This window comes from Mus caroli, chromosome 7 (genome assembly GCF_900094665.2).
Source record: "Mus caroli chromosome 7, CAROLI_EIJ_v1.1, whole genome shotgun sequence".
Classification (NCBI taxonomy): domain Eukaryota; kingdom Metazoa; phylum Chordata; class Mammalia; order Rodentia; family Muridae; genus Mus; species Mus caroli.
The window spans coordinates 86,208,802-86,280,890 of NC_034576.1; the positions used below are offsets into that span (position 1 = coordinate 86,208,802).

General features: G+C 43.7%; 1 protein-coding gene across 3 annotated transcripts; it reads right to left on the reverse strand.

Moving 5' to 3' along the window:
• Positions 1-21,903: 21,903 nt before the first annotated feature.
• Positions 21,904-42,747, reverse strand: Cfap161 (cilia and flagella associated protein 161). Of its 3 annotated transcripts, XM_029479827.1 has the most exons (9): positions 42,588-42,747; positions 36,736-37,034; positions 36,280-36,380; positions 35,527-35,616; positions 34,736-34,971; positions 33,342-33,432; positions 28,086-28,244; positions 24,874-24,947; positions 23,426-23,970 (listed from the first exon to the last, which is right to left on the reverse strand). In XM_029479827.1, exons 3-9 carry the CDS (start codon positions 36,346-36,348, stop codon positions 23,778-23,780), a joined length of 912 nt encoding a protein of 303 aa, XP_029335687.1. In that variant the 5' UTR covers positions 36,349-36,380; positions 36,736-37,034; positions 42,588-42,747; the 3' UTR covers positions 23,426-23,777. The 3 variants fall into 3 exon arrangements, with proteins under 3 accessions (XP_021023863.1, XP_029335687.1, XP_021023862.1); XM_021168204.1 differs by lacking the exons at positions 36,736-37,034; positions 42,588-42,747 and having other exon boundaries at positions 21,904-23,970; positions 24,799-24,947; positions 36,280-36,408; XM_021168203.1 differs by lacking the exons at positions 36,736-37,034; positions 42,588-42,747 and having other exon boundaries at positions 36,280-36,408.
• Positions 42,748-72,089: the final 29,342 nt, after the last annotated feature.

Genomic DNA, 72,089 nt, shown 5'->3' on the forward strand with positions numbered 1-72,089 from the left:
GTGACCCTCAACCGTAAAATTATTTTTGCTGCTACTTCATAACTGTAATTTTGCTACTGTTATGAATTGTAATGTGAATATTTTTTGAGATAGAGGTTTGCCAGGGGGTTTGAGACCCATTGGTTGAGAACCATTGGTATCGGATGATCATGGTCTCTCAGGGCAACCTCTTGGGTTGCCAGAAAGGCCCCTGCTATGAGCATCTGAGGTCAGAACAGCTCCTGGAGAGTAACCCAGGGTGAGGTTAAGGACTTAGAGTGGCACTTCCTGCTGTCAGCTCTCCTCTGTGCTGATTAAGTATTGGGCTTCCCAGGTGCTGATCATATGGGGTGCACTACAAGAGCCCCACCTTGCCTGACATTTCTATCATCCCCAACTGCAGTGGCCCTGGAAACAGGCTAAATAAAGGGAGATGTGGTGACATTTACAGACACAGGAAGAGTTCTAAGAGATTGTGCTAAGTGAGTAAAGCGGTTTACAAAACAGGGTGCACTGTTCATCCACCTACATGACACAAAATTAAGTTTGGAGAAATAGAGCATAGTTGCTTTTTTATTTTCATGAATATTCCTTTGTACGTCCCAGGGCCAGTTGCCTTAACCCCGGAATCCAGAATGGAGTCATTGCTTTAATCCATGCCAACCAAATCAATTAGACACACTTGGAGGGATATGCTGCTCAAGTGGAGCGCCCACTTCCCTCTCACCCCCATCTCCCATTTCCTGGACTGCTGTGTGTTCCCCTAATATTATCACATCACGACACAGACTCCCAAGGCACTGTTCATTGTCCACAAAGGTCTGTGCAGCAGGTGACCTGCTCCATCCTCGGAATATATTAGCACTGACTTTCCATCCCTCAGACACTTCTGATTCTTATAGACAGAGCTGCCTGCCACATGTAGTGATAGGGGACAATCTGCATGACAGAGACCCCAGGAGAACTGCAGATGACTCAGAAAAGCCAGGAAAGTAGCTTTGGCCTGATGATAAGCATTAAACCATGTGCTTTCAACCCAAGGATGTTAAAATCCACCTTAAAAAAAGCAATGTTCCTGCTTGCATTAGATATTTTTTCATTGCTAAAACAACAAAATATTTGTTGAGAAGTAACATGAAGAAAGAAGGATGTATTTGGGCTCACAATTTGAGGGTATAGTGTGGGGCAGGAGTGTGAGGTGGCTGGTCACATTGCATCAGCAGTTAGACAGCAGAGGGATGGATGTCTGTGCTCAGTTTACTTTCTTCCTCTTGTTCAGTACAGGACCCTATGCCATAGATGGCGCTGTTTGCAGTCAAGGTAGGCCTTTCCTCCTCAGTTAAACTGTATTGAGAACTTCCTCACAGACATATCTAGAGAATTGCCTCGTAGCTGTCAAACCCCAGACCCTGTCTAGTTGACAGCACAATTAACTAACCATCACTATTAACCACTGTTCAACCAACTTCTTGTTTTTCAAATGATCATAGACATCACCATTTACTTTTTTATTCTGGGAAATCAAAAGCAATTTAGTATATCACTTGAAGTTATTTTAAATGCCTTATCATTTTTAACATCAATGGCAAGGATAAACGGGGCCCCATTCAATATTCAAAGAAGAGTGAATGCACAGATTGCTTCTCTAACCTGGGAGATTTTGTAGTTATAAATCACATGGAAACAACTTCCAAATTCTGTTATGCCATCAGTGATAGTCTTAGAAACCCTCAAAACCTACTCAGCTGTCATCCAGTCGTCACCTTTCACAGAACACAAGGAATGACACAGCCTAAGTCACAATAGTAAACCTCACAGTTTCCCTCATTAAAAGTATAGAAACAGATGCTAGAGGCTTTAGAGAATCACCCTGGAGCCACAGAACTAAGAAATGACAGAAGCAGAGCTTACACCAGGCATATATACAAAACAAGTCAAAAGGTGTCAACCCCTTCTCAACCAAGATCTAAACAGCGACACCACTGACAAAGTTCCACCATCTCTGTCTCCAGATGAGATTTCAACAATCTTGGGTACCCAGACTGGCCCATAGTGACCATCATTTCTGGAGGATCTAAGCCATGTGTCTTAAAATACATAGCTTGTCATACATAGGAAGCAAAAGCTGAGATGTGCCAACGTGAAATTGTTCTGATTGGATGAATAGCAGAAATCAGTTGGCAGTCTTCCCCCCTAACTTAGCAAGCCCCAGAACTTTGTTGAGCACCTGCACAGATTTTCAATCCATGGTGGCCTTTTCAGTACCAGCATGGGAATGGGGAGGCCTAGAGGGGAAATGGCTTGCTTAAAGACAAGGAATCACAGAAACAGTTAGAGTCCAAAAGGCCACTGCCCACCTCTTCATTACTACCAAATCCAACTCAGTACCCACTGATTGCTAGAGAGTAATTAGCTGTACTGCCCTGTCCATAAATACAAGCAACATAAGCCAAAGACACTTGGGCCAGGGGCTGCTTTGGACCCCTGTCCAAAGGGGTCCCAGACAGAGTACTTTCTAGTAAGCTGCAGAAATGGTTCCAACTAATTTAATTTACCTTCCATGTGCTGTGTCTTATATTTTTAACATAAAAACTATTTCTGAAGACTCAAAGACATAATGTCTCATTCCATTCTAGAAGCCTTTCTTGTTTTCTTGCAAGTGTTTTTTATTATGTATGTTTTGCATTGTGTGTGCACACGTGCATGCACATAAATTCATATTCATCATTATTCATCCATGGCCAACACACAAAATTCCAAAATGTGTATTGTGTATGAATTCACAAGAGCAAGGAAGGGGTAGCATGAGAAATTTGTCCAATCATCAAGAAGTTAGTTCAATGTGCCAAAAGCTACTTGGCATATGTCCTAGGCCAGACATGATGCTTCAGTGTCCCAGCTGGACATCCATATGTCCACCCAGCTTCAGTACCCTCTTCCATCCTTGTGGTCTGACCCAAACCAGATCTTGGTAAAAACTAGAACACCACAGAGTGTGTTGATCAGTGAACAGCTACTTGTCTACCCCCTACTCCTGTTCCCTCTCCCTATTAGCTCCCTCTACTCCTATTCCATCCTTGCTCTTTCTCTCCAACTTCTTTGCAATGAGACTGACCACTATTTGGACCATTACTGGAGATTTCCACCCTCAGGATCTCTGGCTCTCCTTCCTATACAACAGTTTGTCTTCTTTCTTCAGGGATGATGTGTGCTGACTCTTACTCTGACCCTGTCAATTTAAGACAGAAGCTGTTACACAGCATAATTCTACATAATTACATGATGATGGACAGGTATTCTACACTGGACCTGGCAGTGATAGACTATATGCACATGCGTGTGTGCGTGCACGCGCGCATGTGGACACACACACATATACACATGGCCCCATATACAAAGGCTTGCACTCATACATATATATTTGTATATGTATATGTGTGTGTATACATATATCAGGGAGGTAACAGCATACAAACTCAGATAGAAATCTATTAAACAACTGGAAGGCCAGAAAGTATCTAAAGAAATCCAGGAACAACTTAAGAACCAGGGCCAAAATGAAGGGCATATCCTGGAACATCATGGCTTTAGTCTCTCCTTGAAGGATTAAAGAATAATCATACACTGAAGATTAGAGTAGTCTTGTTCGTCCAACCTGATGTCAGCCTGGTCTGAGATTTTACTCTGTGGGTTCAACTGGGGAAAGCTGGGGGAGGCAGAAACATGGCTGGAATGTTGGAATGGAGACATCCATAGAATGAAGAATCCAGGGACAGAAACCTATTGTCTGCATCCCACCTCTCTGGGAGAACTGGATGTACATGGAAGATTGCCAGCCAGAAAGAGACCCATGGTCCTTCTGGGGCAGTCAAAAATATAGATAAAGGCTACGGAGACTTAATAATCAGGTTACAAGGGATGTCCCAGAGCCAAATCACAAATTCAAATGGCAAAATCAGAGAGCTAGGAACATAGGGAGTGGGTGGCTTGCATGACTTTAAGGTCGGGCATGAAAACACAGACTGGACCTCATGGAGAAGATGGCATTAAAGCATTGCCACTCCCACCAGGACAGCTGCTGAACTGTACCCAACAGCATTTCCATTCTTTTATACAGCCTACAGAGCTATGAGAAGTCATCACTGTGGCTCTAAGGACCCAGAGCATCCTTAACATCAACCTTACCATAGGCTTCATCCTCAACTGTTTCTGTTCCTATGTCTCTGTGACTGAAATGAGTAGATACAGTTCTCAAGCAGGCTTGGCTCTCACCTGGGTTTCTGTCTCTATGCTTCTCCTGTCTACAAAGCACACAGCCACGATTCTCTAACCACATTTTTGTCTAACACCTTTCCTTTTTCCACTGGCTTGCCCCTACCTTCCTCTCCCTCTGCTCTTGAATCTCAGTCTGTTCTTGTCCTCACATTTTGTAATGCTTCTGCTATAGCTGGCCCTCATCATGCCCTGTGAAGATCCAGGGGGAAGGCCTCCCTGAAGCCCCAGGACAAAGCTCTCCCCCTCTGTGGTCTTCTGCTTCCATTTTGCTCCTGCACTCTCACCATTATTCCACTACCTACTTTTCCGTACTGGTGCCTAAGAGACGGGCACCATTGTCTGTATGCTGTGACTCCAAAGTACTAGCCTTTCACCCACAGAGATCAACCTTCCCACCCACCTAACAGCAGACAAATTCTCATACCACTTCCCAGCCACAGAATATTCTGCAAATTTTGATCCCTCATCTTCCTGAGCCCACGCTGGTAGCAACTCATACTACAGAATCTCTGCTACTTTTTGTGTTGACCTCATTAAACAGGTGCATTGGATTTCAATTCCATCACCAAAAGAAAGAACTAACTACCTTCATGTATGCAAAAGATGCACTTGTATTGCCAAATAACAACTAAGTGTCATGGGGTGCTGTCTTTGAAAGCTCTCACACAGAGAGAACAAGGAACTATACAGGAGCTTGGATAAGAAGTTTGGCTCTCAGATAGGTAGAAATCCATTAGATCAGAGAAACTCTACATGAATGAGTTAATTCTGATGGACATTGAGTGAGCTGAGAAGTAAAGGCGCTGAGGATAACTGAGTGTACAGAAACCAGTATGTGTGAAACACAGAGAGAGTTCAAGAGACTGTGATCTGATACATGAATACTATTTCTGAGGGGTTCTGGTTTTTTTTTCTCCTAGCATCATCCATAGTCCCAACACTCAAGTCAATATTTCCAAACTGTCCCAACTCCTCTTAATCGTCTCAATGTGCAACTCAAGCCCTGACTAAATCAGATGTTTAGATACTGACTTCTCTTTATTCCTATGCTACTTTATAAAGGTTCTTGAACTATGAATCCAGGTTAATCCTAAGACTCTCTTACCTTTTCTACTTTCTGCCCCTCTAACCTTCTTCAGGTTCTGCCTCTACCATAGCCATAGAAATTAGGCTTATATATTTTAGCTTAACACTATGAAAGTCCACATACATGATTCAATGAAAGCCAAGCCTGGAGAACTTCCTCTAGTCCCATGTACAATAGCTGCCAGGGAATAGTTCTGACCCTAGTTTGGGAACCAATCCTGCCTCTGGCCCGGGTCTGACCCTACCCTTGGCCCTGCAACTACCCCTGCCCCAGACTTCAACCTAGATTCTGCCCCAGACCCTTGTCCTAGACCATGCACCCTCTGCTCCCATATGTCCCTCCAGCCCTAGAACCTGTCCTGGATACCTGTACCAAAGTGTCCTGTGTTCAAAACACCAAAGTCACTTTATTAAGTCTCTCTGGCCTTGGCCCAAGTAAGAGTCTTATCCTCACTATGTCCTCTGCCTTTTAACCTTCATTTTATACCACTGAGGCTGCCCTCAAGCTACCCAATCTATCATTCTCATGTTGAGATTACAGCTTGGTGGGCTAAATATTCATATGAAAAGACAACCAGCATGCATAATCCACATACTTGGGTTCCCATTGTAGAAATGCAAATATGATGAACCAAAACAATATGTCTCTTCTCTCAATCACCAATCCCACAGTAATGTTCCCTAAGGAAACAATTCAGATAAAATTAAAGAGTCAGAATTGAAATGAACAGTAACAAATGTTTTCAATGAGGTTAAAGCATCCAAAGACAACACAACTAAATACCTGGGTGAACTTAAAGAGAACAGGGATAAAATAATTCAAGTTTAAGAAAACACAAATGGAAATCATGAAGACAATGTAGAATATAGAAGTTGGATTCACTAAAGAGATAGAATCACTAAAGAAAACTCAAAATAAAATGAAACAGGAAATAAAAACTTAATAATCCCAATCAAAAGCTCAGTGGAAAGTCTGACCAACAGAATGAATCATGTTAAAAACAGAGGGATGGAAGACAAAGTAGAGAAACTGGATAATTCAATGAAAACTTAATGGCACCTTAAAAAAATCCATTATGATCATAGAAAAATGGAGAATTCCTGGACAAAGGCATAGTTAATACTGTCAATAAAAATCACAGAAAATGTCTAAACATAGAGAAAGAATCAAGGTAGAAGAGGCCCACAGAATACAAAATAGACAAGACCAGAAAGAGGGAAAAATGCTCCCCATAACATATGAAAGTTAAAACAGTAAAAACGTAAACTAAATAAAAAGTACTAAAAGTTACAAGAGAGGGGGATAAATACAGGAAGATTCATGAGATTAAGAGCTGGTTTTTCAAAGGGAATTTTTAATATCCCAAAGGCTTGGAAAGATGTATTCCAAGTTCTGAAAGATCACAACTGCCAAACCAGACTATTACACCCAGCAAAACTATCTATTATAAGAGAAACCCAAATGCCTCATGATAAAAGCAGACTAAAGGAATATAGGACAATAATCTAGGTCTAAAGAGGATCTTATAAAGATTACTTCAGACTGAAGGGTGGGATAAATACATGCAAGAGTACATAGAAAAAAATTAAACTACACCAGAAAAATTAATCCAAAGAAATCTGAGAAAATACCACAAACCCAACAAATTGATGTAAATTAATATACATTTTTGATAACTCTGAATATTAATGGTGCTGGTTCTTTAATAAAAAGACACAGGTTGGCAGATTGAATTAGAAAATTGTATGCAAATTTTTGTTGCCTGGAAGAAGCACACCTTATCAACAATGGTAGATACCACCTTAGGGTAAAAGGATAGAAAAAGGTACTCAAAGCAAATAAAACTACAAAAGGGTATCTAATATCAAATAAAAGAGACCAGTCTAAACTAGTCAGAAGAGACAAGGACAGTTATTTCATATTCATTAAGGGAACAACCTTCAAGAAGATACTATAGTTCTAAATACATATGCATCAAAGGATTATGGATTGTGCTACAAAAACACCTGCATATCCATGTTCCTCATTGCTCTATTCACATCTCTTATGAAATAAAACCAACAAGATGTCTACCAGCTGATAAATGGATAATGAAAACATGGTGCATATATATAACTGAATTGTATCCAGCTATAAATGAAAGTGAAACTGCAGAATATGCAACCAAGCAGATGAAACTGGAAAAACATGTTCTAAATGAAGTAACCATGGCCCGGAGGAACGAATGCCATGTTGTCTCTCATGTTTGGATCCTAGTTCTGTCACTTTTGTTGTGTTTGCTTAATGTGGGGTACCTGTGGGTGAGACCTGGGAAACTAGAAAAGAGACTTCTGGGGTGAGGGTTGCCTTACAGGAGAAGGGATGGCAGAATAAGGGTAAGAAGGGGAAACTGGGAGTGGAAACATTCAAGGTGGGAAGTAGAGGGATTGGAAAGATGAGGGTGTTGGGAGACAATTATCCAAAACAAAAGGTGTATGAAAGAAGCCCATAGAAATTTACTCTTTATAACCTGCCTTGGTCTAGCCTCAACACAAGATCAGAGTTCTCAACTGGAAGCAGGGTGATCTGGAAGGCTCATAATAAACAACACAGACTACTTTTTTTCGTACAAGCTGACAGGCAATTTTTCAAGGTTTAAAGTTTCTCTCTCTTCTCTCTCATTCTCCTCTCTCTCTCTCTCTCTCTCTCTCTCTCTCTCTCTCTTTCTCTCTCTTGTTCTCTCACTCTCTCTCATTTGTTCGCAGCTTGAGGCTGCACACACTCTGCATTCACTTGTGCTCTCTGCTTTTCTCCTATGTGCTTTTCTTGAACTCTCACGCTCACACACACTTCTGTGTGTTCCCCTTTCACTCACACACACACACACACACACACACACACACTTCACACACATCTCACACACATACCACATGCACTCTTCTTTCACTCACACAATACTCTCCGTACACACCTCACATTCTCTCTTCACTTACTCTTCACATGCTCCTTTCATGCTTTCTCTCTCTTTCTCTCTCTCTCATTCTTCATTCATTCTCCACATTTACCTCACATACTCCTCAATCTCTCTCTACATGCTCTCTACTTGCTCTCCTGCCTTTCTCTTGCCCCGGTCTTTTATTGATACTCCAAAAGCAGGTAAAGAAGAAGAAGGAGGAGGAGGAGGAGGAGGAGGAGGAGGAGGAGAAGAAGAAGAAGAAGAAGAAGAAGAAGAAGAAGACATTGTACAATCATTGCCATATCAAATTCAAAAGAATAACCACGTTCCACAAAGAATCAAGAATTACAATTGTTCCCCAAAGTTTCAAACTGCCCTATTCCCAGGCCTATAGCCAAAATAATAATAAATGCAAACTTATCATTATTTAAATTTTAACTTATTATACTTCTGAGCTCAGAGCTCCGAGGCCAGCTACTTGCATTTTCTTGTGAAGCTCTAATGATAAATGACATGGACAAAGCTGCCAGGCAATGGCCAGAAAGAATCAAGTTAACCCTTAAGTCAGTAGTTCCACTAGCTTTCTGCTTCTGCACATTGCACACAATGACTCTCCTAAGAGTCTCAGTGTTTTGACTTAGTTTTACTAGTATAAGATTTTACATATTCTATACTTGCTTATCCAGAAACCACTCTCAATTTTTATGCAAAACTTATTTTATAACTTTACTATTTTTTCCTTTCTTGGGGTCCCAATGTTGGCTCTATTTAATTTTCTAATAATTTCTCCAAACTTTCTTTGCAAGTCAAGCATTAATCTGGAACTACCATTGTGCAGTTATTACATTGTTTCCAAGATGAGAACACACAGCATGCACCTGGACCATTAAGACTGTGCTGTGCTTGTGTCCCATGCCTCAATTTGTGATTGTTTAAGAATCATTACATCAAGGAACATCTAGTTTCACAGAATTTACCAGAGCAAAAGGAGAAAGAAGTAAGAAAGTCAGATAGAATAATTATGTTCACCAAGGCCAACTGAAAAGCAGTCATGTACAAATGAAATCTATACAGCCATTGTCTAGGGCCAAGGTTAGGAGAAATGGGAACTGTTTTTTACAAAGAGCTGCCTCAGGCTACTGAGATGTATCCATCCTGGCCTACTGCAGGCAGTCCCTGTCATTGTGTGCTGTCCCCAGCAATAACCCAAGTAAAAAGATATAGCCATGAGAGTAAAGGAAGTCACCCAATGTGGCTAGATATTGCTGCTCCTAGACCCAGTGGGTTACTCTGCAAAATTTCCAGTCCTAGATGTGGATCACCTCCACAAGAGTTGGTCAGGAAGGCCCCAAAGGTCCCCAAGACAATGCAGGGTTTGTCAGTTTTCTAGGTAGCCCACTATAACTAGAGGGTATGATTATATACCCTGAAGATGCCACACACCTCAGTTGTAAGATATGGAGAAAGCAATCTATAACTGAGAAGGAAACTTCCTGTTAGATAACTTTCAAAGTGCTAGAAGGTGCTCTCTGGGCTGCTAAGGTAGAAAAAGTATCAATGGTATTACCCAGATGTGGACCCTACAAACCAAAAACCCAACTCACCAAGACTGGCCCACCTGTACAAAAATGTCATGACCAACTCTCCTGTGCCTGAACTTGAGGCCTGCTCCACAGGAGAAAATCCATCTCTGGTACTGTAGTCCTAGTTAATAACCAATGTCTAGGGAGAACATAAGCCCAAGTGTGGAACTTACTACTGTTGTTTGACTAAACTGACCCAGCATCAAACTACCTGCTAAATCTTAATGTTTATACCTATATTCAAAAACTATTCTCACCCTTAGAGAAGTCTCTCTTTTCAGAGAATAGCAATAGATTCAGAGACACATGGCTGCCCAAGATAGTGAGAATAAATGATGGTTGAGAACTCAGCCCCAAATGAGACATTACATCATTCTCTCCAAGACTCAGGGAACATTGGACAGGAGGGGGACAGGAAGCATGTAGAACCCAGAAGATAGATGAAAGATAGCAAAAGGGCATCCTCTTGGTTCTTTGGACCATTGCAGTCATTAACTTAAAGCAATTTCAGTTATTTACACTAGAGCTGGCCCTGTCAACAATCAACCATGAGACAGGTAGAAGCTTACAGGTCCCTTACTGTTGAACAATTAGCTATTGATAGATTGTAGGAAAAAGGAAGCCATTGTCATCCATCTATATCTATTGCCTAGCCCAATAGGCTACAACAGATAGTTCAAACCCATGCTCACACAGGCAAGCCCTGGTTAAACTCAGTGGGTCCAAAACTAAATTAATAAACATGAGCATAAGAAAAAGATTTGTGGGGAAGGTGGGATAGGCAGGGCTAGCAGTGAGATAGAAGAAGGTAAGGTGAGAGTGATTAGTATCTAATAAGCACAACTGTACAATTGTCAGCCTTTTTCTTTAACTGGTCCCTGTTCCAATGTGTAATCCATTCTGATGCCCACCTGTCTCAACTCCAGGCTCCAGCCATGTTGGCTCTAGACTCCCAGCATCCTGTCCTCCCTCCTTCATGCTTCTATTAGCTGCCTCCTCCTCTACTTTGTCTCCCCCCATGCTCTGTCAGCTCAGGGCTCACTGCCCAGAAGCCCCCTTTCATTGTCACCACTACCAATGTGATCATGTCCATTTCCCATGCCATGTAAGGCTCTGAATATTCCCGATGCTGTTTCTCCCATTCATAGGCGTGTCCATCTTCTCTGGATTGTGAAGACATTGAAAGCAAGATGGAGATCTGAGTCCTTGTGTCTCCTTATACAACACAGTGTCTGTAGTATAGCAAGAACTCAACTGTTTCTGAGTTAATATAGTGTCATGACTGAGGGTCACTGATGGTTCTGGTTACTATGATCCTCGTGGTAGGGAGAATATCTGGAAGAGGACCATGTTTACTTCCATTTGGACAAATGGAATTCAGAACATCTGTAGACCATGGAGGGTAGAGATGCCCAGTGTATATACAGATGCAGAAACTGGACATCAGGAAAGAGACCTGAGATAAAGCTAGAAATTTAGCATCATCTATCAGAGAAGCTGGGCATGGTGATATATGTCTTTAATCAGGAGCCAGAGGCAGGTGGATCTTTGTGAGTTCAAGGAGTTCGAGGCTAGCTTGGTCTACATAGTGAGTTCCAGGACAGCCAGAGCTACATGACAAAGAACCCTGCCCTTCCCCCCAAATCAATATGTATCATATTATATATAATAACATAGAAGTAATAATGGGCCTTAGAAAACCCAACACTTAAGTGACAGCAATTAAAGAGGCAGTACCGTATGTGGCAGAGGGGAAAGTTTGGTGATGGACATCTATAATCCCAGAACTTGGAGGGGAAGGCAGGAGGACCAAAAGTTCTGAAGGATCAGCCTCAGTTATATAGCAAATTAGAAGTAATTCTGGGCTTCACAAGACTCTGCCTCAAAACAAAGAAAAGGGGAAAAAATCAAAAGCTCCAATACAGAAGCCAAGAAAAGGGGAGAGTCCATTGTGCATGTTAAGTCTGCATGGGCTTTGAGACAAAAAAAATAAAAATAAGCTTCAAGAGCCTTTGGCAAACGCCTTTGGCCTCCCAACTGCTTTGGCAAGAAAACTAGCTTTCAACAGCCTGTTGAATTAAATGGCTTTCGTTTCTAAGGTTCTAAGGAGAAATGTTTTGGGGTGTGCATAGGACATAATAAATTGATATATCTGTTCAGTGACTTCACCCATGTCCCCAACCTAGTGCTAATTTGTACAGCCCAGAGTCCATTTCCCATCATTCAAAATCTCTGTGTATTTGAACGGAAATTTAATCCATGTGTTCATGATTCATTCGCTCTTTATGTAACCAAATGTTGGTCTCTAGCTGTTTGATGTCCAGGAGGCCATCTGAACACTCTTTGCAGCCAGAGTCATAGACTGCCAAGGAAATTAAGAGGAGAGAAACCTTGGCCAGCCTCATCCAAAATCAGAGGCAGTCAGTCATCAGGGAAACGCGGAATAGCTCTCCCAGCCACGTTCTCACCCTCAGATTCCAGACACTGATGCTAAATGAGCCACATCAACAAACAAGCAATGCCTGAAAACCCATTGTCATTTATCTGACTCATCTGTTTTGCACACTACATCCGAGTTTAATATTATAAAGTTTTTCTGGTAATTTTTGTTTATTATATCCTAAGGATAAATCTTCTAATACAGAACTGAATCAAAGGGGAGAAACAAGATATCAAGATGCATTTCAGAAATAAATAAAGTATGCTGTTTTCTTCCCAGGAGGTGAGTGAGCTTGTCTTTCCCACAAAGCCTTCCAAAGTATGGAACATAACAATGACTCAATCCAACAAAATATTATAAAATCATTAAAATTAGCTTCTCTGATTCTTTTACATGATGTGACAAAATATTTGTAATAGAAGTATGAAATTGTATTATTTAATATAGATAATACTATGTAAGTAGAAGCTGTCTTTTTAAACTATAACATAGATGTGATGTTTATTATCAGTCAATCCTTCCAAGAGGACTGACTTGGTGACTCAGGGAACCAAGCTGTCTCTACCTTGTGTTTCCACCTTCTCAATGTAATTCCTTATCAGAAAGAAAGAAATTGTCAATAATTATACCAGGGTGTAGCTGCTGGTGAGGGGCCCACGCTCCAGTAAATATCATACCACTCAGACACATCTAACTAAACTCTGGTCCAGTGGTCATTGGCAGCGGATATGAGAGTAATGGGGAACGGTATATATGAACAAATGACTTTTTTTTGCAAGTAAAATAGTTTTTAAAAAAGGAAAATGTAAATGAAAGAGATCTATTAAAAATATAAGTTCTGTGAGAGTGGCATTATTGACCCAGATGCCACTTGAAGGTTCCATCGCCACTCAACACTGCTATACTGGGAATAAAATTTCAATGTGAGGGGCTGGAGAGATGGTTCCAGAGGAAAGAGACTTGTCCACTCTTGCAGAGGACTCTAGTTCAGTTCCTAGGACCTACACTGGGTAGCTCACATCCATAACTCCAGCTGCAGGGGATCCAACTTCCTCTCTTTGCCTCCAAGAACACTGTGCAAGTACAAGCTGTCACTCAGATACACACACTCGCATGCATGCCCATGCACACGAACATGCACACAACTGAATTTTTTAAGTTAATTTTAAAACTCAATGTGAGTTTGGGGAGCATAAACCATGTTCATCCAACAATTACAAATTAATCCCAGCATTCAGTAGCTTAACACAAAACACTGCATAGTCACATAAAGTCTGCCATGAGTGTGGCAATGGCTAGCTGTGGCCTATTAAACATACTGAAGCACTGTAAAGTAGCAAGGCTTACCGCGGCTTTCCACAGGGACCATTTATCCCTTTTTTATCTGAACACTGTAAGCACCGAATCAGCAGGTAACTCAGTTGGGGTGTATTTTAAGGACTCAGAAACCTCTTCATGTATGTACTTAAGTTTCTGCAATGCACATTCTCTAAGTGAATAGACCTTCTATATTGTGTGTGTGTGTGTGTGTGTGTGTGTGTGTGTGTGTGTGTGTGTGTGTCCCCTCCTGTTTGAGTGGTCTTCACTCTGAAACTTACCAGTTCCACCAACACCTTAGGCTCCTCCCCAGTCCCTATCTTACATTCCCTTCTGCTCTTTGCAACACTTGGATACGGTAACTTATTTAACAATGTTCTGGTGTGCCTTTCTCCTTTTGTATTTCTGCTTCTATTCTTTTCCTAGACAGCCTAAGTCTCACATTCCCAGGAGGAACAAGACAGCCCTGTGGGTTAGATTACTGGAAGAAAATGGTTTCTCTGCTGATTTTCTTAGACCTCTCTTCCCTAGCTAGCAAAAAGATAGGTCTAGATAGTCAATTTCATGAACTAGAGGAAAACCACCTTAGAGACAGAGAGAGCTGAGCCTCACTCTGGTCTCGTGAGGCAATGGGCGAGATGGGGATTTTGTTAAAAGAAGGAAAAGACTATCGCAATGCATTGACCTTGATATTCATGGTAGATTCACCTCTCAAACATAGTGTCTGCAGGATCCTGCCTATGCAGTCTGGCAGCAGCCCAGTTAAAGTAAACCCAAGCTCCAGTAAGGTTAGGGACAGCCCCCAGCAGTTCCCCAGAGTGGGCTGCTCTCCATTCCCTGGAATGTTTCAGCTTATCACAGATTAAAGTTTGCTTGAAAGCTTCCTAAAGGAGGTCCTTGCTACAAGGATAACAGTGGCTGATCCTTGAAGGCAGCCCTAACACCACTGAAGGCCAGTGAGAGACTAGGTAAACAGGGAACTATGGGAAAGTATTTAACAATACCTTGCAGAGCTGCTCCAGGGAATATGAGGACCTTGGACTAGGCCTCATGAATAAATTCTCTGATTCAACAAGAGCTGAGAGAGGAGAGGAGCTGTTGCTGCCTTGCGTGCCTCTGACGTGCCAGGCAGTATAAGAACAAGCAAGGCATTCTGGACTCGTGTAAATGAGTACCCTACATAGTGGTCTACTCAGGAACGTTTGGGAGGAAGTTACCAAAACTAATTCTCCCTGCTGTTAATTGGGTTTACAAAAGTCTGCAATTAGAAGTGAGCTGAGGTTCCTAGAGAACACTGGTGGTGGCTGTCTATGTCCCCATGCACCTCCATAAAAAAAGAGTAGGGTATGTCCCTCTACCTCAAACTCTATGAAAAGTTCTCCAAAGAGGCATTGAAAAGTAGTAATTGGTATACCCTCTCCTCTTGTCTTGTTTCTTATGTGAAGAAACCCAGGGCTTTTGCTCACTTCCACCTGGAAAGACAAAAGAGTGAAAGAGCAAAAGAGCGAAAGAGCGAAAGGGAGGGAGGGAGGGAGGGAGGGAGGGAGGAAGGAAGGAAGGAAGGAAGGAAGGAAAGAAGGAAGGAAGGAAGGAAGGAAGGAAGGAAGGAAGGAAGGAAGGAAGGAAGGAAGGAAGGAAGGAAGGAAGGAAGGAAGGAAGGAAGGACTGTTGAGTTGCCATTTTGGTGGCAAAAAAGGAAGGAATGGGATAAAGGGGAGAAGAGAGGAAGAGAGGGAGGGAGGGAGGGGGAGGGAAGTAAAGGAAGTGATACATTAGGTACATTGATAATTTGGGGGCTCAAAGAATCCTTGACTCTTCCTACAGACCAAATATGCAAAGCCATACTGTGGGCTCATCTGAAGCCAGGCCTCAGGAAGGTAGGCAATCCTGGGTGGGCAGAGCATAGCAGCTCAGGCTACAAGATGAGTGAGCAAAAGGCTACGTTAAATCCATAGAGAAAGTGCTCCTACACAACTCACCCAAACACTCAAAATGGCCAGCTTGGACCTTTGCCCAGACCAGAGAACACCGAAGCTGGGTCTTCTGTTAAATGCTATCATCAGAGAACTTGTCAGGCATCCTAATCTCTTACCCTTCCTGCAAGCTTCAACTCTAAAGCATCAGAAACTGAGTAGATGAGATGCAGGTATTGATACAGCCAGGGCTGAGACCAAAGCTCAAACTCAGCACCAAGATTAGTATTTGATTACTACATGGGAAAAAAAAAATCATTAAGACAGAATCGTATGTATCCTAGACAGTTCAGTGTACAATCCTCCTATGCCAGCTTCCCGAGAGCTTCAACTCCAGGCTAAACATTGTATTTTAACTGCTAGGCTGAGCCTATGTTAAAGTGCTTAGGAGAATAAAATAGTCAACAGCCACCTTTTAAAAAGAAGATTATTTATTTATGTATGTAAGTGGCCTATCTGCATGTACACCTACATGCCAGAAGAGGGCACTAGATCACATTATAGATGGTTATTAACTACCATGTGGTTGCTAGAGATTGAACTCAGGACCTCTGGAACAGCAGCCAGTGCTCTCAAGAGCTGAGACATCTTCAAGCCCCTCAACCATCTCTTTACTAAGGGGATAACCTCTTGATTACTACGTGGAAAAAAATCATTGAGACAACATCTTATATATCCCAGACAGTTCTGTTCAGTGTATGATTAGCTTAGAAATTCTTTGCTTGCTTATTCAGGGCTAAAGAAGATAAAATAAAGGGGGCTTTTCTTCTTTTCTTCTCCTTCTCCTTCTCCTCCTTCTCCTCCTCCTTCTCCTCCTCCTCCTCTTCCTCCTCCTCCTCCTTCTCCTTCTCCTTCTCCTTCTTCTCCTTCTCCTCCTCCCCTCCTCCTCCTCCTTCTCCTTCTTTTCTCCTCTTCCTTCTCCTCCTTCTCCTTTTCTCCTCCTTCTTCTCCTTCTCCCCTTCCCCTTCTCCCCTTCTCCTTCTCCCCTTCCCCTTCTCCTTTTCTCCTCCTCCTTCTCCCCTCTCCTTCTCCTTCCTCTCTCTCTCTCTCTCTCTGAGGAGGAGGAGGAGGAGGAGGGTTGCCCATGTCCTAAAGAGGCCCTCTGTGGCTTCTTCCTGAAAGCTTCTGAGACCCCACCCTCCCTGAGGACTTCCTCTTCATCCAGCCATGTGACAAGGAATAAAAACCAGACGTTGGCATCCCAAGAACAGCCCTACAAGTGGGATTTGGAGCAACAAACTCTACAGGCTGGTACATCCTGTCTCTCAGAATTCACAATAAGACTGAGTTGCAGCTACCTCCCGCATCTCTTTCTTATTAAGATACTTTTTTTAAAAAAAATCCTTTTTTTTTTCCCTGCTTCAGACCACCTCCTATGGAAGGGATCAGGGCCACTTTCTCCTTTTTTTTTTTTTTTTTTTTTCATGTCCCAGGAGGCCTCTAGCTTCCCCTATGTGAGAACATTTCTATTAGTCATTCTTTTCTGTTGGTGACCATAGGCCTATAACACTGCCCTTCCAGAGGAAGGCAAGGAAGTATGTAAGGATGCAGAACCCAGGGGGTCACATCTCTCTCTCTCTCTCTCTCTCTCTCTCTCTCTCTCTCTCTCTCTCTCTCTCTCTCTCTTTCTCTCCCTCTCCCTCTTTCCCAACCTGCCACAAAAGAGATCAAATCTGGACCCCTTCCTCCCCATACTTACAGTCCCCAAGAAAGCCAGGCAAGCTATGGACCCTGGCAGCTCAGTGCAAGGGTGGTGCTGCTTCCTGCCCGTCTGTTTGGAAGCACATTCAGGAGACATGAGCAGATGTTTGGCAGATGTTCAACCTTATTCCCATCAGCCAACAATAATACACTACAGAGACTATGAAAGGAGGGAGAGAAGAGGAGATTGCCCAGCAGCGAGGACAGCCACAGGAGGCACCATCTCTGTCCCTCTGGGGTGGGAAGAAAGGGGGGACTTTCATGTGCTGAGAGTTTACAGCTTAATATGCACAGTGCCAGGACTCTGGAGTAGAGCCCTGTGTTGGTCAATGTGGTACACCAGCTACCCTGGCAGAATACACACCCTAGTGCCCAGGAAGTCTGGAAAAGTTGCAGGGATCTGAGTTTCTCACTGTGGAAAACAGTAAGACTGGGTAACCTAAAACACAGCCCAAGGACTGCCGCTGGAAACACAGGGCATCTTGAATGATTTCTCCACCAGAGTTAAATACTTCCCCAGTGTTGATCGGGATAGGCCTCCAGACATCATCTAGCTGTCCAGAACTAGTGCACAGGCACCTACCTCTAAATACTATCTATCCATTTAGTCTGGAGGACTTCGACAGGGAAACGGAGTTACCAGATAACGCAATACAGCTTGTACATTCTTCTTATTAAAACTTAAAACAGGATACTTAATTAACCAGGAGGCTATGAATGTAGTTCAGCTCACAGTCAACAAGAGGCCTGGATTCAGCCCCTAAACCATGAAACAGAAAGGAAAAAAACAGCTTAATTGGCAAATATTTCATGTAAGACGCACAATGTGGTAGTTTGAGAGTGACCACTCAGGCTGAACACTAGGTACTTCTAGAACACTCTTTCAGAAAGCTTATCTCTTAAAAAACGCATTTACCCTCTCACAACTTCATACATATAGTCTGCACATTCTCTCTTATTTTTTAAGAAGCACAACTGGCCAATAAATATTTAAAGCGATGCTCAGTATTGTTGATGATCAGGAAAATGAAAATCAAAACATTAAAATCCCATCTCGCCCTGGCTAGAAATGGCTATTTAAAAAATAATAATAATAAAAAGCTAGTGGCGATGTGGGGTAGAAGAGCTTCTGTACTTTTTCTATACTGCTAGTGAGCATGTTAGTGCAGCCATTATGCAAAGCAGCATGAAACTTCGAAACTTCCCCATCGAACAATGTGACCACCATGTGACCAGGGCTAGACTACGTCTAAGTATATACATGAAGGAATGAAAGTGAGCAAGCAGATGACAGAGGCTCCTGCACACGGGTGGTTGTTGCCATACTCATCACAGTAGCCAGGTTATGGGATCAACCTGGGTGCACTTAAATAGATGGATGACAAAGACGGGGCGGGGGGAGTGTAAGTTCAAAGGTAGTATTGACTGTGTAATGAATTTCAGGCCAGCCTCAGCAAAACAGCAAGACTGAATCAAAGACAGAATAGAAAACAAAACTACCTAAAGGGAGAGAAGAGGGAGGGAAGAAAGGAGAGGGGGGAGGGCGGAGGGAAGATGTTGTAGGGATGATCCAGTGGTTTAGAGCCTTGACTGCTCTTCCAGAGGACTCAGATTTGATCCCCAGCAGCTCACAGCCATCTGACACCCTGTCTGGCCTCTGAGGGTAAAATGCACACATGTGATACACAGACATTCATGCAGGCAAAACGCCCATACACATACAATTAAAATTAAAAAGGGAAAAAGACATAAGGTACAATCTATATACATAACAGAGTATTTCTGGTTGGGAAGAATGAGTGTGTTCTGCAGGTGTGTTACACCTGCCCTTGGGAAAGTGAGGCATGAGCTCAAGGCCACCCTAAGATAAATCAAAAGATTCTGTCTCAAAAACAAAAAGAATGGAATTGTTTCATTTATTAGAAGATACATGGAACTGGAGATCATTATGTTAATAGAAATCTGGGAAACACAAAAGACGATGTTTTTTCTTATATATGGGTGGACCTCAAAGTTAAGAGACGATTTGGACCTGAGAGGGACTTGAGGGGCAGGGAGGAGAAGCAAACACATAGAAGGGGGAGTGGGAGTATGGGTGTGCTTTCATGAGATAAACACATGTAAGGAAGTCTCACAGGGAACCCATTAACTCGGGCAGTTAAGCAGTTAGCATGTGCTAATAATTAAAAGAAGAAAGTCCATCCTTTCATTATAATTCAAGGAATTGCATGATTAATTAAAATTAAATATTGCCAGCATTATTTCCAATTTTTTCCACTAATGTTTTTAAAATCAGCTGCACACCCAAGTGTTTTGAATTATATAAGCAGCCATTAGCAGTCTAAGACTCACCGAGTCACAGGATGCTTCATGGAGTCCTAAATGAGCCACTAACAAGAATTTACAAGATCTTCCGGCATTCGTGATGAATGGGTCTGCTTCACTGCAGATGCTCAGGAGGAAGTGAACGTTTGGATTTTTCTTTTTGAACAAATCAAAATTCTAACTTGTACTATGTTTTTCTGTTTTCATTTAGAAAATAACTATTGGAACTTTATTGTGAGGCATCTCAAAAAAAAATGCTGTAATAGTGTTATGCAAAAGAATTACAAGTTGCAAGTAATTGCTGAAGAGCCAGGGTAACAAGATTTCTTTTCATTGCAGATCAGGGACATTTTCAAATATATAAAATATATAAAACTCAGAAATTATAAAACATATATTGTATATGTATTTGTTATGTATATGTATCTAAATCTACATCTATATCTATGATGGATATATATTATATAATTGTATATGTATATATTTATATATGTATCTTTATCTTTATGTATATCTATATCTATATGCATATCTATACCAATAAGTAAATGTATATGTACATGTATATGCATTTATATGTATATATGGACATATATACACGCATGTGTATGTTTATGTATATGTGTTTATGCACATATATACATATGTGTATATATACAAATTATGTGCATATATACATGTGTATATTTAATTTGTATATATTACGAGCAAATATGTATGTGTACATATATATGTATATATACATACATATATACAAATTAATGTCACCCATGCTATGCCAGTCTTTTCCAAATCATTCCACTGGTGACGATGAACCTTGGAAGCCTGCATAAAGCTTGGTCCTCATGTAACTGGAAGCTTGTATCCTAGCTCAGAGCATCTCTGTACACATATTCTGAGTTCCTGGGAACCACTCTTCTTTTCTCTGCTTCTTCAAGACTGTGTGGGAGATCTCACTGAATTTGTCCTTCTGCGACCTTCATTTAGTACAATGCTCTAGTTTCATCTATGTTGTCACAAATGCTTCTGGACCCACTGTGAATTCCTGACACCCTTCTCTGTGGCCATCGCACTGTTAGTGCCTGCTGCCCCAGAACAGACTTTACCAGAGCTAAGATTGCTCTTAAGCCTCCCTCCCACTCCCCCCTTCTCTCTGTTCCGTTGCCTGCAGGCATGCATCTTCCTACCCAGCTCTGATGATGTAGAGCTCTAGATCCCCTCAAATAGCTCCGGCACATTGGTCACCTCCTATATCACCACAGAAAACCAAAGCATCCCTTTGAGCTCCCATTCAAAATTATCACCCATGCCCACAGTTCCACTATGCAGATTGGGCACCGATATGTGAATTAAGCATTCAGCAAGCATCCTGTGCCATCCGCTTTCAGTAGCAGGACATGTTTGCAGCAGGTCTCAGTGTACATAACTTGAATGTGCATCTAAGCTCACACCTTAGAATACATCTCAGCTTTTCTGAATTTCAGTATGAGTAACCCAGTGAATCTCAAGATCTCTGTCTAAGAGACAACAGAGTTAGATCGTTGCCCTCAGCAGGGTTCCAGGCTATCTGACTCCCTTGTTGCTGATCAGGGGACACAGAGTTTGCTGACCTTATCTTGTGGATTTCCTGTTCTGTATATTCCAGATAATTTACCTATCCCATAGGCAGTGAAAATTAAATTGATTGCCATGGGAGTAATGAAACAACCAAAGGCCTAGCACATAACAAGTGATCAATAAACATTGTGATGGTGATGGTGACAACGATGCTCTACACAGGGGACAGACTGGGAACTCCATTCTCTGCCTTCAGGGTGTTTACCATGTTTGGCACAGTGGTAAAGGAAAAAAAATATCATTTTGATTCACCATGGAAGTTGGTGCTAGAGAAGACAGTTCATGTGTAGTGCCAGGCAAGTCTAGTGTCCCCATATTCCTAAGCTTCCAATTGTGACATAATCAGTGAATGGCCATAGTATGAACCAAGCAATGTGTCCAAATAGGCAGCAGGTGTCAAAAGCCTGCATGTGCACACAGGCAGCTTCTCAAAAAAAAGTTCATAGGGCTGTAGAGGAGAAACAAATACTAAAACTTGGATTTTGTGGGGCTGGAGAGATGGCTCAGCTCTCAAGAGCACTCTCAGTTCTTGCAGAGGATACAGGTTCCGCTCAGTACCATGCAGCTAATCACCTTCTATAACTCAGTTCCACAGGATTGGATGCCCTCTTCTGGCCTCCAAGGGCACTGCACACATGTGATACACAAACATACACACAGGCAAAATACTCTAAAATAAAAATACATTTAAAAAATTAAATTTAGTGTCAGAAGGCAGCATGCGGGATAAGCAGAGATCTGCCTGAGGCCAAAGAGCACTGACAACTGTTGGTGACAAATGACAAGTGGATACAGGAAGCATAGCAGGTATAACCTTTCCCAGAGAGATTGTGTTGATGGGTGACATTGCAGCCTGTGGTAAACAGAGGTTCAAAGAGGTACCCTGGCTTCCCATAGCCACACCTCTAGAAGGCAACCACTGTCTTCACTAGGTCCTCTGGGTGGTCCACTGGTCTCCTCCTGCCCCTCAAATACATGTTGTTTACCCTTCTGAACAGCTCTGGGGTAAGCTAGTTGGGGCTTGATGAGAACAAGGCCAGTAACGGGCAGACGTGGCTTTGGAAATGCACCTCCTGGGGAGTCCTGAGTCTGAGACTCAGGTTGGTGAATGGGGACAATTCTGAGATACAGATGAATGTCCATCAAATACCCAAGGCCGAGCTTTAACTTGAAACTTGGGCACATGCCCTCCCAAATCCACTCACAGCAGGTTTTACATATGTTTATGTGTCAGGCACCATATTTTTATAATTTAAAACTTTTAAAAGAAAATTTATATTTTCCTCTTAACAGGGTGGTTTTTATGATTCTCTCCCTCTTAAAACAGTCTTTTGGAAGCTGGAAAGTCCCACGTAATTTGAAAATTAGCCCAACTAATCGAGCCTAGGGATTGACTTGTTACCGTTATTAATGTTGACATCTTGTGGCCACCGTAGGTAACTGCATGCTAAATCAGGAAGGATGCCTGATTGCCAGCCGCCCCCAATTCTGTTCTTCAAAGCACTTTGCAATTATGAAGCTGATTAGGCACCACCCCCAGCTAACATCCCAGAGGACCTGCCTCTGCCCCCGGGGAGGTCTTGTGACTCCCTTCCCTAACTGAGTCTTTTTTCTTCTTCTGGACATAGCCAGGTGAGGCCATTAGCTCCTGCAGGATCTGACCTGACATTTCTGCCTGCTGCCTGCCAGTCCAGGGATGACCCCTACTGCTATTTTCCTTGGAGTGTGTTTTGAAAAGTTTCTTTGATCCTTGAGTGTTTTTGTTTGTCTGTTTTAATAATTCAAGTGTAGCTTTCACCTTAGTTTTCAAGCAGGACGTGTATTGTTTTCTTTTTCATTTGTAACAGTTTTCCTATTGACCAATTGTCGGCTTTACCTGGGTATCCCCTTAGGACTAGGGTCTAGTAAGGCCGTCAGGCTGTCCATGGGGCAGTAACTGAATTTATATTGCACTATCATCAGATATGTAAATGGAGATAAATGATCATTTCTTTAAAAAACAAACAACAACAACAAAAACCTCTAGATGATGAATTTACTAGTGGGGGGAAAAAAAACAAACTATTTCTAATATTGCCTTTGGCAAAGAAAGAAAAGTAAAAACTAATTCCAAGGCAAAGCTACATCTCCTAACTACACATTGTTCTACATGGAAGAAAATTAGGGGAGGAAACAACAGTGTCGAAACATCTGTAAACTTCTGACCTTTTTATTGCATAAACACAGCTTTGCAAAGGAGCATGGGCTTCCTGGGTCCTGCCAAGCAAGGGACTCTGCATGGGGGCACTAAGTTCTTCACAATTGGGATATCAACAAAACTTGATTTAATTTCAAATACTATTCATTTTCAAACACCATTTACTCCCTAAGGCTAGGCTCCCATCATCAATTTTAATGTGGTATTCCTTTTAATGTTGTGTTCATGGAGTTCTGCACCTATTGACAAACTGCTTGGGGCACAGCCAAGAAAGACTGTTCATTTCTTTTAAGTGGAACAGTTGATGAGATCAGAGCCTGAGAGGCCACATGTACACCTGGTATGTCCCTATGTATTGATGCCCATGGCCTGCTCCAAGGCGCGGGTATCCTCTGTGATGGGTTTGGAGATGTCTAGCATGGTGTTCGACTTGTTCCTGGGATTTCCAGTAACCAGCATCCAGTGGTTCTTGGGTTTTTCTACTTTGTGTGAGTCCAGATATGTGTGAGCTACAACCTCGATTTCCTTCCCAAAGTAGGTCCTGGAGCCAAAAATAAATAAAAATAAAAAAGATTCCAGTTAGAAACAGAGTGTAACACTCAATGAGTGTTTGTTCTTTCATGAACATTGTCCCTCCTAGAAAATTCCTCTCCAATCAGACTGCTCTACAAAGCCCAAGAAGGCTCCTAAAATATGGTACATTTGCAGGAATGTTTCACCCATGTTTGCAGAGGATTAGGTACATAGGGTCCCTCTATAACCAACATCTCTGTTGGGTAGGACTTGAGGGAATAGCAATATCAAAGTTCTACACAAAGGAATTTTTCAGCATTGCAACTCATAATTATGACATTTAAACATATCAGATATATTGTCAGTCAATAGATAATGTGTAGGTAGTGTAGGTATCTCAGACAAAGTAAGTCTCAAAAACAATACATAGTTTCTTTAATGTTAAAATTAAATATTTGCAGAATCAAGACTGTTGGCATTTAAATTTTGGCCAATCAAGATTCTAGGTAATAGACATATGGACCACCCCGAATTTAAATTTTAAATTTTGTCTTTTCCTAATCAATTTAATAATCTGCTTCTGAATTACAAAATGAAATATGTCACTTGACAAAATGAGGTGTTTGATGCGCCAACTTGGTTAATCTTTGCATCACAGAGCCAAAGAATCCAAAAGATGTTGAGCACCAGCAAGTATCTCCACAGTTTTGACGCGGTTAGTGTGCTTAAGAACAGATGAAAACAACAATCAAGGAAAACTAGAAATTGGTCCTTCCTTTTAAATAATTTCTTATAAGCCTTGTGATAAAAATAAATCAATGTTGTTGCTTTTAATTGAGCATCTAAAGACCTTTACCTCACACGCCTAGATATGGAGTTTTAGTTATTGTCCCTGAGCCAATAGGGCACTCTCCTGCCCCCGCCAGTATACCTTAAGAAGAGATTCCGGTGGACCGCCAGGGCTCGGTTTGTGTGACGATGATAGATGACAATTTTTTCATTTGCCTTTACAGGACGGGAAAAGAAAGCGCTATTAACATTCTGTCCAATTTTCTAGAAGCAAAGGTCTAGAAATATATTAACATATTCATTTCAATATAGCACATATATAACAAGGCTGGAGAGCTATGATGGTTTTGATGAAATGCATCACGGTAGATATCTACATGGTAGAATAATCATTCAAAGTCATATCAAAGAAGACCTTTGAGAATGTGAAATACAGCTGATGATATTAAATACACACATAAACATACACACATTTTATATATATTCAGGAGTTCCTATTTATGTGTGTGATATACATACATGTTTGTGTGGGTGTACGCATACATGTGGTGGATGCCTATGTACATGTGTGTTCATACACATGAAGGCCAGAAGAGACGCTGGGTATCTCTCCATTGCATTCCACCTTATTCTTTGAGAAAGCATCTCTCACTAAGCCTGGAGCTGACCAACTAGATAGACTTCCAGAAAGCCTCAGGAATTCTCCTGCATCTGCCTCCCAGCACCTAGGGTTACAGGGCACATGCTCCCTTACCTGTCTTTTACCTGCACAGGATTCTACCCATTGAAACATCTCCATGGATACTCAGGATGTCATTCATATATCTCATATTATATTCCTATATATAGTCATGTGCATAGAAAAAGAGCACATAAAGTGGGTGCTTCTCTAAGATTAAATGAATTCTGATGGTTTTTATATCTGTACCTTAATGATTCTGAAAATGAATATATATTGTGTTTATAATTAGCATTTCCTGGAGACTGGGACTTGGCTGTATACCTCATGCTAGCCTAGGACTCGTGTTCCTCTTGCTTCAGCCTCTGGAATGTTGGGTTACAGATGTAAGCCACCAAATTGGCTAAAGAAATATTACCTTATAACCCTGACTCTTGTAAAATGAGTACTGTCAGGAGGAAAGGGGGCAGCCCCTGGCATGTGAGTTGGTCTGGTACCCAAAGCCTCCCTGATGAGCAGAGTCCATTTTACAGAACTCCACATCAGTAAAACCACTATGATCATAACTGGTCTGGACAGGACCAAGACCACCCCAACTCACATATGAACCAACAAAACATGAGCAGTGACCAAGCCAGAAAATTCCCAACAGACAGGCAAGGATACCCATCTTTCTTCCTTCCTGTCTTTCTTCTTTCCTTTCTTTCTTTCCTTTTCTTTTTTCTTTCTCTCTTTCATTCACTTTCTTTCATTCACTTTCTTTCTCCCTCTTTCTTTCTTTCTTTCCCCTTTCTTTCTTTCTTTCTTTCTTTCTTTCTTTCTTTCTTTCTTTCTTTCTTTCTTTCTTTCTTTCTCAACAGTCTCAATCTGGCCCCAGTCTGCTCTCCCTTGAGAGAGAGGAGTAGTTGACATGCTCAGATCTCCCTTGCCTTCTGGTCAGCTCCCAAGCCCCAGCACTCCCCTTTACTAGAACTGTCTCCAAACCTACTTAACTAAAGTACCTCAGCTCCTTCCTGGCAGCACTTGCTTGAGGCACCTCACTTCCCCAATACACATTTGTCTCACCTCCACAGCTGATGTCCCCAGCTCGTTAGCCATGGCTGCAACTGGAGGTCTACTGAGACAGCAATAGCATGTGTGAGGTAGCTTGGGGAGTCCTGGGCTCTCAGGCAGATATGCGAGCTGGAGATTCAGAGACCTTCCTGGACCGCAGTGAGGTGAATCATCCGACAAAGAAGGAGAGCCAGGGCCAGCAGACAGCAATGAGCTGTGACCTAACCTTCAGGTCCTCACAAAACTCCCTAGGGAGGTATCATGAACATCTCTAACTTACAGACCCACTGACTAGAGGGAATGAAGGCCATATCCACTACCATCCTAGGAAAGCCAAGCTAGGAAAGGATGGCTATAGAGAAGAGAGGATTCTGCCAAGCTTACTTTGTTGTGGATAAAGTGACCATCTACCTTGTATAACTGCCAAGGAACCTCCAGGAGCCAGGATCCCCTGCTAAAGCCTTAAAGAGATAGACCCACTGCACGGGGCAGATTCCGAGTAGCCTGGAATTGTAACCCCTTTCCTGGCCAGTCCCGTAAAGCTGCTGATGCCAGATGCTCCCTCTGACTCTAGTAAGTTTTCCCTTTCTGTGTAATAGATGCCTCCTTTGATTTGGGAGGTTCAAGCTTGCTCTGTGCCCATGGGAACCTCCCAAAAGAATCATGCCTCATGCTCTGGCACATTTGGCCCAGAGTCTAAAGCAAGAGTGATCAGGGACTGTGCCTGCCTCAGTAGCTGCTTGTTGTCCCCATCCCTTCCCTCAGCTGCCCAGGATCTTTGGAGATGAGAACTTAAGGATCATCAAGCAAGTGATGCCTGTTCCAGTGCTTGGAAGAATGAAGAGTCATAGGCTGGTGTGAGCTAGAGAGTAAGGGAAGAAAGGGGAAGGGAGAAAGAGAGGAAAGGAAGGGAGGGAGGGAGGGAAGGAGAGAGGGAGGGAAGAAGAGATGGAGGGAGGGAGGAAGTGGGTAAAGGAAAACAGAAGAAAAACAAAGGGAGGGGAGGAGAAGGTGGATAGAAAGAGAGAAAGGAAGAGGGGGGAAGGAAGGAAGGAGGGAGGGAGGGAAGGAGAGAGGGAGGGAAGAAGAGATGGAGGGAGGGAGGAAGTGGGTAAAGGAAAACAGAAGAAAAACAAAGGGAGGGGAGGAGAAGGTGGATAGAAAGAGAGAAAGGAAGAGGGGCAGGAATGGAGGAAGAGAAGGAAAGGGAGAGAGGAAAAGGGAGAGACAAAAGGAAGAAAGGGAGAAAGGGCAGGAGAAAAGGAGAGAAGAGGGGGGTGGGAAGCAGGACGGCCTAATGAAGACTGTGTGGATGAGACTGGGAAGTTGTATTACATGTTGGGCTCTCATATATTGCTGCAGCCTTTACTGGGAGTGTCAAGGGCTTCTGAGTCTTTTACACAGTACTGAGGGTGGCTCTAACCTGCAACCAGGATTGAGAGACAGGATGTGGAGTGCTGCCTCAGACTGGTGCTATCCACATTTGAGTTATAAATGAAAAGAAAAAGACAAAGTCTACATGCTATTGGAGCTACAGTGAGCCTCTGCTTGACTGGCAGCTGTGAGCCACAGCCTGTCCTTGCATGGACCCCAGGTCCCAGTGTCCCACATGCCAAGCTCACCCTCACTGGGAAGCCCTCATATTCCAGGCGCAGCTGGGGATCGAGGAAGGCAGCCTGCCAGCAGTTCAGATGGGTGACCTCATCTGTCAGAGTCACCTCCTGTAGGCCGGACTTCAGAGAAGACTTCATAAGGGTCCTGTGGTCACTTGTTAGATACAGCTGGAAACAGCAGCAAACACATCAACTGAGTCACAGCTACCCAGGAAGTTAAGGAATGGGCGACCAAAGGGACTGCACTGCAAGCAGTTTCTAGAACCCTGTTCCTGCCCATCCTACGAAAAAGCACAGCTCTCCCCTTCATTAGGAATATATCAAAATAGTATCTCTCCCCCTCTTTCCCTTTTTCGCTTCTTCCTTTCTTCCCCATATCCTGCTTTTCTTTCTTATGATGGTTTAAAAGAAAGTGGCCCCCACACTCATATGTTTGAATGCTTGGTCCCCAGTTTGGTGGAACTGTTTGGGAAGGATTAGGAGGTGTGGCCTTGCTGGAGGAGGTGTGTCACTGGGGTGGGACTTAAGGTTTCAAAAGTCCACACCATCTGTTAGCTAAATCTCTGCCTCCCGCTTCAAGATCAGGCGTGAGCTCTCAGCTATGGTAACAGCACCATCTCTGCCTACCTGCTGCAATTCTCCCTGCCATCCTCACGGTCTCCTCCTAACAATCTGGAACCACGAACCTCCAAATTAAATGCTTTCTTTTCTAGACTGCCTTGGCCATGGTGTTTTGTTACAGCAACAGAAAGGTCAGACATTTTCCATACTCCAGTTCCTGCTCTCCATCTCTTTCAAAACACGGGGCCTGTGTCTCTGTCTTGGGCACTATAAATAACATTGCTGAAACTGGGCACCTGAGATCAGGTACTCTTCAACCTGGAGCCATCACAGCTGGCACTTGCTCGTGAGTGACCCTGGCCATCTGGAATCCACGTCCCCATTGGGAATAGACGGCAGCTGCATGGCTATGCTTTGCCAAAGGCCGTCCCATCCTGTGAAAAGTCCAGAAGGTTCTTTCTTTGCTAGCTAGCTCTTTGCTTGTTCATCTTCACCTTGAACGTGGATAAGGTTTCTCTGTCTTTTAATGAGTTTTTAGTGTGTTCAAAGATTTTAGATTTATTTTATTTATGTGTATTGAGTATTTGTGTGTATTGAGTATTTTATCAGCATGTATATGTGTGTGCCATGTGTGTGCCTGATGCCTGCCAAGGAGGGCATCCAATCCCCCAGGGACAGGTTGTGAGCCACTTTGTGGATGCTGGGAATTAAACCCAAGTCTTCTACAAAGCAACAAGTGCTCTAAACCACTGAGCCATCTCCTTGACCCCTTGTGAATTTTTTTTTCTCTGTGAAGCTATGCTTAAGGTGCAAGTTGTAAGAAGTTGTAAGTGAGTTATAATTCTCTGAACGTTTGCTACCCAGCATGAGAGGAGTTAGGATGTGAATAAGAGAAGTATCTTGCTACCCTCTGGATGTTGCCTGTCCTCCCTCATGACTGGTGATTCCCATGGTGGCATTATTTGGAATACAAGGCTAAGTGAAAGGATCTTCTATGTTTAAGGGTGTTCCTCAGAAGTCCGAACAAACTAACGGGGCCTGGGCAATATCTGGCATGGGGAACAAAAAGATGGATGAAGTGTGCTGAGGAGAAAGAGAATGAGCTGGACCTGGGTGGGGACAGACTTTGCTGCAGTGACATTCAAAAGACTCTGGGCAGGAAAGAGTAACAATATCAAGACGAGTGTTACTGCCACGTGAAGAGAGTCATAAGACCTGACCAAGGTCTAAACTGCCTTTCTAAGCAAAGTCGAGATTCTTCCCGAGAGGAAGCCTTCAAAGCTATTAATAAAAAAGCACTCAACTTTACAATGCCAAGCAAACACAAAGTGACTTCTTTTTTTCCTGCAAAGGCGGAGAAATGGGGAAAAATAATTACTCCATTTAACTCAAAGATTAATTCCCAATGTAATTCAGACAAAGAAAGATAATGGGGAGGAACAAAGATCTGTCAAAGTGTATTAGGGTGCTGTATAATTACAACACCGTAGTCCTAGAGTAAAAATAGATGACTTCAGTAGATGAAAATAGAACACTCAGGAAGAGCATGTGATGCAGAGGATGATTTAACGTGTGCTTAGGGAAGCATAGCATGTCAGAAGGAAGAATTAGCCAACAGGTAACACGTGATATGGAGGATCATTTGGGAAACTCAAGTGAAAAGCCTTTTACCAAAATAAATCTCACGTGTGTTAAAAAGCAAATTGAAACAAATGTCAAACTGTAAACATTTGGAAATTAATGCTTGCCTTTCTTTTTATTAGATCTCTAACAGACTAGACATTAAAAGCAATGGAAGAGCAAAGGAATTGACTCAGTGAACAAAAGTTCTTCCTGCACAAGCCTGCTGGCCTGCGTTTGGACCCAAAAAGCCCACATAAAACAGTCAGCTGCGGTAAGGTACACATCTGTAATCCCTGCTATCCTGTGGCAAGGGAGACAGAGAGGAGAGAACGGCCTACCATCCCATGGGCCAGCTAGCCTGGAATACACAGTGTAATGACAGAAACAAGAAAGACCTGCCTCAAACCAGGAAGAAGGTGAAAACTGACTCGTAAGTGGTGTCCTATACAAACTCTCTCTCTCTCTCTCTCTCTCTCTCTCTCTCTCTCTCTCTCTCTCTCATGCACACACACACACACAAATACACACTCACACACATAGAGAAAGACAGAGGGAGAGAGAGTAACGTCAAGGAAAACTGATAGATTTCTCTCAAAAATACAAGTAAAACAGCTACAATTTAAAGTGCAGGAGGGAATCTTATCAAAATCTAATTATCAAAAGGCAAGTAAGTAAACCAAAATCAATATAGAGGCAAAGAACATGTAGTTTCCAGGGCAAAGGACTGAGGAAGGCAAAGAGAAGAAGGGAAGGTAAGAATACAAGAGGGATGAGGGCAAAATGATAGGAGAGGATACAGGCGTTGCAACATTCAAATGCCCTTTCCTGTTTGTCCATTTGTTCAAACTAGCAAAGATTTAATTGATGACATTTGTCACACTTTATGTCCTGCTGCTGAGAGCACCAATTGGTGCAACCAATTTAAGAAGAACTGGTTACATGGTGTCTTTAAAAACAAAACACAAAAACAAAACAAGGTCTTACGCTATAACATACACTGGCCTGGAGCTTGTGGCAATCCTTGTACTTCAACACCCTGAGTGCTGAAATTATACGTATGTGTCACCATATCCAGCTTTCAATACTTCTAGTTGTAATCACATTCTTGATATCAGTAATTCAACGACCCCCCAAAAATATATTCTGAAGATAGACTCACTAACTGGGGGGGGGGCGGTAGCGGGGAGCAGCTTTGAGCATTTATACACAGATACATATGGAACCAGAATAACAAGCCAAATTGGTTAGGAATGGTGGCACACATCTGTAATCTCAGTACTCAGAAGGCTGAGGCAAGCGGAGCACTAGTTCAAGGCCACCCTCAGCTGATTTGTCAGACAAATAGGAGGGGAGAAGAAAGGGGAAGGGAGGGGAAACAAATACATTTGACTTCCTGAACATAGAATTAAAAGCTTGGTAACTATAGTACTACCACACAATAATGTATAGTACACTCTCCCTAAACATTATTGTTAAGATGTGCTTTGAAAACACTGAAGTAGAAAGAAACCGGGTGTTCATCATAGTCACACACGAGTTCTCTTTTTTGACGAAGACATACAGAAAAACATAAATAGGAGAAGTCAAACGCTGGTGTGCTGATCTCTGGGTGCAACACCTCTGTCTCAGTGACTTAGTGTTTCAATTTTGCATCTAAATGCAGGCTGCAGATCAACACCTATGCATGGCATAAGTTGACTGATACTGTTGGTTTGTCTTCCTGGTACCAAAAAAACGATGAGAAAATGTCACATCAGAAAATACTGGAATCTCCCATTTACAATAATTGGTGTTATTTTTCTCAATGTTAGCAACTCCTCACAAGACAAAACAGAGCTCTCGGTGTGTGGGGGTGGGGGGATGCTATTTGGACTCACATTTTAGGGAGTTAGTCTCTCACTGTGGGGAAGACTTGGCAGTTGGAACAACTTATGACTGTGGCACTGCATGTAAGGCCAGTGATTACATCTCAATGGACCTAGGAGCCGAGAGACTGGCCCAGAACTTAAGGGAGCTATAATCTATAAGGCCTTTCCTTTCCTGAAAATCACTTCCTCCGGTCATTCTCCAGCTTTCAAAGGCGCACTATCCGTTGAGAACTCAGTATTCAAACACAGGAGCCTGTAGGGACACATTCTACATCCAAACCATAATGATGCATGCGTCCCAGCTTTGCTGTTGAGTAGCTGAACTTCTATTTCCCAGTGTCCTTATGTCAGAGACTCACTCAAGGGGGGAAAAAATGGAGCTAGCATGTGTGAAGCAATTGTGGCACTGCCTGCGTGGTGCTCAGATTCCGAGTCACTAGTCAAGACTGGTCATTTACACAAATCCCGATGACACCGCTTGCACGTGAAATCCAAGTACATGTTTTTCTGGTTCTGTTGTCTGTTGTGTTTTGTTGAGATAGGTCTTACTCTATAGCTCAGGTGAGTCTCAAACTCATGGCAATCCTCCAGTCTCAGCCTCTTAAGCCCTGGGTTTATAGGTGTGTGCTACTGCCCTGACCTATTATACTTCATCACCTCCAAAATAAAGGAGGATTTCAGAGACTCGAGCTTCCTGGCTTCTGCAAACTAAAGTTGTCCTTATTGCCTCTTAGAAAGAAACCAAAAAACAAAAAAGTATTTGCTAATCAAAAGTTTAAGTTACCAGAGCTGGGCTCAGTGATCCATGCCTCTAGGCCCAGATATTTGGGACACTGAGACAGGAAAATCCCTTTGAGTCTAGGAAGTTCAAGATGAGTCTGGGCAATGTGTATACGATGTTAGTATTCATGGAAAATGACAAATGTCAGCTAATTCAATTGACTGTTTAAAGTAGTATATGCTTTTGACTTTTGACAGCTGCATTGCAAAAAGACGTTTCTCTCTTCACTCCTTGACTTTTAAAGATGGGGGTGGTGGTGTTGTTTACAAAGTTAAGAGGAAAAAAAATCAGGTACAAAATGCCCACTGCAACCCACAGACTGAATCCAGCAGAAACAGAGCCCCATCTGCATAGTCCCTTCCAGAGGCAGCTCTTGGCCATCTTGGGAAACTAGGCTGACAGGTGACAGTGGGCACACAGGAGAAGACTCACCATCTTGCCTTCCAGTCCTGCTGCTATCCCCAGGCAGAAGTTCTGCCCATAGACAACCACTTGGCCCATTTCACAGTTGTTTGCACGGTCACTAGAGGTGAGAGCAACGGGAGAGTGTGAGGCTACCTCATTTCCATGCTTTTCTTGACAGTGCATATTCACAAACTGCACTAAATTAAGTAACAAAAGTTCCTCTTCCTTCTGTTTTGTTCACCCTGGCAAAGACCTCAGTCATCTCAGATAACATCAAGAGAAGTCGACGAGAATCACGGGCTGGAATCCATCATCAAATTGTGCAACATTCACTGAAATATTCTTGAGCACCAACTAAAAGGCATTCTTATTTTTTTCATATATTAATCTATTCATGTCTCTATTTGGAAACATGTGCAGTTTTGGCTTTTGGTGTTTTGAGAGTCTCACACTGAAACCCAGGGCTGGCCTTGAACTTGCTATGTAGCCCAAACTGACATGGCACAGTGCTTTCAGGAATCCTCCTGTCTCAGCCTAATGGGAGTGATGGAGTTACAGGTGTAAGCCACCACAGCCAGCTAGAAAAATCCTTTTGTTTCAGCCTTAACATCTAACTAGCATGCCACTCTCTGCCCTGTCCCACAGGTCAAACCCATGGCCTCCTGACTCTGTAGCCTTGGACCAGAAGGGACTAAGCATGCCATGTTAGCACAAGCCAAGGCCACGATTTAAGACAGAGCCAAGGTTATACCTCTGCAAGCATTGAATACAGTCTTCCCTCATAATCTTCCAGGGAATAAAAGTTGTCATTGGCTTTAAGTTGTTTTACCACAACCCATGTGTATTCAAGAAACATTAAACTAAGGACACAGATAGCAGTTTCTATTCTTGTCACTGAGACATTGTCACTAAATCTCCCACAATGTGAAGTTGATCATTTTAAATTGCGATTGTACGTCTCTAAGGGTCCTGCGGATCATTTCCAAAACCTCAAGTCAATTTTTAGTAGACAATTGATTTTAAAAGAGCAAAGCCCATCCTGTGCAACCTTTTAATAAATGACATTTTTGTTGGGAAGCTAACGTTCCATCAAGAACAATGCAAGCCAGCACTTTGTGAGCATAAAGCAAGCATCCCGTAACGTTATTTGAAAAAATCCTTTGTTTCCAGACAGAATATAAGTTTAATACTTTGGATCCAATCATCATAAAGCAAGCATTTTTTTAATTGAACACAAATAGCTACTTTTCCTGCTGTCTTCAACAAGCAGGCAAGTAAAGGGTCCTCAACAATTCGCTAAGTAAGGTAGGCTCAGCGATCTGCATGTCTCTGCCTCCCCAGTGCTGGGATAACAGTTGTGTGCCACTACAAGCTACAAGTCTAAGCAGATACTCTGGTGCTCTGAAGCTGAGTGTCTCTACCTCAAAATGGTGAAGGTGTTCCTGCCCATCGGGACGATGGTCTGCACAGCACTCACACCACAGGGTATCTCTAAGTCATCACTAAGTTGTGCTTTAACTTCATCTGGGCTCATACACAGGCTCAGGTCTCCTCTCATAAACTTGCCAGCTTCCTCCCCCAGGACTTGGTCAGGATTCACAACGATCACTTTATCGCCATAGTGGACATATCCATCTTCCGATACCGAAAGCTGCATCTACAATTTTAATAGGAATTTCCCAATAAGCTACTCAATTCCTTAGCTGCTGGGGTCAAGGTCCCTCCCAGGTGTATCTCCTTTCCTTCTCAGACTAGAGCCATTTCAGTAAGGCCTCTCTTCCTCAGATCCTTGGTTAGTGTCCTTCAAGCTCTTGATGACCCCAAACAAGATCATGTGAAGCTGTTGGACTCTACATAGTTTACCGTTGTCAATTTATTCAACTCAATGTTATTAAATTAAACGGTTTTTTTGCACAGCAACTGAAAGGCACTTTACTTGTAAAAGCATTAATCCATCCCTTTATTAGAAAATGCAAACAATTAAGTAAACATAATTATGGACAGACTTCCCTTAATATAAATTCTAAATTTCTTAATCTAATCTTAACCCTTAATCTAAATTTCTAAAATCTAGAGGAATTTTAAAAATATATTTTTTTATTAATTTTTTAAAAAGTTTCCAAATGGTTAACTTTGTTCATAGAAATTTTCTTTGGGTAACTCACACTTAACTAGGCAGAATTTTGAAATTGGCATTGGAATTTAACATTACCGGTCTCAAAATGTTCTTCTTCACTCTTCTGTTTCTCTGAATAAGAAGTTCTCCCTTTTCCCTCTTCTCTAGGAAGTGTCTCATGCGCTCCTGGGGATGCAGAGACCGAGAAATGGGGAGTCAGGGACAGAGCTGTTGCAGAGCACAGGTACTGATAACTTTTTCCTCAGAAGCTCTTCAAGTTCAAAGACAGTTCAAGAACACAAAAGGAAACGTGATCGCTCTAGGGATGGCAAAAATGTCAGTAGGCAGCATGTCATGGGGGCAGAGGCAGGGGCGGGGAGCAGGAGATGAAAAGAGAAAGGCATAAGGAAGGGAAGGATAGGGCCCCTGTGCTTATCTCATCCAGAAACAATCAGGAGTGGTATATAGGAGGTCAGCAGTCTCTACTGGGGTCCTCCTGACTTGGGTGAGAATGTGAAAAGCCCAGGCCTCCCCATATGTTTGTAACCCAGAACCTTTCCAGGACCTAAGAGTGTCACAAACCTAGTGAGGGCCAGAGGGCCTGGGAGGCGGCAAGCTGTTCTTGCTCTGGGTTCAGGAAATTTGGAGCGGGACATTCAGTGAGCATGGGTGCTCAGAGACAACAGGTGAGCTACCTCGGGGTAGCAAAGGTGCACGGCAGGGGGCGTGGGGGGTGCGGTAGACGAAGCTAGGTAATAGGATGCTAAATGCTCAGCAGAGAGAGAACATGCAGGATAGCAGGATAGGGTCTAGGATCCTAGGGATGCGAGAGGACAGGAGTCTGCGCACCTCCTCCAAGTAGACATCTTCGTTCCAGTTGCCCATCCGCACTCCAGGACCATACACATTCTGTGCCATCGCCCCTTGCTCTCTTGAAAGCCAGCGGCAGCCTGCACGGACACTCACCATTAGCGTGCTTCGTTGCCATGACGACCAGGCAGTTGCCAGTTGCCAGTTGGTCAAGATCTCTTTGGCTGGCCAATAAGTGACAGCATACTAGACTTGCTGGTCCTGCCTTGGGCTGCCACGCCCCCTCCAGCTCACCCTGCCCCTCCCACCACTGCCTCTGTCTCAGATGACCAGCACTCAAAGCAGATCTGGGAAACCCCTGGCGGGGGAACACTGTTCCAAACGATCCCTAGGCGGAGAAATTTTTGAAACTTTTTTTCTGTTGTTTTTTTTTTTTTTTTTTTTTTTTGGGGGGGGGGGCGCGGTTGGTTTTTAAGTTAGGGTCTGGATACATACCCTAGGCTGGCCTTGAACTTAGGATGTAACACAGTCAGGTCTTGCGCTGGAGATCTTCTTGACTCACAGGTGTGCAGCCTACCACTGGCATAAAATATTGAGTTGTTCTTGTTGATGTTTGGTTTTGTATTTTGTTTGTTTGTTTGTCTTGTTTGCTTTTTAAACTAAAATCTAAGTTAAAGTGCTGTGGAACCCGAGTGCTTTCTGTGGAAGCTTGGTTCAACTCCAGCCTGTTTCCTTAATCACTGTCAGCAGCAATTTCACAAAACAGCACTCCTTTACTGTAGACGCTGGAAAACCTAAACACAAAAAGACGGGCATTGCTGAAACCTCACAGCTTCCAAAGGAAGAAGCTACTATGTTAGCATACATTAATGTATATCTATTTCTGTGACAGTCTGTATTTTCACGAATTTTATAGCAACCCTCCCTTCCCATGTCTAAACACAAAGACAAACCTGCGATTTACAGGCACTCCTGATATTAAAAAAAATTTTTTTTAATTTAAAAGTTTGTGTAGCCAACATTTCCTAAAGAGGATATTGTGTTATGAGTGGAGGGAACAGGCAGTTAGGTAATACCACCTGGTGCTGGCTGCTGGCTGCTGACTGAATACATTCATTAATCAGTCCCCCAGTGTGCCGAGTCTCCCACCCCAGGCAAGAAGTGGAAGGTGAGAGCCAAACCCAGTCTATCAAGGGAAGCCAGATGCTGAAAACAAATTACTTCAGGAGACTGTAATACACACAGGTCACTGAAGATGTGATGAAAGACAGACTGGGAGAGCTGATGGATGAATCATTCCTGTCATGGGGACTGTGAGAGTGACAACTGAGCAAACCTGGGGGAGGGGGGAGGTGACCTTGTCGACCTGGAAGGACCTGAGCCGGAGGCTGAAGCATAAGACACAAAAGTAGGAATGTTCTGCTCCTCTCTGGCTCCACTGCCTACCCCTCCAGCACCACACACACTCTCAGGTGCTTCTGAAGGTGCTAAGTCAGGCATTCTGTTGGATCAGACACAAGTCACTCAGAACATGTGATAGACTGGAGACCGACTCAGAGAAGCTAGCAGCATCCCTAGGTTCAAACTGCTAAACCCAGCTTTGTAGCACGCAGTGAACAATAGACAGCATGTGTAACTGCTCATATACAGGAACATAATAATCTGAAAGCAAGCTGTTGTCTGGTGATGTCATGGCAGCGCCATCAAGCCACCGAGCAGCCCTCACATGCTTTTGGTGATGCTGGTATAAAAAAGAAAACCCTGTGTGACATTTGCTGAACAAAAGCAGGCCACACACAATTACGGATGGCACATTAGGCTCATAGCGACACTAGATGACTATGTTACTGGCTTATTATTTACTACAGGGTACTTTTGCCCCCGTTTGAGAAGGTGTATCTCCTATTGATTACAGGGTACTATAAAGCAGTGTGTGGGGTTCTCTCGGAAGCAATCTCCTGCAGCTCATACTGGGACATCTCCAGACTGTCTCATTTGCTCTTACTCTCTTCTGCTCACTATCACCCAAAGTGCTCAAAGCCAATACTGATGTTGGAGAGGAACTTGCATACAATAATTGATCTGGAAACAAAGTTCAAAGTGATTTTTTTTTCCAAAGCCACACGTCTATTATGGTTATTCCTCACTGTGAATCAATCATGTCCAGATCCACTGCAGCTGGTATTTAAGAACATGAAAAACATCAGGGATCTGGAAGGGCCAATAGCAGATATGGAGGAACTTTAAGACTTTGACTGGAAGGCTCCGCAAATGATGTTTGCATGATGAGGCATTCACTTGGTAGTATGGCCCTCAGAAGGAGCCTTGCTCTAACCAGGTGTGCTGGAACACATCTGTAATCCCAGTACTCGCCCTGTGGAGGCAGAAGGATCAGGAGTTCAAGGACATCCTCAAACACAAAGTAAGTTTGAGGTCAGCCTGGGCTCTGCGAAAATTACCTTCAATAGGCATAGGGGTTGCTGGAAAGATGGCTCTGTAGTTAAAAGTAAGCACCATTCTGGCAAAGGACTAGAGTTAACTAGAGTTAGTTCTCAGCACCCATGTTGAGTGGCTCCCATCTGCCTGTAACTCCATTACCAGGGAATCTGACACCTCTGACCTCTATCAGACACTGTACTCATGTGCACATACCTACACTCATACCCATATGTACACATAGTTGAAAAAATATTTTAAATCCCTGTTGGGAAGTAGAGGCAGACAGATCTCTGTGAGCTGGACACTAGCCTGATCTATTTAGCAAATTAGGGCTATACAATGAGATCATATTTCAACACATACACACACACACACACACACACACACACACACACACAGAGAGAGAGAGAGAGAGAGAGAGAGAGAGAGTTCTGTATCCCAAAGCAAAGACTCTATATGCTGATTTCTGACTTTAAAGTCAATGTTGCTCCCCTTAATCATTTCCATGTTTCCCATAGGCTGGGTGTTAAACAAGGAGGCCTTGAGGGAATTGGAACTGGACCTCTCTTTCATAGGCAACAGCCAATAAAATAAGAACTAAAAGAGCAGAACTTTACTTACCCATCAGAAGAATGGGACCTGAGCACTATTTCCCATCCTGGAAGGAGATGAGACATCCTAAACTGCCTAGAAAGTTAATAATGGATAGCTTTTTAAAATAGACTCTAAGAGCCTTAAATCTTACAAGATTACTTGACATCAGGGAGATATCTTACAAAGAACAAAGACGTACCATTCCTCCTTCCTGTGGGAGTCACTCAAAGGGCTCTGTCAATCACTTGGACAAGACAAAGTCCCTCAGGCTCTTTTTGAGTTTATAAAATAATATGTATGTGTGTGTGTGTATGACTACAATTTTTTTCCATTTACATTCCTTTAAAACCCTCAAAACCAAGATGTAAACTGATTTATTCACTCATTGCTGGCCCTGTGTGGATGACTAAATCTGTCTCTGGCCCCCACACCCTCTGCTTTACAACTGTGACTTTGATAGAAAGCAGCCATACACTACAAAAAGTATTTGCTATTTTTTTTCATGATTTTGATGAAGCATAGGAAACTTCCATTGGAATCTTTTGTTACTTACTTATAAAACATCTGGTAGAAAAAAAAAAGAAAAGAAAAGCCACAGAAACACTTGAAAAGATTCATGTTCAGGGAAGAGAAGTGGGACAAAGTTCAGACACTGGGAAAGAGAACCAGGAGACAGGCATTAAAGATAGATTGTAGACTCCCTTACTGGATGTGGATGGAATGCAGCGCAGCCCGGTGTCACACTGAGAAAGCCAGGTAAGACAGCTTTCCCACTTGCCATACAAGCACGGTTGTCTCTGGGCATCAGAATTCTCATTGGTAGAAACGGGAGAAGGTTAGTAGACTGCCAGCACTCTGGAAGGTGGGGCCAAAATAATCTGCAATGTGTTAATAGATGCAAAGAGGAACGAATTTGGTTGGCAAGTAAATTGAAGGTAGGAAATAAGTAGGACTCTTAATCACAGAGCTTCTCAGAGTCTTGGGTGCAAGGCACGTCCTAGAAATCTATGGCCAAGCTAAAAGGCATGCAACCGAGCCCACATTCACTTCAACATGCATTCTGCTGTTTCTCAGGATCATCTTGTAAACTCTGTAGTTTAAGCAGCACTGACCAGGGCTGGAGAGATGGCTCGGTGGTTAAGAGCACTGACTGTTCTTCTCGAAGTCCTGAGTTCAATTCCAAGAAATTGCATGGTGGTTCACAACCGTCTGCAATGGGACCTGATGCACTCTTCTGGTGTGTCTGAAGACAGCTACAGTGTACTCACATACATAAATAAATAATTCTGAAGAGGGAGGAGGAGCACTGACTATATGTGAGATGTTTTTTGGGTTTTTTGGGTGTTTTTGGTTTGGTTTTGTTTTTTTGTTGAGTAGCCCAGGCTAGCTTCATGGAAAAGAGAAGGATGACCTTGAACTTCTGCTCCGTCTGCCTTTACCTCAAGAGTGCTGGGATTCCAGGCATACATCACCACCACATGAGGGGCACAATGCTGGATACAGGATTTAGTATATGCTAGGAAGTGCTCCACCAATTGAGCTAAATCCCCGGCCCATAGATTTTCTTTTGAGACTTTCAGTTCTTTGGGAAGCCCCAAACTGGAGCTTAGAAATCTTCCTGCATCTAATTCCTAAGTCCTGGGATGGCAGATGTATCCAGGTCTCACTCAGCCCATTGCCTTGAAACAATTTCAAAGAAGGAACACTGCTTTTTGCCAGACCAACGCCATCATGAACACTGTTGTACTGAAGCCCATTAGGCTAACCTGGGTTACTACAGCGCTGTGCAGGACCAGCTTCCATGCCTACAGGTGTGCATGGAACGTACAGTCAGCACCAGCTACTCCATCACATCCAAGGTAAAAGATGCAGTACACGAGAGTGATGTGCTCACCTTGCTGGAGTCAAAACGAAGGCTAGAAGTTGGGTTGGATCCTAGGTACCCATTCACTTGGCCCATGGGATGGACCACAACTATTAAATAATAAAGAGTTTGAATTGTAGTTGTAGTGAGACAGAGTTCTTCATCTCACGGAAGACAGGAAGCAGAGATGGGAAGGGACCCAGACAAGGCATATCTTTCCTAGGGATATCTCTAGTAACCTGCATCCTCTGACTAGGCTCATCTAACTTCTACCTTCCAAAATAACACTACAACCCAGGAGCTGAGATTAATAGGGATCAGTTTACATTCAAACTATAATGCAAATGGTTTTCAAAGAACATGGTGATATAAAAAGAATAAGACTTGGGTACAAAGAAGCAGGAATAACAAAAAAAAAAAAAAGAAAAAATAGAATTTCTTTCAGGCAAAGAAGCAGAGTAAAGGCAGGCTCAGAAGAAAAGAGAGGCAAGAAATCCTTGCAGGGTGGAATAAGTAAAATTAAAGGGAGTGGACAGGGAAAAGTAAAAGGCCTTTGCCATCAAGCCCTATGGTTCCTCTTCTACAGGCAGTAGGAACTTTCTCAAAAAAAAAAAAAAAAGCTGATGCAGGACAGATTCCAGCTGTGGAAATCTGCTGTGGCTCTGGGCTGTTGGTAGATTTAAGGCAGACATGTTGGGAAGGCTGTTAGGAGACACCAGGGAGAAGGAACGCCATGTTCATGGGGCACCAGTAGTGAGAACGGAGCAGTAGACGTGAATGAGAAAAGAATCAAGTTAACATCTGGAGATTGTGGGAAGCTGTGTATTTAGCTGAGACTCATGGTGTATGGTATCCTGTGCTTTGCCCTGGGCAAACAGGTAAATAAGAGACTCCTGCTCTCTGTCTTTGTAGAGAGTCAAAAGGAGGAGGCCTTTCTACACAGTGATGACAGGCTAGGGGTAGGGGATGGGCACAGGGAAGGCATTTCTAAATGGAAGTTGACTTCCTACTCAAGAGTCCTTTGATACAGAAGGCAAGGTACCAGAAATGGTCCTACTCTAACCAAATGACATCATTTTCTTTCATGCTGCACCCAACCAGGGCATCTATTCCCACCCTAAACAAAAGAACATGTGATGCTGACATAGCAGAAAAGTCTTCCAAGTTTTTATGTCTCCATCTGGTTTTCCCTCCTGTTTTCATTAGACTCCTACAGGAGAGAACACCACATGAATACCATATATCTCCCCTGAGCCAGACATGACTCTCCCAGAGCCTAGATCCACCCCCAGGAAGAGCTACATTCCCTTGGATTCTTTCATCTCGAACCTGGCCTTCTAGCACTCAGTCTTTGGTGTCCTCTTCAATGAGAGCATCTCATGTCCCGCTCGCTTCTCCACACTCTGACGTCTTGACCTCAGATGAACCATATTGCTGCCCAGCTCCTTACCTTCCTCACTGCCAGCACAAGAGGGTGGGCCCTGTGAAGAGGAAGCCTGTTGTTTTCCACAACACCCTGGTGGCTTTGGAAATCCAAGGGCAGGTTCAGGGTTAGCTTTGGAAGCAGGGACTAAAAGAAGACAAATGTCTTTGCCTAGGAGAACAGGACAACAACATGTTTCCCACTTAGAAGGGAGGTGGACTCTGCGGAAAGAGCTGAGCCCCAGAGCAGGGGATCTGAGAGGCCAGAAGCCTGCTGGAGACTCACCCACGTCCTTGAGAGGACTCTGGCTTTTAGCCAGCATGAAGGTGGAGCTTCAGGCCTGTCTTCTGGGATCAGAGAGGCCCCGGAGCTACAGAGGAACAGTGTCTTCTAAATCATTGAAAATGTATTTCAAACTTCTTTTTTTCCCCCTATTCAAACAGAGGCGAGGCAAACCTGAATTGCATACAACAAATAGATAAATTAAAAGGTGGTTGCATTATGGTTTGCCTCAAATGAGTTGAGATAGAAACTTCAATCTTGTCACAGTGAAGAGTCATCAGGGCCTGCAGCACAGTATAGATACATGAGCAACGGAAAGCCACTTGCTTCTCTCTATGAGCTACGGAGGCTAGGGTGACTCACATGCAGCTCAGAGTTTGCTCCCTCAGCAAATGAAATGCCTCAGCTTCACAGAAATGCCTCTGTCTCCCACCAAACCACTCATCCCACCTCCCTGGTCAAGAAACCTAGTCTTTACTGCTTCACAAAAATATAAGTATTTCATACATAGATGGTCACATTCACTATGTAGTAAAGATAAGCTGTTGCTTCCATTCTCTCTCCTCTTCCACCACCACCATCATCACCATTACCATCACTATTATTTAGATACAGAATTTCTAAGTGTTGGGCATACAGGGCCTTCATTTGTGTGTTTACAGAGCTGTGAGGTGCTTACAAAACTCTAGGGTAGTAGCTGAACAAGGGTATCAGAGACTCAGTTCCCCAGACAGCGTGCTTTTCCTCTTCCCTTAGTCTAGTAGGAAAAGCTAGGGTTTGCTTTTACTTCACTGACAAGTACAGAGAAGTTATGGGAAGTGCCCAAGGCATCATAAGAGCCAGAACTGAAACTCAAGAGTGAAGGGGGCAGGGGGAGAAAACAGGAAAATGTGGCTTTCTGTTTTCATAGCAATCACAGACCTCAGGCACATTGGTGTGTAGTTTTCAGTCTGGTATTGTTACTACTCTAGTTTTGTGTCTTAAATCCCTGACTCTGAGTCAGGTGTCCTTGACTCAAGGGGCAGAACTTACCTGCACTGTGACCTTGAGTAAAGTCACAAACTCTGGTTCTGTTTCCTCATGTGTAAAGTAAGATATGTGAAAACCTGTGTCTTGTAGTTGTTGGGAATTGGTGTGTCAGGAGGTGTGTGAAACACCTTGGCACAGCAGCTGCTTCTGCTTGTTGTTATAAAGACACTGAGCAGGCACAGGTGCCAGGGTTGTCCTCACAGCTACCTGGCACCTCACTCCGCAGATGCTTACAGCTTCTAGATGTCTGTGTTGGACGCTCCTTGGTGTAGTTTCAACCAAAAGTCAGCTAAGCAGAACCAGGTCTTTCCTGAGTCTTCAGAAATAGATTTGATTTCATAATTGGGCAATTCTGCCCTCTTGTGACAAATCACAGATATAGCGTGTTATCCCTAAACAAAACACCAGGGCAGGACTGGGGAAAGCAGGGTCCCACTTGGAGAGGGCTCATAAGGCCCCACTTCTCCTTAAGGCTCTAGAGGCATTTGGTAGTTGTTAAGGAAATGGGACTCAATGGGCCTATCCTCTCCCAAAAGATCTATAAGAAGAACTGGTTGCTGGGAGAAGGGAGAGGCACCCGGCTCATGCATATAAACCCATATGCATGTCCCTGTGAGGAATCCCAGTGAAAACCATTGGGTCACTCCATCCCCAGAAGAGGACATGAGAATATAAAGGGAACTAATTGAGAAGGGGAAGGGGACCGGTGAGATGGGGGAAAGAGGACAAGGGAAGATAACAGAAGAGGAATATGATCGCATACTATACATGCATGAATGGAAATGTCATCATGAAACCATTATGTTTAATGCATAATTAATTTAATTAATTCTAAAGATTAATCATAATTAATTAATTAATTAATTCTAAAGAAAAGAAGACTCCAGTTTACAAGTGGGTCTCTATTTCCAAATGGTGTGTCTGAAACTAATGGTTCCTCAACATGAAGAACACTGAGATGAAAGCCAGCTGCATATCAGAGATGTTGATAGGTTATTTGCCTAGCATGCATGGATCCCTGAGTATAATCCCCAGCACCACAGAAAACTGGGTTGACAGTTCATGCTTATAATCCCAGAACAAGAAGGATAGAGGCAAGAAGACGCAGAAGCCAAGGTCATCGTTGGGTATTCAGTGAGTTATTTAGTGTGGTCAATACCTAGTCTCAAAACACATACACACACACACACACACACACACACACACACATTTATTAAATGACTGTTTAATTGTCTCAGGTTGCTCTCCTGTAAATAATATTTCATTGCATGCTCTAAGAGAAGCCAAGTCTGAGAGGTCACCAGTAACCTTACTGTTTCTTCTTTTAGAATTTATCTCTTCAATACCCTTCCTCCTGTAACTTATTCTCAGCCATCAAAACTATCTTCAAAGTCCAGTACCTTCCACATCTCTAGACTGGATTCAACTAGTTAGCCTCATTGCTTGGTGCTTTGTATTTTTTCTGAAAAAAAAAAATCCCTGTTCTGGGCAATGTTTTCTCCACAGTGAGCAGGGCCCTTGTGTGAGTCCCAGTTGCACCTTCTGTCCCATTGACGCTATTTGTAGAACTGTGGCTAGTTCACAGCAGGTGTTTCAAAGCACATGTTACACCTAGAAGTTACTCAGCATTCTTCTTTGAAGCTTTCTTGGGTCCAACTGCAATACAGTACATGTTGTTTTTCCACAACTCTAGTCATAACTTTTGTTCACTGAAGGTGCATAGCTACCCACCCACCAAACATTGGGGCTGGCTTCAACATGGGCTTGATCTTTTGCCTGTTCTGGCTTCTGAGTCCCTGTCTAACTGAGCCCCAGTAAGCCTTTAAGTACCTGTCCTGAATGCTGGTGACAAATGGATCTCAATTTCCCCAGTACCATTGCTTGAGTGACAGGATTCTCTATTACCCTCATATGCAAGGCTCAAAATGAGGCTTGAGGGTCATGTGGGTCCCAGATGAATTTCTGTCCTCCAGCCTCTGCAAACCAGCTTCCCCAGTGTGACATTAATCTACACTGTCAACCTGACTGAATTAAGGAATGCATAGAGCATTAAAAAGTACGTCTCCAATGACATTTAGAAAGGAAAAAAAAAAAAAAACTCAGTGAGAGTAGAATTGTTGAGCGTGTAAGCAGTGGCATTCTGTAGATGAGGGTCCTGAACTGGATGAAGGGAGAAAGTGGGTACCCAACTCCCAACTCATCTGCCTACATGAGGGGTAAGCAGCCTAGTGCTAATAGCACCACAGTAGAAAGCCACTCCTGGCACCATGCTGGACTGAGCTTCTAACTATGAGCCAGAATACTCTTCCCACCTGATGTTGTTTCTTGTTTGGTTACATGTTATATTATTTCATTTCAAACCAGGGGTCTCTTCCCCACCTTTTATCACTCGGTTCCCAGATAAAAAGGCATACAATCTTTATATCCATAATAAACCTTAATTGGCACCAGAGCTGGGGAGACATCTATCTATCCTCTAAGCTATTAGAATCTACTTCTGCATGACAGCCCCAAATTATAACTTGATATATTCCATCTGGGCTGCTCTTAACTCCAATTGGCCAGCCCTCATGGCTATGTTATTTTATAACTCACCTACATGGCATCTCTCCTCCCTCTTCTCTCTCTTCCTTCTATTGGTCTCCTCAGAACCCAAGTCTGGGAACCCAAACCCCGCCTACCTCTATTCTGCCCAGCTATTGGCTATAGGCATCATTATTCACTAATCAGGCCAATAATGAGGGTTCCATCTTCATGGTCTTATATAAAGCTTGATTATCTCCCAAAAGCTTCTCCTTCCTCCAAATTCAATTACACAGAGAAAAAGACTTTAACATATGGAGGTGGAGGAGACAGACAGGTCCAGCCCCAAGCAACCTGTTCTGATAGGATACAATGAAAGGAGATGGTCTGGCCAGACTCAGGTGCAATAAAGAACCTTTAGTTCTACATGTACATGGTTTATAAGCAGAGGGAACTGGCAAAGAAGGCTTTTAAAAGACAGCTTTTGATTTGGTTAAGGACTGAGGTTCTTGGACTTCGTTTGTAGCATCCATAGCCATCCCTAACTCCATGGGAATCTCTGGCAGACCCATTAGCCTGGCCTCCTTGGCAAAGTTCATCCTGGCCAGTGAAAAGATCTTATCGAAGAAGGAGGAGGAGGAGGAGGAGGAAAAGAAGAAGAAGAAGAAGAAGAAGAAGAAGAAGAAGAAGAAGAAGAAGAAGAAGAGGAGGAGGAGGAGGAGATGGTGGATGGTACCTGAGGGTCAACAATCATCTTGTCCTCTGACCTCCACTCATGGACCTGCATATGCATATGCATACTCATACCTGTTTGTGTAATTTTTAAAAACACGCTTCTACCTTCTCAGGTGGTCTGCCCGTTCTCTCAGCTTTGCTCTGAGATCAGCAGCCACCAATTCCACTCAGCTCCACCAACAGCCCATTGGCCATTTTTCCCTCTTTCTCCTCCTGCCCACCTTAGTGCCACAGACAGTTTTTTTAAATTATTTTTATTTTTTTATTTTATTGTTATTTTAAAACTATCTAGATAACTCAATGGCTAGTTGAAGAATTTCCTGCACTAATCTTATCAACTAGCTATCTCCATTCTCCCTGCTCACAGCAGAGGCTACAAATTCTAGGGGCCCCAAGGCCTACATGTCTTCAGCTTCCTCTCTCCAAAGCCTGGTCTGAATTTCTCTATGTCCCACAAGTCCCACCTTTTTCCCTTCACCCAGCAATTGGCTTCTGCCTCCTTTATTGACACAATCAAGAACCAATTAAGGAATTGACACTTCCCTCTACACATACCCACATGTGCACACATGAACACACATACACACACACACATACACACATACACACACACACACACACACAGGTACACACACACATAGAAGATATACTATATGTTTATAGTTTTTACAAAGATTAGATAAAAACTCCACATGCAAAGTGTCTCAAGAATCTCCTGAGTCTGCCTTGTCAGTTCTGCCCTAAACTAGGAAAATAGTTCCCTTAAATCTATCTTGTGTGGTTTGTGGCTGGAGTAGTGGTGTATTTAGTGCCAGAAGAAACAGAGTGGCCAAGACGCCTGTCCCAGTCCTTTTACTCTCAACCTGTTCACTATTGTTCTTCTGTCCTCTGGAGGGGCCATGAATCCCACTGTTTCATTCACTTGAGCTTTCTAGTCTTCACAGCCAGTCTACACTCTCAAGTGTTCTTGAAATTCAACTCTGAAATCCTGTCTTATACCCAAGCCCTAAAAGCTACCAATTTCTTACCAGCTGGTCCTCTTGGATCTGATGATTCTTACCATAATTTTAACAAACTTCAGGTTTAAAAAGGCTTAGATATAAGACATTTAGAACAAATTCTTCTGTGTATTTTCCCTCAGGTTATGAGTTGCAATAACCATCCTTCTAGAACCTTTCACTTAGGCTCAGAAGGGAGCTCTGTTTTACTCTTGTCTATGTTACATCCTTTATCACAGCCAGTGTTGCACTTGTAGGAAAGAATGTCTTCCTCGCAGCTCCTGGCTCCCCTCACTTATCTCCCTCCACTTTTCAAGTCAGGGCAATCTGACCTCATGTCCTGCCCCCATTGTTTTTCACTGCATGTGACTCATGCACACCTGCCACGGACATCAGTTGGGAGCGAGGCTAAACTCTATCACTACCCTTCTGATGAGATGCTCATATGTCCAGAAAAGTCTCGATTCTGATGTCCCATGACACAGTGAAGTCACATTTCTCTGTCTTTAAAAACTTGTGCGTAAGTTCCAGGTTTCAGAACATGTGTTCTCGACAGGAAATACACATCAACTCCCTGTCACAAAATATGGTGGAAATGTCTGGGTGTGGTGAGGCAGGCCTTTAAACCCAGCACTTGGGAGGCAGGGGCAGGCAGATCTCTGAATTGAGGTCAGCCTGGTTCACAGAGAGAATCCCAGGACAACCAAGACAACATAGAAAGACTCTGTTTCAGAAAAGCAAGCAAACAAACAAACAAACAAAAACAGAAACGAACGAACCAATGGAATAGCAACAGCAGATTCTGCCTGCAAGTATTCCATCTTTTCTGTTCTTAGATCTGCCTCCACTCCCTTGCTTGCCCCAGTAGAAGGAGCTTGGGATATCAAGATGGCTGCCTTGGGAGGGAATCTGGAGCACCTGAACAGGAATGGGGAAGACAGAGTATGAGGCCCACTAGAAGCCACAATCAGAACCCCTTTTCTGAAAAGTCAAAGTTCTCTCCATCACACGCACATCCCTACCCACTCGTAACAAAAGATCAGTCCACTTTGGTGTGCAAGGCTCTTGAGCTCCATCTCAATTCAACTGCCTCTTCTGCTAAAAGGTTCTGAATCCTTGCTGCCTTCAGAGAAGCTGCCAGCATTTCTGCAGGCTAAAAGCTCCCACCAATGGATGCCCCTTTCAGCATTTGATTAAACATCAAAACCTTCATTGTCCACGTTGGCAGCAACTGCTCCTTTCCCGTTTAAAACAACATCTAATGTTCATTTCTTCTCTAAGAACCTGCCTGTGAGATACTGGATGAAGAGAATTCGGAAACCAGCTCTATCACTTGCTAGCTAGGTGACTTTGTACATTCTTTTCCTCCTGCATCCCTCTGCTTTCTTAGCTGGAAAGAGAGATTATAAGGATGCCTACTTCACTTCAACTGTTAAATGCCTTAAGGCCTGTGGGTGGATCTGAGCAATGCTGGGCTCATCCTGAGTGCTCAGAGTTGCCTCAGCTTTCTTTGCAATGATGTACTTCTCTGCGATTCAATCCTCTAATGACCATGCTGCCGTGCAGTTAACCTTTCAAATCCATAAGTGCCCAGGCCTGGCAAACCGGAATTAACCTTCTTTTAGCTGCCGCCGCTCCCTTCACTTCAGGGTATTCTGTGCTTATAGAATTTCCATACTGTATTCAACCTTGAAAGACAAAGTTCTTCCCTACCAAATTATTGTCCAGTTTAATGATCTAAGGCCAACTTGACTTCTGATCCCATCTCCTGTCTTTTTTTCTTTTTAAGATTTTATTTATTTATTATATGTAAGTACACTGTACCTGTCTTCAGATCTCATTATGGATGGTTGTGAGCCACTATGTGGTTACTGGGATTTGAACTCAGGACCTCCGGAAGAGCAGTCGGTGCTCTTATCCGCTGAGCCATCTCACCAGCACCCCCATCTCCTGTCTTACGATTTAAGCCCTGGGTCTTGAGATATCGGTAAACTATGCCAGGGTTCCTTGTGTTTTTCTACCAAGGACCAAAGCCTGTCCCTGTCCTCAGCAATCAAAAAAAAAAAATCTATCAAATTGCTGGGACCCAATTTTTTGATTGAGTTTTATAGTACAGTATGGATCACCCTCCTCTAAGTTTCCTGCAAGAGATCTTGTACAGCTACTGGCCTAGAAAACCTGAACTTGGCCGCATCTCAACACTTTCTCTGACCCAGTTCTAACCCATCAACTCAGGGAGATCACAGCCAGTCTTCCTGATCCTTTCCCTGTGTGCGAATATTTTAGGCCCATTATTACTTGTGCTAAATAAACCTGGACTTCTTGGCACGCTTCTCCTGCCATGTGGCAGAGTCGTTTGTTGGCTTAGTTCAGGAGCATGGCGAGACTCAGTAGCAATGGGATGCCAGTCTCACCCTAGTGTTCCAGATGGTACTTGCCGCCCCCAAGTGTGCCTGAAGAGCTACAAAACCTTTTGCCAAGGAAGGGAGCCTTGGTGTGGCCTACAACAACACAGTGAGGTCAGTTGGTCAGGTGCATACTTCAGATTCCTGGAACCGATCCAGTCATTGTCTCCACGCTGAGCTTCGGAGGGTGCCACTGCTCATTAATCAGCATCACACAGCATCCCTGCCAGAAGAAGCAAGGACAAGCAGAGGCACTAAGAAAGATCAGGGGACAGCTCCAGAGGGATCTGTGAGAGGACCAGTAGTTCCTGGCTCTTCCATTATGAATGTGTGGTCATGGGCTAGCAAATTACTGTTGCCCAGAGTCACCAGGCTCACCTCCGAGACCACCAAGACGTCACACCACCACCACCACCATCAGTGCTAGGTAAAAATTAAAGGTAGAATATTTGGCAGAACAGCACATGTGTCTGCCTCTGACCCAGTGCTGCTTCCTCCTCCTCCTCCTCCTCCTCCTCCTCCTCCTCCTCCTCCTCCTCCTTCTCCTCCTCCTCCTCCTCCTCCTCCTCAATGTTACAACTTCTGCAGGGAACCCGGATGGATCAGAAGTTCCTTGGGGAAAATTAGCATGACCTGGTACAAAACAAAGCCCACGGAACTAAGTATTCCCCCAAGCTACTTCCTCAAACACATTAAACTGGTATCAAGTTACTGACTGGGTAGTTTGGACTGGCTCAACCAGCCCTCGGTTTGAGGAAGTGAAAAGGGAACCACTGTCTTTGGGAAGGACAAAAAATTGGGAACCTAAGGAATACACAAAGGCAAGTTTAAAGCCTGGAAATAAATACCTGGCAATGGTAGGTGTTTTTATACGAGCCCAGGCTAGGAAGGTGGCTGGGTCAGTAAAGAGCTTGCTGCTCAGATAGGAGCAGTTTCTAAGCAAGTAGATATTAGGCTCAGAATTTTGTACTCATGCCAAGGAAAGGACCAAAATTCCCCTCGACTCTCTATTCTACAAGGAACCAGTGCTCCTCCCATTCCTGAATAAAGTGTTCCAGGAGGGGCAGAGGCCAGTGTGGGAAGTCTGGCAGGAAGATGTCTCCTTTGACACTTGAATGACAGCACAGCTCTCCGGGCTGGTTCTCTCCAGTGACCCTCTCCTCTCCCCGCTGGCAGGCTTCTTCTCTTCGGAATAAAGGATAGGGCAGGGCTCCTCTCTAGTGTCTGCTGCTGGAGATAAGTCCTTGATGACTCCAATTTGGGAGATACATTTCCTATTTATGAGGAAGCCACGCACCCCCTGCCCCAGCAGGAGGGACTGGTCTCCCACCCTTGGCAACAGTGGGAAGTGACTCCACCCACCCTTCCCCAGCCCTGGGGGATTCCAGCAGTTGAAAGGTCTGAGCTGGAAAGATAAACATCACCGCTTATCCCTCACTCCCTCATTGTTCCCCTTGGAAAACAGAAAAGGAACCGGGAAGGGAAAGAGGCAGCACGGAAATCCGTGGGGTTGCTAAGGGAAACAGCCTTAAATGGTACTGGGGGGATCCTCCCTTCCTCCTCTCTGACACCCTCATCCACCCATTTAGCAAAAGAAAGAAAAAAAGAAATCCCAAACTTTGCTTCCTATTTCCAAGAGGAAGCGTCAGTCACTAGGCCCTGCAGAACCCCTTCTGTATTTCCAGTCTCAAATCTTAAAGTCACAAAGTAAGTACAAGATTGCCAGGGGAGACCTGATTTTCTGTTACTTAACAGCTCTGTAGCCTGGTTACCTGTTCTAAAAAAGGGAACCTGCTAGCCTGCCTCTCTCTTAACTTTGTTCAACCCAAGCGCAGGAATCCTTAGCCTCAAGCAAATGCTTCCTGTATTGTAAGAAACTCAACTCTTAATGCTCTTTCCAAATGCAGAGGGCGAATTCTTTGTTCCCCTACAAACTCTCATTTGAACTGTTTTCTCTGTCAGAGAACCTCGGCTGCTGAAATCCTTTCCATCCTTCCTAGCAAATCCTGAAATCTCTCTCTAAGAAGCCAGCGCCATTCTGACAGATCATTGCAGAATCAATCTCCTCTCTACTGGACTCCTCAGCCTTCTTCTCTTCACGGCTCTCTGGTTTTAATTAATTAACTTTTAATGTTATTTTATTTTTATGTGTAGGAGTATTTTGCCTGCTTCCATGTGTGTCCCTGGTACCTGTGGAAGCCAGAAGAAAGTGATACAGTTACCTAGACCTGGAGTTACAGGGGTTGTAACCCACCCTGTGGGAGCTGGGAACTGAATCCTGGTCCTCTAGAAGAGCAGTTAGTGCGTTTCACTGCTAAGCCATATTTCCCACTCCTGTTGTTGAGTGTTGTACCTCAAATTCAAGCTCTTTACGTACCAGCCTGAACCCTCAACAGACCAACTGATTCATTTATGGCCAGAACCATTTCCTCACTACACCCAGTGCCTGGCACTCAGCCTGGGCCCTGGTTGTGGTAGAGGTGACTGTAAAAAGGGTTAGCAATAGTGGCACATGGTGGCACATCCCTTAAACCCAGCACTCCAGGGAGGTAGGGTAGGGGCAGGAAGATCTCTGAGAGTTTGAGGCCAGCCTGATGAACATTGGGAATTCCAGGACAGCCCCGGGCTATATTGTGAGACCTTGTCTCCAAATTAAAAATGAAAGAAGAAAGCAGCAGCAGCAGCCTCAGCAGCAGCAGAAGGAGTTGCTCAACCATGCCAAGCATATGTGTTTCTATGCATGGGTTTGTTCAGAAAAAATTTATACCTTGCTATTTCCCAAAAGAGTTTAAGAAAACACCAAAGGCTCAGTGTAGCTAGAAGAAGAGCCAGAGTGAAAACAGCTCAGTGTGTCTCGGGGCACCTGGGATGAGTTGTTTACTACAGTTGAGTGCTGGATTTATCTCTGCCTTTCCGGGATGAAAGGGAAATGTGCTGGCGCATACACTTTTCATTGTACAACGGCTTTGGAATCGAACTGCAAAGAGAAAATTTTCCTGGCGCTGTCTTCAAGGAGAAATTCATCAAGTGGGCCTTTATATAACAAACATGAGGTAATAGTAGAGCAGCATCTCCAGGGAGGCGTCACCAAAGGGAAGCAGAAGACTTTAGATGCACAGCTCTTTGTGAGTGTGGTGGTGTACGGGTGTGTACCTGTTCCTGTGTGAGTGTCACCAAAGTGTGGTGGCCAGTGGTCAACAACATCAGATATCATCCTCTATCGTGTGTGTGTGTGTGTGTGTGTGTGTGTGTGTGTGTGTGTGTGTGATGTGTGTGCATGTCTATGTGTGTGAATGGGACTGGGCATACCGAGGTCCATACGGAGAGCAGAGAACAACATTGAATGTTGGTCTTCACCTTTCCCCCTTGTCTGAGACAGTCTCTTTTTGGTCAGTTCTACTTCCCGGGTTTCTCCCATCTCTGCTTTCCTTCTCACTATAAGAGCACTGGGCTATTAGACGGGTACTACTTTACATACATTCTGAAAACTGGAGTACAGGTCTTCATGGTGGCTTGGGATGTTTTACCCACTGAGTCATCCCTTCCCTGGCCCCACATGTGCTGCACCTTACTGAGACGGGGTCTCTCGTGGAGCCTTGAGCTGACTGCTCGATTGTATAGCTAGCTTGGGAATCCTCCAGTCTCTATTTTCCTAGTGCAAGAATCACGAGACACCCACACCCAGCATTACATTGGTGCTAGGGACGCAGACTTCATTCCTCCGGCTTATACCACAAGTACTCTGTCCATCTTCTCACCATCACCCCCCGCCCCGATAAAAACAAAAATCATCCCAGTGAAGAAGTTGTTGTATATCCACCACCGCCTAAGCACTTCGTTAGCATCTGCCCTTACAGAGGGCAACCACGGTGGTGAGTAGGGCACATCTGTCCCCTCTCACAGTAGAATCAGTACACAGAAGTCCAAGGTAAAGCAGAAGTCCAACAAAAAGTGGCAGCTAAGAAGCTACCCGCCACACCCAGGGTCAAGTAGGAAGGAAAGGCCCAGGCCACATATTCTTTGAGTGTTCCAAGCCTATAGAATGGCTGGTCACTTGGGGAGATCCTCAGGAAGGAACACCCCCTCCAGGAAATGAGACCCTGCTCCAAAAGGCTAATCTAAGGCCAACCAGACTAGAAAGACTTTTTTGTGAGGGGCCCAGAGAAATGGCATTTGGCAGCTCAATCACCTATGACTCCAGGGAAATCTACCGTCTTTCTGGACTATTCGGACAATATGCACACACACATGTACATACACACAGAGACATACATACACACACATTTTCTTATATCTTTTGCAAGAATGTTCAACTAAAGCTAGAATCCTCCAACCTTCCTGCTGCCTCTCAAGGGCTCCACTCCATTTCACCTCATTTCATCTGCTCTCACTCTCAACGTGGTGTCAATAAAGAAATGAGGTGTGTAGTGAGGGTGAGAGGAGTGCTGGTGGGGGGGGGGGGAAGAACCTCTCAAGGCCATGGGTAATCTGCTGCCAAGCTAAGTTTCAAGGCCAGCCTGTCCTGCTCCCAGCTGCTCTACACTGGGTCCTAAAGTAAAAGCAACCACTTTAACTAACCATATTTGGGGGAAGTTTGCTCTTAGGGGAGAGATCGCTGCCTTTGTCAAACTCACTGGGTTCTAAGTTCTTTTTTACTGCTTTTCCTTTCTTCCTCCCTTTCTTTCACTCCCCTCCCCCCCCTCCCTTTCACTTTCTGTCTCTTTGTCTAAGGAATCAGGGTCTCCAGGAAACTCAGCTCTGTTTCTGCTTTCTTTCTCCAAGCCCCCAGCTCATCTGGTCCTCATGTAACTATAATTACCAGCACATTTGTACGGTGCAGGGTGGAGAGAGATGAGTTAGTTCACTGAGGGGCTGGGAAAGCAATGGCCTTGATCTGGGCAGCAGCCTGGTTCTAATTTTAGCAGCCACAGAGCAATGGACTTCCTGGAGGAATCAGATTGCTGGGCTCTCCCCTGCAGGGCTGACACCAGACATGTGGAAGAGATTCAGATCACAGAATTGCCAAATCAGGTTACACCTCCAGGTCACCAGACCCAGGCTGTGTCTCTGAAAGTAGGGGACACGCTGTCTGAACTTAGCAAGAGTCTTGTAAAACTTGCTTAGTTTGTGGACAAAAGAGGGGGAAATGAAACCACCCACCAGGAAAAGGCCAGAAAATCCAGCTCTAGGATCCAGGTCCTCTTCTTCCTGTGTTCCTGATGATGTCATTCTCTAAGTGCTATGGGTAGGCATCACTGAGGATATTCTGTGATGGATTCTGGTTGAGTCCTGATTATTCCCAAGTATTTTAAGTAAATTTTCCTAACTATTTTTTTAATGAGGTAAAATTGTCATACACTGAAAGTACAGCTCTCAGCTACGTGACAATGGATTTGACAAATAGGCACACCCCCATCAAAGAGAGGAACGCTTAAATCACCCAGAACATTCCTCTGTACCCTGCCTTCCAGTCAGTCTTCAGACATCCCCACAGGCAACCTCAGTTTATATTTTTTCCAGTATTCATTGGTATTAGCAGCTCTTCAAGTGAATGGCTCACAGGACCTGGGTGACAGCCTGAATACTAATTCTGAGTCCCTTGCAAGTCCTTCTTCAGAGGTATTTGATTCTCTTTTGTTGGGTTTCCCCTATAGTAATAGCTCAGTGATGGGTATCTATTCCCTAAACCCACGATGTGGGAATTTTCAAACAAGCCTTCGGGATTAAGGCTTTATGGGTATGGGAATGGTTTTTTTTGTTTTTTGTTTTTTTGTTTTTGTTTTTGTTTTTCCTGAGAAATGCTGTTTAAAGTTTGGCTTTGCAAATCAAACTTTCACTCAACCTGTAAGCAACTTAGTGATATTCTTTGAGATTATTTGTTACTGTGCACTCATTCCGCTTACGTACTGTGTACTCAACCTGTTCAAAATCTACTGACCTCTAAGAAAAGCCCTGTAATCCCTCTTACTCTCCTCTGGACCTCCAATGTAATCAATTCCCATTACATTGGCTTGGGTTCAGCTTAGTACACAGCGTATTCTTATTCCTTATTTCTTCTTCGTGACCCCTGGCTCAGAGAAATGTATGTGTACATGTAAGATGTGGTGACCATGTCTAACGTCATTTGTCAAAAGCATCGAGGTGTTGAAAGTAAGCCCACACCCATATCCTCGACCTGTGGGTCCAGAGGGATTCGCTCTGGTTGTGGTTTTATGTGCTGTTCTGCGTCAATAAGTCCATAAAAACTAAAAAAGACAAAACTTCTTCATTTCCTCTTGTTACCGTGATCGCTCTGCTGTTCAGCTTATGAAGAGGACAAATAGCATATGAAGACGTTGAGAACAACTTCTTAGATAAAACTCCCTTAGACTAGACTTCTTTTAGATGAGAACACGAGAAACCAAAACCCTTCTGGATAAATCAAACCTGCTCTTGAGTGAATGACACTAAGAGTTAGTCATTTTCCCCCCTCTTGTCTGGCTGGCATCACCATGTATGGGCAAGTTAGAGACCATCCAGAAGTCTTGCTTCCTGCCACAGGAGAGGCCCATTCTCCTGAGAGAGAGGTTTTTATTCTATTCTTCTGATCTCCCAAAGCAGCTGCTGCGAAGCTGTTAGTTACATAACAAGGACTCTTCCTCCTACTGTTAACCTGGATGCTTTTTTTCACTAAACCATAAGAATGTTTTAATGTTCCCTCGGTCTGGTGATGGTCCACAGCATAGGACCTCACTGAGAATGCTATTTATGTACACTTAGATCTGTTGTCTTGGTGGGTAGCTATTTTCTATAACAATCTTGCACACTTCAATCTTTGGCCTATGATGATTGCCACATATAGCTTCCATGAGAGTTATAACTTCTGCTCCTTTCTTGAGCCTTGTCACCATTTTCAGTCTTTGCAGTGGGCCTCATGTCATGACCTCACAGAAGCAGTCAAGGGTTCCTGAAGGACTCATTAATTCAAAATCTCTAGGGTTTGCCTCAGGAAAGACTATTACATAAAGCAGGAAGATACTCTGTTCACTGGGAGTGAACAGAGATTGAGTCTCCCAGAGACTAGCCCCCCCCTCGCCCTCCCACAACCAGGGTGACTTCCTGATCCTGACCACTTCACTATACATTCCTCTCAAGGCTCCATGAGCAAGGTTTTCCCTTAACATAACTTAGCCCCAAGGTGAGGGAAGAAGATATGAGAGGTCTTCATTATCTTTCTAGTTTTTGTGACAGGATATCTGATAGGACCACAGAGAAGAAAGAGTGTGTTTTAGCTCACAGTTTGAGGGCACACAGTCCAGTATGTTGGGGAAGCCACATAGCAAGGGCTCCTTGCACTATGTCCACAACCAGGGAACAAAAGGAGAGATGGATACTGCTGCTTAGCTGTGTTTCTTCATTTCATTCAATCTGGGATCTCAGACCATGGCGTGGTGCTGCCTAAACTTTGGGTAGTTCACCTCTCAGTTAAGCCTTTCTGCAAAAGCCTCACAGACAAGCCGGGAAGAGTATTTCATAGGTGACTCAAAACTCTATCCAGCTGACAGTCAAGGTTAACCATCATAATCATCTACATAATCTTTTCCAGTCTCTGTCACTGTATATTGTCTCCAACCTCCCTCAATGTCTCATCTCTCTGGGTGTCCATATTCAGAGCAGTCATGATGCTTTCTCCCCAAGTCTGTTTCAAGCACATTGACATTTGTCTACATCTAATGCTTACTCTAGGTGCCTGGGGTGAGACAGTAAACCATGCCACGAAACTTGCTAAGGTAGAGCTGGTCTGATATCCAGAGACTTGGTGAGTACACACCTGAGACATGTGACTCCCCAATCCCTGCCAATTCCTGACCTGGAACATGTGCCATATTCCCCACATAAGGAAATATGACCTGTGGTCACATAGGCCCAGAACAAAGTTCTCCATACTAATGAGGTACCTAGAGGCCCTGGGGGTTTAGCCAATAAGCTTTCCTTCCCAGACATTCCTCCCTGCAAAAAGTATTTAGTCTTGGGTTCATCCTGAGAAATTGGTATAGTACAGTATGCATCCATTTTCCACAATGAACAGTCAATACATAGCTGAGAGTCATGGACTGTCTCTTTCATCAAGATCCGCTATGGGGAGCCATGGGGAAGGCTTTTGACTACTGAGCCACAGCCAAGCTAAGGACACTCACCACTGAGCTAAGCCAGAGCTCCTCTTCCCTTCCCTCCCCCTTGATTTCATTCACAGCTCTCCCATGACTCCCTGTGACACCTAGATATCCAAGAGTCTGAGAATCACCTCGGCCCCACCTCGTTTCAGGCCCGGGAACCCTCAATACTTCATTCCTGACTTCTCTGTGTGGTTCTCCAGTGGAGACTGGGGACCTGAAAACCAGTAAATACCAGCTTTGGCTTTCCTACATCTCAGACTGCATTTCACTACCCCTGGAGCAGTGACTTTGTGCTGTCCTGAAGCCTATCGCTTGCCCAGCAGCAACAAGGGGTAAGTGCAGTCAAATTCCCTGAGTGTCACCTCCTACTCAAGTGGCTGTGCCCTGAGGCGGGTAGTATGCAGACCAATAGTCTAGTTCATTGGTCACCATTATTATGAACCAAGAAATCCTTCATTCCCTAAAGAAGGCATTCCATCTTCTTTGTGTCATATTAAGTAACCATAATCCTATCAGCAAAACACAAGGTTCATCAAATGCAAGTTCCTCCAGCCCTCGTCCTTCCCTACTGACTTTAACACTTTCCCTTAGACTCATAGAGGTCTGCTCATAGGCCCCTTGGCTGCTTCAACTCAGGGAAAGAGATGGCTCCTTTCCCTTTTAGTGGCTGCCTCTATTGCAACTCTAGCCCTACCTCAGAAAAGTATGGGATGTTTATTCATGAGTAGATTTGCTGATTCACTTGTCTACTCTGCATTTAAAGCCAAGTACAGAATTACCCTGAGGTAGAAAACACTGACCCAGAGCCTTGGAGCACATGAGATTAGAACTCAAACTCTCTACTGTACCCCAAAGCTACATCCCCAACGAAACCTAAAACCTTGCCCAGCCGGCATAGCATGCTATGACCCAGCACTGCAATAGAACACAGAACACAGCTACTATACAGTCACTGTGGGGTCTAAGTGGTGGAGTCAAATCTAACAGTCATAATACATTTTCTAGTCCAACTCATATTTTTTTTAAAGAAAAGAATCACCCCAGAAAAGTGACTTACTGGGTCAATAGCAATCAAACCACAACACATGTTCTAGGCTAGTGTGACTCCATGGAGAAGCCGTCACTTTATCATGCTGGGATGAATCCAGACTTGCTTAAATAACCTGGAGGAAATTGATGGAATCTTCTAGAAGCTTACAGAAACAAAAAGTAAATATCTGTTATCCCTGTGTTATGAGGGTAGGGGGTAGTGAGGCACCTGAGGCGTACACACACACACACACACACACACACACGCCCACATGTACACACAAACACACACACATGTATACACACACACACACACACACATACACATACATAATCTAAAATGAATCCTTCATAAGAGGTTAGTTCAGAAGACGAAGGGGATTCATGAAAGAGAAATAACAGAGAGTAGCAGGCAATGAATATAATCAAAATATATGCTACACATGTATGAAAATGTCATTATAAATCCCATTATATCAAATATGCCATGATGTCACTTTAAAAAAACAAATATATATGATAGAAACATATACATATACACATACACATACATATACACATACATATACACATACATTCACATATGTGTGTACCCTTCTCTTGTTGCTTGTGTCAGATAATTGGTAAAATCTGTGAGAAAAGATGTAATTAACATCACCTAGACCCATAGAGTTTTAAATTGAAGAAACTAGCAAGTCTTTTGTGAGAATAATTCATGTTCTTAAATCAATGCTGCTTTGATTATAAATGTAAACCAGTTGTTTTTCTGACTTGTAGAAATATCTTGAAGTTTGTTTTATGGCTAGATGTAGAAACCAATCTAAGCCAAGCATCTTTCAAGACTTGTTTATCTCCTAGTGTTCACGTGCACCTTGGGCTGGACACTGGTACACAGCCATGAGGTCCAAGCCCCTAACCCATGCCATAATGATGTCACATAATGATGAGTGATAGGAGAGCTCCTGAATGCCAGGCACATCTGGGAATACAGAGCAACAACTAACTCTGCATGGGTGTTGACTGTGAGTCATGTAAATGCCTCAACTAACCCAGACTACATGGCTCTCCAGGTCAAGTCCAAGTTTCAGATGTATTTTGGCCACACCAATTCCAACTGACCTGGAGAAAATAACAGCAGAGAGTTCAGAGTGCAAAGAGATACTAAAATCTAATTAAAAACTCTTTGTGTGTTGGGGGTGGGGTGGAGGAGGCTGGGAGGATATTGCTCAGTTACTAAAGTGTTTGCTATGAAACCATGAAGACCATGTTTAGATCCTCAGAGCCCACATAAAAGCTGGACAGCACACATCTGTAACCCTGCCGCCAAGAACACGGGTTGGGGAAGACAAAGATAAGAGGATGCTTATAGCTCACTGGCCAGACAGTCTAGCCAAATTGATGGACTTAGGCTAAGTGGGAGACTGTGTTTAATAGAATAAAAAATAAAGAATAGGGCTCAGGATACAGCTCAGTTGGTGGAACTCCTGTGGTTCAATCTCCAGTAGCCTATGAGCCATGTATAGTAGCACAAGCCTGCATCCCCAGCAGTTGAGGTCTGAGGAAAGGAGAATCAGAAGTTCAAGGTCATCATCCTCCACCTCATAGTGAATTTCAGGCTAGCATGTGTTATATAAAACTATATATCAAAAAACAAAAATAAAAGCAAAAAGTCAAGTGATTGTTGAAGACCCAACTTTGAACATCAACCTGTAGCATCCTCATGAACACACACACATACATACACACACCATATACACATACATACACATACACACATATACACACATATATACATGCATACTCACACATGTACACACATACACCACATATACACATACACACACATACACATGCACAGATATACACACATAAACACATACATATACACACATACATACATACACATATATACACACATTCATGCACACACATATACACATATATATATACACATATACACACATACACCCACATACACAAATTTACTGAAATACACACACATACACACACATCCATACACAAGCATAAATATACATGCATATATATTCACCAAAACATACATATGAAAATACATACATTCTTATTTGATCAAATTGCCATAAAAACATAAGATCATATGAACACATTGCTTAGGCCTCTTCCAGGCTTCAGATGGGTGCAGAGGGTGTTGTCGCCTACAGCTCATGCTTTGTGGCCTTTCTATGTGCATTTCCATAATCAACTCACATACCAGAATGATATACAGTGAGGGTCCTTAATTACCATAATTAGAATGGGGTACTGCGTGGGTCTTTTTAATATTATTATTACTGTTACAATTGATAAATTACACTGAGGAAAACAGATTTTTGCATTCCAACTAATTACCTTCCTCTTTCTAGAGATGACTAGGAAGAAGCTGAGCCTCAACCATTACCTTCCCTTCCCCTGCAATATATATTAACCATGGGACAGGGGGTGGGAAAGAATCGGAAGAGTCTCGGTAGCTCTCAGTAGTATTTAAGTCATTTTTGGAGGTTCCCAATCCCAATCCTAAATAATATGTATTATAAGAAAACCATTAAAGGTAACTGGGAAGGTTAAAAAAGTCAGAAAAAAACATGTTACTAATTCTCAAATGTTTGTTTCTGCTAAGTAAGTGGTGATGTAGCTCCTAGCAGTTTAGTCAGGGAAAGAGATCTGGGGGAAAGTTACAGGGGATAGTAGGGTGGCAAAAGGCAGTTTGAGTATCTACAGTTTGAAAGATCAAGCACATTTGCATTTTGTCAGAATAAAAGTAGCCATAATAGAGCTTTCTTACTGATATACAACTCAAAGAAGGTAGGGAACCAGTGAAAGGGCCTCAGGCACTAAGGCATCAGAGTGGAACATCCTGGCAGAAGTGATGAGAGAAAGAAGAGGATCTCCTGGACTGGAATGGGTTGATCATGAGCTTTCCCCGGGGAGATGAAGGAATGTCTATTCACTACACAGTTGGGCACCAATAAGAGACCAAATAAATAATTCCACTCAAATCTAGGTTGGAGGAACAGTGAGTTACATTTGAAATACTTAAAGGATGATGGCAAGGGGTTTACAGGAACACAACTTGTCAAAGGCTACACTGAAGAAAACATCTTTTTCTCTATTCCCAAACTGTTAACTGCCTATAAACCCTTAAAGAAGAGTGAGCACACATGGCCCTTCATCCCAACAATTGCAAACTACTATACATCCTCATGAGCCTCTCTTCTCTCCATGATGGAACATTAATGGGCCCAGCCTTGCACAGGCAGGCCATGTGAGGTGATCACAGCTGTTCAGAGTGCAAGAGAATACTGGCCAAGTCATGCCAGAAAGATGGGGTTCTACAATAATGGGTCTTCTATCCCAGACAGTGAGGTCAAAGGCCCCTTCCAAAAGGCTTTACACACGGTTACCCAAATGATCCCAGAGAGGAGCTATTGTCATAGAACCAAAAGCAGCTGCCATCACAAGCAGGGGGCTTAAGCAGAAATCACCCTCAATGCAGAAAAGGAGAGAGTGACTCAGATGGAGGGGAGGAGTCGGTGAGAAGGGAAGCCCAGTCTTATGCCTTCAAAGTTCCTCCCCCAGAAGCCAAGATGAGCTTAGGAGGAGTTCATTATCAAGTTCATTATGACAATGAAGTGTATGATTCAGAATTCAGACCAAGGGGAAAGAATGCAAGACTTGTCATAGAACAAAGGCAAGAGAGAGAGAGAGAGAAAGAGAGAGAGAGAGATTATCAAAACTGTCTGCACAATAAGTTCAGTTCAGACTGTTTGATAAATAATTCATAAATTCAAAGGATGGGAACAGATAAGTGCAGAGCTGCTGTGTGACAGACCATCCTCACATAGGCACTGTGTTCCTGCTCACATCTCACAAGTGTACATACACATGCTTGGAGTTGCCACTGGGACCTTAGGTCTAATGAATTCCCCAGTCAGTGGAAGAGATTCTCTCCAAACCTCTGTTTTATTCATCAAAATGATCATTGTGAAAAATAATGCTTATGAAAATGTGGATATTTTTCACTTGTATCATGCACATACCCTCTGAGCATAAAGGCAAAATTTGCAGTGATTTTTTTTTCTATTTTGGGGATTCTGTCGCCCACCTAATTGGTCAGAGACACCTGGCCTACTGGAAGAGCTAGGTGAAACTAAACTTTCACCTTTCTGGGTCACACTCTCCTGTTCCCAAAGGAGTGTGGCTCCTTTTCTCAGGGTGTGGGATTTGCAAACATCAAACTAACTCCCAGCTTCCAAATCCATGGGGTTTTATGCAGAGCTCAGTTCTAGAAATCATCATGGGAGTTGGTATCCTCCAATAAACAACGATGGCGTGAGTAAGAATGGTCTCCATAGGCTCAGATGCATGACTGCTCAGTCCCTACTAAGTAAAACTGCTTGGGAAGGATTGGGGGTGTGGCCTCACTGGATGGCTATGGCCTTGTTGAAGGTGTGTTACTAGGGGTGGGCTTTGAGGTGTCAAAAGCCCATGCTAGATCTAATCTAGTTTTCTCTCTGCCTGATGCCTGTGGATGAGAATGTAGAGCCCTCAGCCTCGTCTCTGACACCATGCCTGCCTGTCACCTGGCTCCCTACCACAGTGATCATGGAATAATACGCTAAAACTGTAAGCAAGCCCTCAATTAAACGTTTTCTTCTGCAAATTTCCTTGCTCATGGTGTCTTTTCACAGCAATGGAACAGCAACTAAGTCAGCTGGTGACATCATCTTTTCATCGGTTTCTCTAACCGCTGACAACACTTCTGCCATACAGCAGAAACCACAAAATCTAATCTCCACCTTAGCTCAGTCTCCTGCAGCCTACTCCACTGCATATTCACCTGTCTGTGACTGAACCTGACCCATGCCTTTCTCCTGACCCATCTCCATCTTCAGGCTTGGGTTGGCCTTTCACCTCAAAGCTGTAGCCTGTAGCTTCACCCTCAAACTTGGCTCCAGCAGCTTCCTCCCTGAGATGGCCAGGTTTCTTGTCCTATCAACACAGACTTTTTCCTCCACCTGCTTCTGAAATCTCTTGAAATAGGCTGCAGCCTCTTGAACTTACACTCATTCAATAGTCTATAAATATGTATATAGGTAAACAAACATAGTTAATTATGTGCTGTGTGCTATGAAAATTAATATTAATAATTAAAATTGAAATCAAGTACTTATATTCACCTTAGATAGGCTACCAAGATAGATAGATTTTTTTTTATCTTCATTGAAATTACTAAACCTTATGAATTTATTGTTATTCAATACATTCTGACTGTGGAACAATATAAATATGTTCATCTATTTTTTTTTTCTGTCATGACATGCTCAAGACACTTGGGCTGGACTCACACTCATTATGTCATTAAGGATGGCTTTGAACTCCTGATCTTCCTGCTTCTACCCCAAGTGCTGAGGTAACAGGCATATGCTACTATGCCCAGTTGACATGGTACTAGGAATTGAATTCAAGGCTTCCTGTGTGGTAGGTACACACTCTTCCAGCTGAGCACATCCTCAGCTCATGGACTGTGCTTTTGATAAGGCAAGTTAAAGACCACAGCCTTTGCATTTCTCCTCAGAAGGAAACTGAAGATCCTCTGAGCCACTGAAGAAGCCGCCAGACTCCCCAGTATAGAGTAGACCGATCCCCACTATTTCTCCTAAATAGAGATTACTGACATTCTTTTTCTAACCACTTGAGGGAACATCTGTTAATATCCAAATCCACCTTGGATCTAGGGGAATTGGGGGAGAGCCTGAGACTTTTCCTAGTCACTGGACCCTTCCTGACCTCCATTGCAGTGGAATAGGACAGAGAAGTGAGTACTCACCCTTTGCTTACACCAGAAAGCAACCCTCAACAAAGGCCTGATGGGCAACAGTACAAGAAGATGACTGCTCCCTGGTCCCTGGTAGACAGACTGGCTCTGTACTGGGTAGAGATTTGTGTGTTGAATTCATTGCAGTCACTCTTAGGGACTGCTAGCTCAGTGAAGCACTTTTCTTAGTCTCTCATCCCCCCCCCCTCAACTCACTGTCCCCTATTGCCTCCCCCCCACATACACAGACACCTCGTCATGTATCTGTTAATACCTTGGCACCAGTGTCCATATCTTAGGCTCTATTTCTAGTGAACCTCAAGAAAAGAGAAGGCAGTCCGTAAGACAGCAAACCTCATACCTGCAGAAGCAGGAATAGTCAGCTGATACCTGGGAACTCTTCTGACTCCTTCTCAGTGTCACTGGCCTGTGTGCTGTCACTCTCACAATCACTTTTTTTTTTTTTTTTTTTTTTTTCTACTTCTTTCATTTATGCTGTTAAAGTGCTCTTTAATGGTCTTTAGACTTTTTTTTTTTTTTTTTTTTTGGTACCCAAAGGCATGTGTCTTTCCTCTTGCAAATGATCTTAAGCATCGTTTCTTATTGACGGGATCTGTCTTCTCTACTCACCACCCCACCCCCACTCCCACCCCCATTGCCAATAAAAGAAGCCAAGGCCAATCCATGACATTTTCATTTGTGAAAAATTTGATATCTGGCTAAATGAATGGAAAATAAGAATCACCCTGCACGTCCTTTGTTGTTCTTGTACACTTGGGAGGCGTCTCCATGCTCTTCTCTGTCAATATAAAACTCGGTCCCACGAAGGAAGCCAGACATGTCGGTGGTGGAAGGAAGAGAATTTGGCAGAAGAGTGTTTGAAATTCTTTCAGTAAAGAGCCTTTGCAGCCTTCTGTCCTGGCTTCTGGTTTTTCTACCCTCTTCGGTTCTCTGCACCCCTCTAGGGCAACCCAGGGTTATGTGGGGAAACTACTGAAATCCTAGTGTTGGCTGGAAGATCAGAAGGTCTAAACAATGGCCATTGGCTGGATGTACCTCATGGGGCCAGCTCTGATTGGAAACCTGGCTATTCAAGGATGTTCACCACAAGGTGCTACCTGGTAGCCATTTAACCACTCACCACTCCAGAGGCCAGACCTTCCCACTCTGCCTTGCTTTCTGCTTGTTTAAAAAAAAAAAAAAAAAAAAAAAAACAAAAAACTGAAGTGTCCTCCAGAATTCCAATCTGAGAAATCCTGCCATGAACAGTCTCCTTTCCAGCCCTCCAATGCTGTCCCTCAGAGTCCTCTCCTGCTTTCCTCCCTGGGCCTTCCTACCTTTTCTGGTAGACTAAATTCAAACCACAATGCCCTGTCTCTTCAGCTATTCACGCCCCTCACTGGGCTCTGCAGCTTTTCTTGACTGGATTTCCTTCCACACATCTTGGAGCTCAGCACCCAGCTCACTGTCTCCTTGAGAGAAGACAGTGCTCATGGAACCCCTGGCTATCGCAGCTCCTATACCCTCATCCTGCACCCTCATCCTGCACCCTCAGTGATCCCTACCGGAATCAAAGCAGAAGGCTGTGCACATCCAAGCCCCAGCATCCTGTTCTTTACAAGTCCTTGGTCATGGGTCACATCTTCAAGAGCAAACCCCTTCCTCACCCTCAGGAGCTTCTACCCGTTTCATCTCCTACCTGCTACTCTCATGCATGTACTTCTGACGGTCTCCTGGGTCTCCTGGAAGGGTATGTCCTGAGATCTATGTGAGATATTCACATGAGGTTCCTCCTACTGTTCATTCTCAGTTATTGAAGCATCAGAGACTCTAGGGAGCAAATGACATGAGTCTGTGGTGGCTCTACCCCACGCCCACAGTGTCTCCTGACACAAAACCCTGGCAAAGACATGGTTTGACCTCACTGATGCCTCCCAAGCCAGGCAACTTTCTAAATGAGGGTAGAACCCATTTTGCTGTGTTTTGTTTGAGTTGTTTTAATTAGAAAAGTACAGACTGTAACAAATCAAACAGTACAAACCTATTACAAGTGGTGTACATCAGCTGCCTCTCCATCAGCTGCAATCTCTCACTTCATAACTTCTCACCAAAGATGGGAAAGGGTCCAGGAGATGACTGGGTGGGAGAGGTTCCTGCTGTAAGGTCTGATGACTCGAGTTTGTTCCCTGAGACCCACATGATAGAAGGAAACAACTTCCACAACTTGTCCTCTTACCACTATACAGTATGTGTATGCATATATGCACATGCATATGCACTCAAGCACACACACACACACATATTAATCACAGGCTCCATTTGGAAGATTTTATACTGACCCAGGCTCTGTCTGTATTAGGTAGAGAGACCTCTTCTTCCAACTTCTCTCTTCTCCCATGTGTGTAACCTGCTCCTTGTCAGACGGCTTATAAATAAGCACAAGAGATTAAAAAATAATGATGGCAGGTCTAGTGAAGACCAGACAAACTTACAGAGCTTAAAGAGCCTATATAATACTACTGAGCAATCCATAGACAGCACGATGCAAGCAGACGGGCCTTTCATAGGAAGTAAGGAAGAGCGTGTATCTCTCTGAGTAGCTACTGAGCAGTATACTTTCCAGGGGAGAGCTGAGAACTCAGACATTAGCTGAAACCCTGTGCAGCCCCTAGTACTGATGATGAGAGACTTTGACCCATTCTTGGCTATGTCTTAATAACTAAAGATGATAACAGAGTGTCTTGACCTGAGTCTGAGCAAAATGAGTAAGAAAAAAAGGATCCAACTGAGAACTCCTATCCATGAGGGCTCAGACTGCCTCCCTCTCCAACCTGTGGGTCTGAGGTCAAAAGTGCACCGTATTAAGAAACTGATATGGGAAAAGGCTACTTATTAGACAGTGACTTATTTAGTGATTCACTTAAAGCGCTGCCTGAGCTGTCTGTTTGCTGAGCGTGACTTCACTTACTACCTGGAACAAAATGACCTGGAGGAACAGCAGAAACAATGGGTCGTTGCCCTTGACAACCTGATCGATCTGGCTGACTTGCTCACCCCATCTTGTGGTTTTAAAGCATGAAGTGAGAATACAAAGTGGACATGATACCAAGGACTTTCGGGAACTGTTGTCATGGCATTGGTCCACCAGTGACTGGTGTCTCCTCTCTTCCACTGTCACTGATGTCTGAGCGCTTATTCCAGAAAGATTCCAACAACAACAACATCGACAACAACAACAAAATTCCTGCAGGTGCTTCTGCTCTCAGCCCTGCACTGAGAGCCACCCGGAAGCACAGTCCCAGACTCTGGCCCAGTTACTTCCCCAGGGAAGAACTTTGTCAGAGCACCAGTGCAGTACTCCTTCTTTCCACATGAGTGTCCTCTGCCTCCTCACCTTTTCCCCCAGCTCTCCTCAGTCTTTCCAGGAATTTCTAGTTCCTGGAAACTGGGTCTCCGAAGCTAATACATTGCTTAGATTGCTGTGATAGAAAGAGCAGAGGCACAGAGTGGATTTGGGCTTCACCTTTCTCACACACCACCACATCCACCACCACTTTGTGGGCTGTGTGGTATCTGGCTGGTTACTTCTCTGAGTTTCCCCATCTCTAAAATCAGAACCGTCACTGAATTGTATCAAATTAATCTAGGGTAGGAGCAGGGGGAAGGAGGGACAGAGGGAGGGAAGGAGATCAAATGCACCTTAAATAAAGCTAAACAAGAGGAAGCTGGACAGGGAAAGGGTTAGCCAGGAACAGTTTGATCAGAGCATCACATACCACAACCAGAATCCCTGCTCCACTCCAAGCCTCCACCACCCCACCCCCCGCCCCTTTACTGTCCCCTTCCTCCAAACCTGACACCTCCTTGGCAGCTCTAGGCTCTGTTTTTGAGACTTAGAAGTACACACCAGAAACCTAACAGAGAACAGAGAACATTGCTCTAGTTTCTCTAAAATCATGCTCAGGGGCCCAGCATAGGTCACATGCTTAGCCTTTGAATGCCTGAGGCTGAGTCCCCACACCCTCCTGTATCTGAGTGTTGGAATTCTGTGGTTGGAGGATTTTCCCAGAGAAATTTGTTTGTTAAATCCATTGTATCTAAGAGATGCCCCTAAAACTTGGGGGCTTAAAATAATGATCATCAAGTCTGTGTGCTGACACTCTGGGCATGGCTTCACTAGAGGTCTGACTCCAGGGTGTCTTTGGAGGTGGCAACCTAGCATGAGATAAGACTGAAATCACTCGTGAACTGCTGAGCTGAGGGGTCAGCTTCTGAGTTCATCTGCATGGTGATGGGTCAGCCCTGTTACGGTTTATATATGCTTGGCCCAAGGAGTGGTACTATTAGAAGGCGTGGCCCTGTTGGAGTAGGTGTGTCACTGTGGGCATGGTCTTTAATACCCTTGTCCTAGCTGCCTGGATGTCAGTATTCTACTTGCAGCCTTCAGATGAAGATGTAGAACTGTCAGCTCCTCCTGCACCATGCCTGCCTGGACGTCTCCACATTCCTGCCTTGATGATTATGGACTGAACCTCTGAACCTGTAAGCCCACTCCAATTAAATATTGTCCTTATAAGAGTTGCCTTGGTCGTGGTCTCTGTTCACAGCAGTAAAACCCTAACTAGGACAGCTTCCATCCCTGGGGCATTTAGTTCCTGCTTAGCTGCAGCCTTCCGTGATATCAGCATGCAGCGATCTCCTCCGACCTGCTCTCCACCTGGTAGCTTGCGGGTCCCAGAGTAAATACTGAATGGGAAAGTAAGAAAATAGACCCCCCAGACATGAGGCCTGAGATGAAACCAGAATTCAGAGGTGGCATACTGTTACTTATATGAGCGGCCAGCACCAGGTCACACAAAGAGGATGGGAGTGTCATTTGCTGGTGTGAGAAGCTCTGGGAACCATGATGGAGACCACACCTTCAGATGACCTGGAGAGGGACACACAAACCAAGGCAATCACTTTTTGTCTCTCTTTGCCCAGATCTGTCAGGTTAAAAAGAATTGAAAGCCTGAATCTAGGGAACTCCTGTCAGTCTGAAGAAAACTGGCATGGGGAATTGAGCAAGAATCTGATGGTGCCAAGAGGTGGAGTGTGGATTTTCACAGAGAAAATGGGGTTAGTCTGAATCTCATGCCTCAACAAGTGGCTGAGGCCCAGAGTTCAAGGAAGACCCCAAGGCTTCTGCTCCCTAGTCCAGAGTCCAGTCCCCACCCTTCTACATGAGCACCGACAGCTTCTTAAAGAACATGAGATTCCAGTGAGTGCCACTCAGAAACCCAATCCATGGATGGTTCAGAGCCTAGCAAGGGGCAGGCCAAAGATGACCACCACACAACAGATCTAAGGCAAAGCTCAGGGAAGAAAGACCTGGGTCAAACCCCAATGCTCCTACTCAAATTTCTGAAAAATGTCAGGTGGCTCACTTAACTTCTCTGGGCTCAGCATCCACATTTGTGAAATGCATGCACATAGAGTGTTTCCTATTCCAGTCTCCCTCGGCCTCTCGCCCCTGTGATACTCTGGTGAGATGACTTAGGCTCCCAGACCCCAAGCCCAAAACAAACAAAATACAACCAGACTTCTCCCAAGCAGTTCCTCATCTTGGTCTGTTCTCTCTGTTGATGATGCCAACATTTTACTGAATGTCTGTTATGTGGTCCTCAAAACAGTCCAGAAAATAAAGGAATCTGACAGACATTCACAGATCTCTGGACCCACTCTCTTCCCTCCAAGAAGCCCTGGTTTCCTCAATATTTGCTGAGGAGACACTGGGACTTCAGTCTATTCACACACACACACACACACACACTGCCCCGTGTGTATACTCCAAAGGCTTTGTCCCTCTCAACTTCATCTCTTCTAGGTATTTTCTCAGCAAATATTAACTCCTTCTTAAGACACACACTTTCCTGATCAAAGGAGGAAGCAGATACAAATGGCCCTTGTCATGCCTAGAAATGGCTGTTCCCTAGTCTGTGCAGCTCAAGTGAACACAGTAAGGGTTTAAAAGCAGGACGAGGTTCACATGTCCAGGAAGGAATGGGTGTAGCGATGAGTCCCTCAGTCACTTCCCACAAAGATGGATACACTAATTCTCCCATCTCTTGATGCTCTCTTGTGACTCTGTTGGCATGCTGTGGAATGGGAATCAACCACTGAAAACTGAACCTTGGCCTCATTTCTCTGTGAGACTAGAGGCTCTAATAGTGTGAGGTCTGGGTAAGCAGGACTCTTGGTCTCAGGCTGATGAACTAGTGAATTGGTTTCCCACACAAAAGAAACCAAGTCTTCATAATGTTCCAGGAAGCAAATTGAACACCTGACCTAAATCCTACAAGTGACCCTGGCTGATGTCCCCAAGTGCCAATCAGGTCAGGCTTTCCCTTGCTCAAAGGAACCCTGGACTCTGTTTCTCTCTATCCAGAATACAAGATTCAGCCATCACTGGGAAAGGCAAAGAGCAATGGGAAATTCCAGGACTGCCATGGCTCCAGGCCCCATCCAATAGCTCTGATTTTTGTCCCCTGTACTTAAGT

Bases quoted from the DNA above. Each gene is read 5' to 3' on its own strand.
- Cfap161 (XM_021168203.1), bottom strand. From the start codon at position 36,399: ATGGTGAGTGTCCGTGCAGGCTGCCGCTGGCTTTCAAGAGAGCAAGGG. The intron at 34,972-35,526 runs GTAATGTTAAAT...TTAAAATTGTAG, and splicing joins AGAAGAACATTTTGAGACCG to ATGCAGCTTTCGGTATCGGA. The intron at 33,433-34,735 runs GTAGAGACACTC...TCTCACCTCTAG, and splicing joins AACACCTTCACCATTTTGAG to TGACCGTGCAAACAACTGTG.